Source organism: Triticum aestivum, chromosome 2D (assembly GCF_018294505.1).
Source record: "Triticum aestivum cultivar Chinese Spring chromosome 2D, IWGSC CS RefSeq v2.1, whole genome shotgun sequence".
Classification (NCBI taxonomy): Eukaryota; Viridiplantae; Streptophyta; class Magnoliopsida; order Poales; family Poaceae; genus Triticum; species Triticum aestivum.
Genome location: NC_057799.1, coordinates 27,557,161 through 27,629,249, shown reverse-complemented (window position 1 = coordinate 27,629,249; position 72,089 = coordinate 27,557,161). Strand labels below are relative to the sequence as shown.

The window sequence follows — 72,089 nt, the reverse complement described above, 5'->3', positions numbered from 1 at the left end:
CCGCGAGAATGTTGCAGGGTGAGTTCTTGATCTATCGACTCCTAGTCTTCTATATATTTCAGTAGGGTGGAACAGAGTAGATTTATTGGCCATGGAGTTGATTATTTGATCATCTGTGTACTATATAGTTTTTCATTACATGAACACATGACTGTAAAGAAATCTCTCCGCTAAGGTCAGGCATATGACATCTAATTGTATTGCAGTAGCATGTATTCAGGTTCAGGCAGTACCATTGCAGGCTGTAGCAAATCTCAAAACCATGCTCACTAGTGCAGTTTCGCAAACACCAATCAGTTGGATGTCAAATTAAAGTTATCTAGACAGTCATGTATGTGCCAAATCCGAACCATGGTATGTACTGTATCACGTGAAAATGAACATAAAAAGAACACAAAAGAGCTAAACTTTTGTAAAGTACAAATATGCATTACACGATCTAGTCATCATCACTTGAATGCTCATTCTCACTCAATGCACCATCTTCCTGTCCATCATCATCAGTACCACTATCTTCATCATAGTCGTTGTCATCCTTCAGAAGATCGTAAACAATACTAGCATGAACAGGCGTGCCTTCTTCATCATCACGGCTATCAGTGTCCAACAACTGATCAATATCCTTCACAGTGGAAGTTGTCGAGGGCATTTCTTCCTGGTATGCATCTGTAGCATTGAGCTCGCCTATCTCCAGTTCAGGGACATCATACAAATGTCTATGACTGAAAGTCTGCACCACATTCCAGTCCTTTCCATATTTTGTGTCCTCCATGTAAAACACTTGTTCTGCTTGAGAAGCCAAGATGAAAGGATCCTTCTTGTATCGAAGCGCCTTAACATTAAGACTTTTGAAGTAACCATCATCTTTCATGCCGGTCGCCTTGCCATGGAGATCAAACCAATCACCACGAAACAAAAAGATCGACCTTTCTCCATGCTTGTTTTTGGGGTACCGCAACTCCAGAACTTCTTTTAGAACACCATAGTACTGAGTCTCTACATTATTGACAATTGCCTTCACCATGATTCCTGAATTTTGAGTTTTTCTTTTCTTTTCACGATCAAAGGTGTGATACCGAACACCATTCACATTGCAGGCAGAGTATACCACTATCCTCTTGTTTGGCCCACATGCTAGTGAGTACAAATCCGCCGAAACATGTTGTTCTCCTAAAGTATATATCTGTCACAAGATGCGCACACAGTAGTTACATGGTCAGTTATTAACATTAAAAAAATGCAAGATGGACATAACAAAGACATAAACAGATAACTTACATGCTTTTCAAACCATGTAGGGAATTCTTTCTTAAATGTGTGCTCAATGTTAATGACACCTCTCCTTCGTATTTCTTCTCGACAAACCCTACAACAATAAAGCAAAAAATATCATTATAATTAATTTTCGCTAAGAGGCAATCACATACTTTACTATTAATGATGATGACAACTTGACAAGTGAACTTACTCCATGTAATCCTCTACTTCAGGACAATTGGTAAGCACATACCAAACCATTTGGTCGTACTCAGTTGGATAACAATGGAGTTTGGATGACCCAAAACCTTTTGCAGCAACTGAAAAAACTTCCAATTCATCAGGAGAAACACTCCGCTTCCCATCCTTGTTCCTATCTTCCTTGTTAAACCTTGTCTCAATATTAATCAAATATCTGGAGCAAAAGGTTAAGCACTCATCCACGATATAGCCCTCTGCAATCGACCCTTCTGGCTTTGCTCTATTACGAACAGTTCCCTTTAGGTACCCAAGCCTTCTTTCTACTGGATACATCCAGCCATAATGCACGGGCCCCCTCAGAATTGCCTCATCAGGTAGGTGAACAGCTAAATGGACCATTACATCAAAGAAGGCAGGTGGAAAAATTTTCTCAAGCTTGCATAGAATTATAGGAATATCTTCCTTCATCTGATGAAGCACATCAAGTCTAAGAGTTTTCGAGCACAACTGCCTGAAAAAGTTACCCAGTTCAGCAATGGCTTCATATATATCATTTCTGACAAGTCCTCTTAGCGCAGCTGGCATTACTTGTTGCAGAAGTATGTGGCAGTCATGGGTCTTCAACCCATGCACTTTACATGATTCAAGATCCACGCATCTTGCTAAATTACTAGCATATCCATCTGGGAATTTCACATTAGCTAGATACTCGCAGAATTTTTTCTTGTTTTCCCTGTTAAGATTATACTCTGCTTTTGGCTTCGTAAATCCACCCTTCCCATCAGGTTTCATATGCAGGTCTGTCCTTATTCCAAGTTTTTGTAGATCCACTCTTGCACTTACTGTATCCTTATTCTTTCCATCACTCTCTAGTAGAACCCCAAGTATATTCTCACATATGTTCTTCTCAATGTGCATTACATCAAGGTTGTACGCTAATTTCAGTTTCGACCAATATGGCAGATCATACAAACTCACCTTTTGACTCCAGTTTGGTTCGCCTTTCTCAGGGCGCTTCCTCTTATTTCCTGGATACTTGCCTGGTTTGAAAACAAGTTTTTCTAACTTGTCCACCACTTCTTTATTTGTGAACTTCCGGGGTTTCCCTCTATTCTCAGTCTTCCCATTGAAAAGTTTGCTTCTTCTGTAAGGATGATTAGTAGGCAGAAATCTTCGGTGCCCAACAAACCCAATTTTATTTTTCAATGGCTCAGAGCAAGGCTCCACATCACAGTGCACACATGCATGATAACCTCTTGTGCTACGGCCCGATAAAGTGGCCAGTCCAGGGTAATCATGAATCGACCACAAGAGTGCCGCATGCAAATTAAATGGTTCCCCCGTCAATGCATCATATGTTTCCACACCAGTTACCCAAAGCTTCATCATATTTGCAATCAGCGGTTGCATAAATACATGGAACTCCTTTCCAGGTGCTTTTCTCCCAGGAATAAGCAAAGACATCATGAAATTAGATTGGTCCATGCACATCCAGGGTGGGAAGTTGTACGGGATGATAAAAACAGGCCACATACTATATGAACTCATCATGTTTCCAAAGGGGTTGAATCCATCCGTGGCAATACCAAGCTTCATATTACGGGCATCCTTAGCAAACCAACCGAACACACTATCAAAATGCTTCCATGCTTCACCATCAGCAGGGTGTCTCATAACATTTGCCTTAGCAACCCTCTTCTCCTTATGCCACCTTGCATCTGCTGATTGTTCCTTTGACACAAAAAATCTTTGAAGCCTTGGGATGATAGGAAAGTACCTAAGTACCTTGTGAGGTATCTTTTTCCTCCCCACCTCGTCTTTCCATCTTGATGTCCCGCATTCAGGACAATGGCTCTTGTTGGCATGTTGGCCCCAAAACAATGCACAATCAAACTTGCAAACATGAATTGTCTCGTAACCCAGCCCGACTTCACTAAGAACATTCTTAGCTTCAGTGTATGCTTTAGGTATATCAGCATGTGGAAACGCCACACTAATCAGCTCAACAAACTGATTAAATGCTCTATTTGTAATCCGGTTGTATGATTTAATATGGAGGAGCTTAATAATGAACGACAGCCGTGTGAAATCACTACATCCTTCATAAAGATCTTTCTTCGCTTCATCCATTAGCTTGGAAAAGAGGTTAGGCTTATCCTTGCCTTGCCTTCCAGACATGAACATATCATCTACCATATATGCAACATCACCTCCGTTGGCTACATCACGGTCATCATCATCATCTGATTGATATGCAGCACCGTCTGTATTATCACCTTCATCATCACTCACCGCTTCACCATGAAAGACCCACCTTGTATATGTAACGGACATACCATTGCATAGTATGTGCTCCTCTACTTCAGCCTGGCTGCGGTGTTCCACATTCAGACAGTCCTTGCATGGGCACAATATGTCCTGATTTTCCCTAAAATTTTGGCGAACGAAACCCATAAACTCTTCGACACCTTTCATGTATGGTGGTGTGAAACGCGTTCCTTGTATCCAGCTTCGATCCATTGACTACAACAAAATAGTTTACCGTTAACAAAATTATGCTTACACTGCATTGAAGCAAAATCTACTACTAACACAACTAGTGAACCCACTACTAAACTGAAACAACAAAACGGGCACAAATTTAACCCTTTCAAGATTGATGAGAACATCTACTCAGGCAATGAATTTAGTAAAACAAAACCTCCTTCACATTGTCTTTCCTAAGTACAGCATATATGCTTGGTTTCCAAACGCCACGGACTTGTGCATGTCTTGTACACAAACATATATATGCTCACTGTCATTGCAAAACCATGCATCTATCTATGCTACATCTAACATTCGTACAGACAATACAACAGCAGAAGTAACAGTTTCAATCGTTCACACAATTTACCTTTACCTTGCAGGGGTCAGCTGGACTGATGCTTTGGGAGTTGGGGCCAAGCCGGGAGCACTGGCAAGTCTAAACTCTGCGCCTTCGTCAGGTGATGGTTAGACTGCAAACTCTGAGCACAGTTGGTGATGGGACGGTGGCCAGTTGGGGACAGGTTGGGGACGAGCGACGTTGTCCCCGTCGTCGACGAGCAAATGCGATACCTGTGGTGGAAGAGCGGAGATAAGAGGGAGAGCCGGAGGCGCGGTGTGGTAGCCGGTGCGATGCAGCGGCGCTGTAACGCATCGTACGATATGGTGGCCGGATGGATCCGCATGAGGTGTACAGGGGAGTGGATGCACTTACTTGGAATTGGCAACAGCCAGCCGGAACCGATCTGTGTCGTGCTTCGGCTATCGCCGTCCTGCTTCTCCCCGCCGCGAAGCGCCCCTAACTAGAGCCGAGAAGACGATCAGATCGAATCACATATTCCCCGGGAAGAAATAACTAACCTACATATATAGTCTCCCTCAAAAAAAAACCTACAGATATAGTCACACACGCCCAGGCGTATAGTCCAAGAATATTATAGCACGATTTGTATAGTGTCCGAACTCTTTCCTAATGGCAACGTATAGTCCAAGAATATGATGGCACGATTTGTATAGCATCCGAACTCTTTCCTAATGCCGGTTCGAACTCCTGTACCAATCCTTTTTGCATCGACTCTCCTGTATTAAGTTTAAGTTCTTATAGATAGAACCAAACAACATGACCTGACGAGCGCCCCATTCAAGTTTTTTTGCCCAGTCTGTTTATAGATAAGAAAAAAAAAGTAAGATGTCATCGACTCTCCTATTTCCATTTTAACTTTTGAGATAGAACAAAAAAAATTAGCTCACAAGCTCCCAATTGAAGTTTTCAGCATAGACACTGCAGAATAAAAATAATTGTGTAAAATTTATATTTTTAATGCTCAATTAATTTTTTTGTCGAGCCAGTACATATTTATATTAGAAAGAACAAAATAACCATCTAAAAAGGAACAAAACAAGGTTTTCCCTTTTTAAGAATATATAGTCATAAGTATTTCCATGGCCACTACCTACTTATATTAGAATAGAACAAAATAATTACAACGCTCAATAGGCTTTGCAAAAATGATGGCGGATCCCACTGCCAAAACCGACGCATCGCTCCTACCTCTCAATAACCCGTGAACTAGCTCTGGTGGGTCCCACTGCTAGACGCTACATGACAAAAAATGACCATCACACATTTGTAGTATTCGGTGACTCTAGCTAGTTCGTCATGCAAAATATCAAACCGTCACAGAAATTGGCAACCAGGTGTGCTGAAAGGCCGAGGCATTCCAGTGACGTCCAACGTCACCGATTTGCGATAATTAGTGACGCCACCTACGAGAACATCACACATTAGGCATTTCGGTGACATTGTCCACCATCGTCACGAGGATTTTCGTCACAGTATGTCAATTTTGTTGTAGTGGAGATTGAGAGATATGTGTGGGGCCTTTTAAACCAGAGAAAAGGGAGTATTCCCTCCAAGACCGGGCCCACCAGCTAGCTTAGGGCCAATTCTTTTGGGCGGCTTAAAAAATAAGTTGTCTCTCCCTAGGTTAAATAATTAAGCCGCTAAATTAGTTATCCAATAACCAGGTTACAAGGCTCAATGAATAAGAGAGACGGCTTATGGGTAAAGCTGTGGAGTAGGTGACTTATTTTTTAAGCCGCTAAAAGAACTGGTCCTTAGAGTACTTCTTTTTTTTCTCTTTGAGGGAGCCTAGTTTAGAGTTAGGTTCAACATATATGCCCAATTGCCACAAGTTATTGGGGTGTGTAACAACGCTATTGCCCACGCTTGCCTCCATATGGGTACTTCAGGTTTGCAAATGGGTACTTCAGGTTTTCTATGCTTTTAAATGTTTACATTATTTTCCTTTGTAATATTTTCTTCTTTGATTACTTTTTTCTTTTCTGGGTTTTTGGGTTGTTTTTCAATTCTCCTTTTTCCTTTTCCTTTTTTATGGGTTTTCCATTTTTATTTCTATTTTAATGGATATATGTACATTTTTAAATACTTTAATTTTTCTAATTACGTAAACCTTTATAAAAATTTGTGCACATATTTAAGTTGCGCGAAAAAAAAATGTGTGAACACTTTTATAATTGTATGATTATTTCCATAAACTGTATGAACACTTTATTAATTACATAATATTTCGAAAAACTACGTGAACACCTCGCATTTACAAGAACATTCTTTAAACAGGTCAATTTTGTAATTACATCAAGATTTTTTCATGAGTGAATTTTTTTATTACCTTTACAGTTTTGAAAAATGTGTAATCTGATGATTGTTTTATTTTTTTTAAATATTCTTCTACTTAAATGAATATTTGGTGGCGTCAATTTAATAAAAAATATGAACTTTCATTAATATACGTGAAAATTTTAAGATACATGAACATTTCTTTTGAAATTTTGAACATTTGTAAATTACATGAGCGTTTTAATAAAACGTGCAGAAATTTTCTGGATAAACATGAACATTCTTCATATCGCACTAGTATTTTTAACTGTATAATTTATATTGCATATATAAATTAATAAGGAAAATATTTTGAAATAAGATAAAATAAACTGAACACCTTTCTTTCTTTGCGTCACACACAACTAGTGTTCAATGGAAAAGGGTGTTTTAACAGGGGGAACATGAAAAAATGGTGGACATCATATGGGTGGAGATGAGGCAAGCAACCAACACGGTTAGTGGGCCACGTCCTCCTTATAACACGCTTTTAGCGGCACATAGCAGCACCACATATGTGTGTGTGAGCTCGTATATACGCCCGGAGCGGATGTTGAGGAGGCTTCACTAGATGGGAAGAGTAATGTGCTAGCACTCAAGGGGCAATTAATACATATTCTTTTTATTTAGTATAGAAATATTCAACCTTGTATTTAGTGAATTTAAAAGTATAGTAACAATACAGCTTAAATACTAAAGAGATTACTGAAAAATTGTTCTTCATCCACGAAAAAAGATCATGTATGTGTGTGTGTGGGCGGGGGCGTATTTAAAAATTCCATGCATTTGAAAAAAAAATCATGTGCCTGAAATAGTTCTCATGTAAAAAATGTAAATTTATAAGAAAGTTCATTACATTTGAGGAAAGTTGTTCATTTGTATTAGGATAAAATGGTCATGCCATCTTAAAAGGGTTCAATATCTCTCTCCAAAAAAATCACAAATAATAAATAAAATAAGATGATCGAAAAGAATACTGAAAAATTACAAAAAAAATGAAAAGGAATGAAACCCCCAAAGAAACGAAAACATAAAAGAAAATGGAAAGAACAAAGGTAACTTTCTGGCAGCCCAATGCAAATACATTGTAGATGCACTTGATGTGGTTACTTCGGAAGCTATGGCAATGAGGGGCGGTCTGATCTTTGCAAATTCAGTTGGCTTCAACCGAAGCTGAATCAGATTCTTCAACTGTGACCGATTACTGTTCGGGATAGACAATATGGTGGGATACTACAGCAGCCGTATTCGCAGAATGCGTGGACGTGTTTTCATTAATTGGGAAGGCTATCTTTAAACATTGTGTCCTTTTTTTCAAATCAAGCAGCGCTTGTGCTAGCTAGCTAGTTATATTTTTTGTAATAAAATTTGTAACACTTGGACCGATGAGCCTCCGGCCTGTCTAGTTTCCAAGCTTTTGGACGTTGTAATTCCTGTTTGAGATAAATAAAGTTAGCCATGATGGCCTTCCCTTAAAAAAAAAGGAAAATGGAGACATGACAGAATATGAAGCAGAATATATTGACTTTTTTGACACATGTTTTTGTTTTCAAAATTTTGTGAACATAATAATATCCGTCGATGAACATTACTTTAAATTTTAGGAACATTACTTTGTTAATATTAGCATTTTCGTAAATATGAACATTTGTAAACATGCAAAGTTTTCAAAAAAAGTTCATGAATATGTATTAAGCAATAGACTTAAAAAAATACACATGGATGAACATTTTTTTCACCAATACTTTTATTTCCAGAATAGGCTTTAATAAATAAAAATAAGTAAAATAAATTGGAATTAGAAAATTACAAACCTTTATTGGGCTGGCCCAGGTAGCAATCCTGCGTGTTTTGGCAAAAGAAAAAGGGATATAGAGGATCGGGGCGTCTGGCCATCTGGTACGGTACCTGTGGCGATCCGGCCGGTCAATCCTAACAAACATCCGAGACCTACCTACGGTTAGCTACACCGACGGATCTTTCAATTGCTTTTACCAAATCCTAGCCAAAATAGCCAGTAAACCAGGGAAGTGGAGATGGCCGGCGACGAGCTTGTGGCGGCGGAGCCCGCGGAGTGTAGCAGGTGGGTGCTGATGTGTCTACTGGCCGTCGTCGGTTCGACTCTTTTCGTCGTCGGCACCGGCATGTTTGCCTACGTCGAGCATGTTGAGCAGCTTCCCGACCTCAGCTGGTTTCCGTCGCCTCACGTCGCGTTCTTCATCTCCGGTTTGTTCACCGTCCTAGGAGGAGTCATTTTTTCCGTTTTCGTTGTTCTTTTTCAAGAGTGGCAACGCGGCAATCCAGAAGGAGATAGGCTCGTGGATTCACTGTTGCTCTTCTAGTCAATCTATCTGTTTATCTGTAATTTTACCTGCATCTGCACGTCTTAGTTTCTTTGATTGAGGAATTACCATGCATCTAGTCTGCAATACGGACAGAAAGTAAGAATCAAAAGCCCGTGCGTTTCTACTTTTCTCGGATTTTATAGGCGAGTGGGCATTTCTCTGGAGTCGGCACGTATTTTAGCACCTTTTTTTAGGGAAAGCCTTCATGGCACTTTATTGAAACTCAAATAAGTTTACATCATTTGCAATGGGAAAACTCTTAGAATCAGCCGGATGATTACAGACACGCACATCAGCCGCGTTGCTAGCCAGCCACGTGTCCTTGGTGGAGCACGTTGAGGTTTGGTTTAATTTCTTTCCTCGCGCGCGGACTGCTCCGTCTCCCATGTATGGATACATTGTTATGGATGAGTGGACGACATGCTACGATGTTTCTTGAGCGTTTGCTAGAATCACATGCCGCAAGTGTTTCCCTGTGCTAGCTCCTCATGATATATTCAATTTGTTTCCTGATGTTTTTGCTGCAACCAAATGATATTATTTTTTGTGGGGAACCAAACGATATTTTATTGCGTACGAAAGTCGGTCATGCCAGGGCTAGAAGGACGGTTGGCGCTGCTGCAATTCGCACGCGCGACAATATGAAGTTGGTCAAATTCAAGCGAGAGACCGATTGTTGTTGCTGCAAGCCGGGCATGTATGCTGCAAGTCTGGACGCCGCATTTGTTTTTGCTGCAAAGCTGCATGCCCGCGTCGCCATGTTGTAAAACCTGGGCGATGCTGCAAAGCCGACTGATGGTGGTTCCGGCTGGATGTGTGACGCTTCAAGTCTGGCAGCCATATTTATTTTTTTGCTACGATGTCGTAGTGGTCGTGTTGCAAAAATTAAACGATGTGCAAAGCTGGTCAACACTACTCCAAGCCGGATGCAATAATGACAGAAGCTTTTTTGTTGCTACAACAGCTGGACTGTCGTGCTACATAACCATGTGACGCGGCAAAGCAAGCCACACGGCGTTGCAAGGGGTGACTAGTGTTGTTGCAAGCCGGCTCTAAATGTTGCAAGCTAGGCATACGTCGATGCAAGGTCGGCCATCTCCGTTGCAAGCCGCTCACACTTGTTTTTGCAAAGTAGGCTGTGCGATGCTGCAACTGTCGACACCATCACGGGTGTTACGGCCGCTACGGGAGCTTCGCCTAGTGTGTCGGTGTTGCAGCTGTTTCGGAAGCATCGGCAATGATGTGACCATTTGCGGGTGCATCACCGCTATTGTGGTTAGTGCATGGGGTGTCCGACATTGTTATGATGACGGACGGCGGTGTTGCGATATTACGACGGCAGTTGATGTTGTAGCGATGTTACGACAGCAGTCGATGTTGTTGCAATGTCACGATAGTGTTGCAGTGTTAAGGTGACGGTCGACGGTGTTGCAATGTTACGATAGCAGAGATGTGTTGGGATATCTTGCGATGCTAAGACGGCGGTCGACGGTCTTGTGATGCTATGACGGTTGTCAACAGTGCTGCGATGCTACGACGGTGGTCGATGGTGTTGCGATGCTAAGACGGCAGTCAATAGTGGTCGATGGTGTTGTGATGTTACGACAACGGTCGCCGGTGTGGTGATGTTATGATGGTGTTGCAATGTTACGGACGTGGTTGATGTTGGGATGTTACGACGGCAGTCGATGATGTTGCGATGTTACGGCGACGGTTGACGGTGTTGCGGTGTTAATGCGAAGCGAGGACTAGTAGGGTACACGGCGAATGCCGCGATGAGGCCGCTGGTTGGAAGGGGTATGCACAAAGCGAAGGCGATGTTGAAACCGCTCGATGCGTCTGATCAAATGATTTGGCGTGCGCGACATAATCTTTGGCCAAGTCATGATCGATTTATTTTATTTTTTTGCAATTATCGGGTAGGCTAATTTACCTTGCATGTGGACTAGTCATCATGTACTTTGTGGTTTGTTTGCTACCAGCGTGTAGATACGTGAAGCAAAACTGTAGTGGCTAGTAAATAGATATAGTGTGTACGGTTCATGGGGCCCATGTAAGAGGAGAAGGCCGGGAGCAGCCGGTTGAATGGACGGATCAGACGGCTAGAGACAATGCTCACGAGAGCTAGTTCCATGCTGCTCACAGCAACTTGATGCGAGAAACTTTAGATACGAACGGATCAGACGGCTGCGGAGTTGGCTGATCTTTGGCAAAGATCAGCCGGATGACGCCTAGCATCGGCCTTTGCAATGGCATCCTAAATGAAAATAAACGGATCCACATGCCAAATGAAAGCCGTCAGGTAGTCCGAGTGCTCGCTGGCTGCGCTCGGCTTAAGTATAAAGCGAGTGTATTTCTTCGGCGTTTACATACGGCGCGCCGTGCCAATTGGTCCTGCCACGTGTTCCCTAAGCCGGGCCGGTGCTGCTTAGGTCTATAAAAGCATCTCTAGCAGACCCGTATAAGTGGTCAAATCCGTAAATTTTTTGCGTTTTATAGTTTTGGTGAAAAAAAGTGTCCAGATCAGAAACCGTAAAAGTGGTCCAACCCGTAAAATTATTAAGGGCCACCAAAAAGCACACCCGAAACCCTTATATTTGGAGGTTGGAAGGCCGAATCTAGGGGGCCCCGTATAGCGGTCAAACCTCGACGGAGCAAACACGCCGCCGCGGAGCTTGTCGGAATACACCCTAAACTCGCCGGAATTTATCACCGCACACCCGAAAAGGCCGCTAGACGCCGCAATCGACCGCCGCCGGTTCGAATTGGACGAGCTCGACATCGCGGTGGCCTCCCATGACCTCAGCCTGGCCGCCGGAATCCCCCCGGCGCAGCTGGCAAAGGGGCACGACTCGGCCGGCGCGGCTGGCAATAGAGTAAGGCGCGGACAACGGAGGCGACGGGGAGTGGCCGGCGAGGCTGGGCGCGGCCGGCGTGATGATGGGGCGCGGCCGGCAGGGACAGGGGCACGGCCGCAAGCGATGGGGCGCTGCCGACGGGGTTGGGCGCGGCCGGCTGGAGGAAGGGACGGCAGCGGCCGGACTGGAGGAAGGAGCTCTTTATCCCAGTTTTACAGTTTGTTTTACAGTGTTTGTTCGGCCGTAGCTAAAATAAACCCTTAAAATGCATTTTTTCCGACTCGTATCCCAGTTTTACCGTTTACGATTTTAAGGGGTCTGCTAGAGATGCTCTAAGCTAAGTGTGGCACTCGACGTATGTCTGTAGTGGTATTTTTTTTGGCTAATTGGATTAGCCTTGCAATGCAACAAATATATTGAAACATAGATTACTCTAGCATCAAAGACACATCGGATATCCATTTCAGAGCCCGGTCTCATCTGCACATGGTTAAGAGAAAATTGAAAACAAACACTAAGAGAAATTAACACAATTAAAAAAATGCATGGAAGATGATTTGATGCGTGAGGTCTGCTCTTAATTCCAGATCATTTAAACATATGTTTCACATACCTTAAATTTGGCTTTTTTTTTTGCCGAGAGCTACTTAGATATCCAAATGAGCTAAAATTTGGAGCAGGACCACACGCACCTAACCATCTTCATGCAAAAAAGGTCAGATGTTTTTAAATTTTGCTAACATTTTTTTGAATTTACTGTTCCTTGCAAACACAAATGAGCTCGGGAGCCAAATAGCCCTGTCCAATGTGAACACACATATATTGGACCACAAATAGCACACCTAGCTATGTCACATATATGTTCAACGTGTAGCAGCAACACAATATTCAAAAGAAACAAGGAAAGTGCATCAACTTCTGACAAGTCATGTAAGCAGCTATTTGTCTCCTCCGCTTCCCCTCTTGCGTCGCTCTCCCCGCGAGCGACCGAGGGGGCAACCCTAGCCGCCGGCGCCTCAGGTTCCCCCGCCCCTCTTCTACCCTCGCCGCCGCCGGTCCATGCCGCCGGGCAAAGCCCGGTAGGTGCTGGCGGCGGCGGGGCCCCATCTCCTCCTCGCGCGAGGGCTCGGCACGGTCAGGCGTCCTCGGGGGACGGCGTCGCGTTCATCCGGGGAGCGGCGGCGCACAGGCAGGTTCGGCAGTGGTGCTGCGGTGCCTCGTCCTGCGCGTGGAGGGCCGGGACATGATGGGGGCTGCGGGATCACCCGGAGGCGACAGGGGCGACTCTGGTGTTGGATCCGCGAGCAGCAGGTAGGGTGGTGTCCCTTGCCTATGCGGCGGCGGCCAGATCCATGGCCGGCATGGTGCTCTTCTCCTCGGTGGAGTCTATGCCTGGAGATGGGCGACGGAAGCCGCGGATCTAGCGTCCCCAGATTTGGCCCGGCGTGGCAACCGGTAGCGCGTGGAGGACCGGTGAGGGGCGGCTGGAGGCTCCATACCGGCGTGCCGACGGCAGCTTTGGTCTTCACGGCGAAGCTTTGTTCGGTTTCAGCCAGCTGCGAGATCGGGGGGCCATGATTTCCGGTGAAAATCGCGCCGACTACGGTCATGGCGGACGATGGCGGCGTCTATGACGTCGTGCCCTTCTTGAGGCATCGTTGTTGTAGGTCATGGCGCCCCACTCGTGATGCTCCGGGAAACCCTAGATCTGGGTCTACTGGATCGGACGATGATGGCACCTTCGATGCCGTTGTCCCTCCTGGGGGCATCGTTTTGGAGCACGTGCTAGCTGGAGGGGACAAGAGGAGGAGCGGTGTTACATCTACCGCAAGGCTGACGGCGGATCCCGACGGCATGGCACCGCGGAGGTTCGGCGATGGGCATGTACTGTAGATGGACTCGCGTAGGAGGAGGAAGCTGTCTGGCGTCATGGTGGCGTTGATGGCAGAGAGGCCTGGTAAGGTCGGTGCATCAGTTCTACTCCGAGGATGGACCAAGGGAAGATGGAGGTGACGGCCCTTGCAGCGTGCGGTGCTCACCAGGAGTGTGCCAGACCAGTGTGGGACCCAATCCAGGTAGTGGCTTGGATGGGACACCCAGCTTTAGATGTTAGGCTTTTGGTGCGATGTCTGTTTGGTATTAGGCCCGGACATTCGGCACGCTTTCATCGAGGAATAGGAGTAGCAACAGTGTTGCCAAGATGATGGCTTCAGAATAATTAATAATATGACTGCATGCATCGTTCAGATGCAGATACCGGGGATACATCCTCCTTTTTTTTTTAAAAGTAAGATCAACAGGCAGCATCAAGCAGTAGGCAACAGTATCAAGCAGCAGGCAAGAGGCAACAACACCCTCGATGAAGTACATCGTGTCCCAGCTCTCGTTGCACACACAGGAACACTTGCTCATGCGTCTCGGTTGCTTTTTTAATCAATTTGACCATTGACCAGTTCACCATTTCATCATTGACTAGTTGACTAGTTTCCCGTTTGGCCATTAAAAAACACGAAAATGGAAAAAGTCTGTGCATTTGAAAAAGTTCACGATCTTGAAAACAGTTAATGAATTCAAAAATGTTCACAATTATGAATTTGATACCAATTTGGGGAATCAAAAAAATTTCATGCATCTAAAAAGGTTCACGGTTTTAAATTTGAAAAGTTCATGAATTCAAAAAGAAAATCATGCATCTGAAAAAAAAATCATGGTTCCAAATTTTTTTAAAAAGTTTGTGAATTCAAAGAAGTATATGCATCTCAAAAAAGTTCATGATTCTAAATTTGAAAAAAAAGTTTGTACATATGCAAACATTTCATGATTCTAAATTTGAAAAAAAAATCATGAGTTTGGAAAAATTTCGTGGATTCAAAAAATGTTCATGAAGTTGAAAAAGTTCCCAAATTTCAAAAAATTGATCATGAATTTGAAAAAGTTCATGATTTAAAAAAAAGAGAAAAAAAATAAAAAACCCATTATAACCGGCCAATCAAACCCATGAAACCCAGCAAAAAATATTCCTGTCTGGAAGCTATTAGAAGCTTCCCAAAATCGAAAAAACCCGAAAGTTGAAGCGATCTTCCCCGCTAGAGCTTCGTGTTAGTTTAACACCTTATATGAGCCGGCACATATAAAATCTATTGTGTGAGGTGGGTGTGCACTCTGTACCCTGAAGAGCATCTGCAACCAGACTTGGCAAATCCGGCTACTCAAACGCCTGCGGAGCTTGGACTCGGAATATTTGTTCCGTCGTTTTGATGCTTAACGTGGAGTTGAGTTTCTTGGCCTCAGATTTGCTAGATAGAACTGTTAAGAGCTGTGAATTACCAAATGGCAGTGCTTCTTCATTTGTTTAACAGTGGAGTTAAATATTTGTTCCGTCGTTTTGATGCTTAACAGTGGAGTTTGGTGCAGTTGAATTATAGCTTTTTAATATAATTTTACTAATGCCTACTCTCTGTACAAAGAACAGCTTATCTCAGTTCCCTATGCTAAAATACAAAAACCAGATTAGGCATTCCTTGTTTCTGTTGTGAATGCCACGCAGAAGATGCCATTATCTAAAAAACATTCTATTTTGTTATTGGACCTACACAGTACAGACGCCAACAATATATATCGACATGTAATTGTGGGAGTAGTAACAATTCAAAAGATCTTATGTGTAGGTCATAATTTTATGTTTTGATGTGTGGACATGGTTATTTTTATGCTTTTCAGTTGTAGTTATTGTTTTGCCTTGATGCACTCTTCTCTGCTGAACTATTCACGAAACAATGGTGTAGATGCACTAGCATCTTGCATAATTCCACAGATGAATCTAAAGATTTAACAAATGCTTAGTTGTTTTACAACTAATGTGCATGACAAGATACTGTAAGTATTTATATTATCATACATTAAGATATCATTTTTCTAGGGTCTACATTAAGATATGTTGGTAGCTGAATCTTCCGACTCATTGGTTCATTCTTTTGAAGGCCAGGGTGGAACATGGGATGGGATCCCTTGGTTTGATACAAAGATGACGGACGGTAGATTGATCCATTTCCTGAAGGTCAGCATGAAGCATGTGATCTTCTGCTCATTCCAATATGATGGCTCAGCATGTCGATGGGGAGCCGAGTTAGCATGAAGTGAGGAAGAGGACGACACAACATATTCTATCCAAATCGAGTGGGGAAGAAACCACACGACTACGCAGAAGAAAGCCGAAGGAGCGTGCACAATAAACGGAGATAGGGTGGGACCGTGTTGTGCTGAACTGATCATAGTGCTTCGATTTGCTTGTTAGTCAAAGTTAGAAAAATGAACTTGGAGGTCATTTTCTATTCAAGGTTATATTTTGTACTCAGTGCCATTGTTCAGTCGAAATTTTCTGTTCAGGGTTCAGTTGTGCATTTGATGCCATTTTTGACAGACTTGATGTGCGATGACTGATTTCTTTTGGATGATTTGTGTTGTACAACAGTCCACCATCCTTCGTATTTCTGTGTACGGTTCTAGATCTTAAGCTGCTTAGCTATTATTTTGAAATAATTTGAACTTGCAGAAGAGGTTCTCATGTGCTGAATATCCTTGTGCCATTTTGGAACCAGAATGTAGAAACATATCTGAGTCACCCTTAAGAACCTTTTGCTTGACATGCATGTGCAACAACAACGAGACCCTTTCCAAACATCACCAGTTGTTGAACGATCTGTACAGTAACATAGGGGACAACTCTTACATATTCAGCGAACATGAGGTAGCCACACATCATGTTTCCAGGCACTGCTAGATTGTACTAGTAGCGGACCTAGGGCAAATAATTTGATGTCGGCGAGACAAGGTAACATCAACATGAGACAAATGCACCAAACATAAACCTTAAGATTGACCGCAGTTCAAACTGACGCTGAAAAATATTTCTTTATTATCTCAGACCAACGTCTAGCTCCAAATTCTTCCAGACCATCAATTCGTTCAAACACCTCTTCGGTTGTCCAATGTTGTTTATTTGTTCTGTGTCCACCGATTCAGCCTCACTTGCAGAAGGTGCATCCTGGATGCCCTGTTTAAACAACCAATGGCATAAAATTATTTGGCCACTATCCGTTGATGGATTAAGTACAGATGAAAGTTCTGAGCTTAAAAGGGTGCACAATATGAAGAATACAACAGATACATTTGTAGATATAATGAACATGTCTGATTGACACGCACATATGATTTCTGAAGTGTGATTCATGTCAACTGAGGTTCAAATGAAGCAACCAAAGCTGAGACACCACCAACCTTCCAGCCATCAAATCCTGAGTTCATTGTTCGCAAAAAGAAAAAGAAAATTCGTGAGTTCATTGATCAGATGCGAAGCAACACATTTCCTGTCGTCGTTCAAAAGAGAAATGTGAAAAACATTTACGACTCTAGCTAGCCACATAGTCTCATCTTTTCATTATTACATTCCTTCACAAACACTCGACAACGGCCACTAAACTCAGAACCAATCCATGGTCTGATCTCCCTCTCACCTTGAGGTGATAAAAAGGGCGTGCCATTGTGTAAAGCCAAGGCTTGGCTAGTAGCAGCAGGGCGACTGACATATGCATCAGTGCATCGAAGCAAAAAATAGCGCCTGCTATCTGTTTGGGTTTACATTGATCAAGTGATGGGATATACTCCTACAAGTTTGTCCAGTGCAGGCAAATGTTTTGCAGGTGAGAAACTACACCGCTCACGCGCTGCAGCAACAGCAGCTCAACTCTTGCCACGGCCCTTGGATTTCTTCTTGCTGCTCTTCTGCTTCCGTGCGCCCAAAGCCGAGGCAGCTTCTCCCATGCGGTCAGGTTCGTAATCTGAACATCCGTTGGCGCTGGCGTGCGGCTGGACAGCTGCTGCAGCATTTTTGCTCTCGTTCATTAAACATTTCTCTTGCTAAATTTTTCATCCATGCATAACCTTGCAGCAGCCAGAAAGCGCATGACCAGCTGCAGTTTCTTCTCACCACCTTGCCACTTTGAGTATAGATCCTTCACAGCAAGACTAGCTTTTTTCTCAGCCCTGTGATGACAAGACAAGCAATTTTCACGTACGAGTGATAAATTCATGTCTTACACTGGACTAAGGTACATATCATGCAGAAAAAGAGGATGGCGTACACACCTATCAATTGCAATACGGCATCTGTAGTTCTGTACTGCCTGCCATTGAGAAACATAGTTGGCCCCAAATTAACATTTCTTACCTGGCAGAAAGTTTTTTGAACTCACTGCAGATGTGCCTGATCTCTTCAACTGTTTGTGTATTAGTCGCTGCATCAATTGCAGCTAGAAGGCCTGTTTCCACGCAAGGGCGTCTCTAAGAAATTGAATAACAACCCATGCATCTTTCTGCAGAAATTAGCTTTTAGAATAACTTGGAAGCTGCCAACAATGGGACAAACTGAAAGATAACAAAACAAGCATATGAAACTCACCTGGCCCTGCTTGTTGAGTACAAAAGTCTCAAACTTCTTCCAGATAGCACTATCATTAGTTAAATCTATCTCTATTGTACTCACTGTCTTGCTATCTTGTACAGCATAAGGAATTTTTCCACAAATAACATTAGGGGAACTATCAGATTTTTCTGGCAATGAAGTCTCTTCCTTTACAGAACTTGGTTCTTCAGGGCGCAGAAGAGCCATTATCTTCAGAACACTGTACAACGAATCCTCCTTGCTAATCACATAAGCATTTAAGTTCGGACAGAGTACTGGGCCTTTGGTTGAGCCAATAACAACCATAGGATCTCCGATTGCGGCGAGTGCATCAGCAAGCACTCTTGTGAAGTTGCTTGATGTGCAAGACGCCAAAACCTCTTTTTCAAAGCATGTTCAATCTTCTGAGAGAACTCCAAAGGTAGATCCTTAAAGACTTCATTCCTCCGAAGGTTATGTGTGACCTCATAGCAATTCCCCAGGGAAAGAGTAAGGATCAGAGGATAAAGTGCAACAACTGGTCTCAGGAGGACTAGTCTGTATCAAGTGCTAGGACCTGAAGTCTTGTGTGCCCATTCCTGGAGCATATGCTTGGTCGTCAAGATAGTCATAATCATCTGATATATGAAACGGCCTGATGGGTGTGCCAAACGATCAAGATCAGAATCTGGTCTCGATTTACATACCAGGTAGGTGTAAATGTAAACCTTGCTGGAACGGCACTCCAGTATATTGACCAACAGAGATTTCGTGCAGCATATAAAATCATGAAACAATTCCTTATTTAACACTATCTTAAATTTCGTTTCCTTATTTGACACTGAAAAACTTTTCCTTCCCTATCTAACAACGAGTCTAAATTTTATGCCTTTTATGACAGTTTCATCCATTTTGAGCCTAAATGACACCTAAAAAGACCCTTTTATGACAATAGCACACGCACGCAACATCAGTGCGAGGGCAGCTGCACACACGCATCAGCACATACACACACATCAACACACACAACATCACGCACGTACGCAGCACACTAACACACAACAGCGCAGACACACACAGCACACTCACAGGGAGCAGCAACACACGAACGCATTGTTAGGAATAAGCAACTTGTATTCCCATGAGGCCATAGGCCGATATATATATACGTACAGGTGTGGTACATATGCAGGAAACCCCTTATACAACGGGATAAATACAAAGGGGTATACATGACTTATATTATAACTCTAACACCCCCCCTCAAACTCATGGTGGAGGAACAACACTGAGTTTGGAGAGATAAAAGCCATGTTGTGCTCTAGTCTGGGCCTTCGTCAGGAAATCCGCCAACTGTAACTCGGAAGGCACATACTGAAGAGCAATGACCTGATCCTGCACAGCAGCGCGCACATAGAAAGCATCAACACCAATATGCTTGGTGAGCTCATGCTTCACAGGATCGCGCGCAATGCTAATAGCACCTGTACTGTCAGATAAGAGCATAGTCGGTGTAGTGACAGAAACACCAAAATCCTGAAGTAACCACCGTAACCAAGTCACCTCTGCCGTCAAAAGAGCCATAGCTCGCAACTCAGCCTCAGCACTCGAACGGGAAACTGCAATCTGTTTCTTCGTCTTCCAGGCAATGAGAGAACCGCCAAGAAAAACACAGTAAGCAGAAAGCGAACGGCGATCAGAAGGATCACTAGCCCACGTAGCATCCGCATAGGCCTGAAGCTGTAAAGAACTGGAGCTAGGAAAGAAGAGACGGTGAGAGATCGTGCCCCGAAGATATCGGAGAACACGAAGGAGATGACTATAATGAACCGATGTGGGAGCAGAGACAAACTGACTCAGAATATGAACCGGATAAGAGATGTCCGGACGAGTGACAGCTAGATAGACTAGACTGCCAACGAGATGACGATAACGCGTCGGGTCAGGGAGAGGATCACCATCAGTAGCACGGAGGTGAACATTGAGCTCCATAGGAGTCTCAACAGTGCGCTCGTCGGAAAGAGCAGCACGAGCAAGAAGATCCTGGATATACTTTTCCTGGGATATAAAAAAGCCATCAGAGGTAGAAGAGACTTCAATCCCAAGAAAGTAGCGAAGAGGTCCAAGATCAGACATAAGAAACTGCTCACTAAGACGAGCCTTTACAAAGGCAATATACTCGGGGTCATCCCCAGTGATGACCATATCATCAACATAGAGAAGAAGAAGAGTCCGGCCACGAGGAGAAAGGTGAATAAACAATGCGGGATCATGAGCACTTGCTGAAAAACCAGCAGTAGTGACCACAGAAGCAAAACGCTCAAACCAGGCGCGAGGGGCTTGCTTAAGGCCATAGAGAGAGCGACGAAGACGACACACCATGCCATCAGGAACAGAATACCCAGGTGGTGGCTGCATGTACACCTCCTCACGCAGCTCACCATTAAGAAAGGCATTCTTAACATCAAGCTGAGATATAGACCAGTGGCGTGCAGAGGCAACAGCAAGAAGTGTACGAATAGTGGTCATATGGGCCACAGGAGCAAAAGTCTCGTCATAATCACGACCATGCTCCTGCTGAAAACCACGAGCCACGAGACGAGCTTTGTGACGCTCAAGAGAACCATCGGAGCGAGTCTTAACCTTGTAGACCCACTTACAAGTGATGGGACGGACTCCGGGAGGAAGAGAAACAAGATCCCAGGTACCAGTGCGTTCAAGAGCAGCAATCTCCTCTGCCATCGCAAACTGCCATTCAGGATGAACAACAGCCTGACGGTAAGAAGTCGGCTCAAGAACAGCAGCACCAGCGGTGGGAAATCCAAAGCGATCAATAGGCGGACGAGGACGAGAACGCAAGCCATAAGTAGGCTGAGAGGAAGAGGACGACTCATCCAAGGAAGCATCCACAGGTCGTGAACGACGAGTGTAATGCTGAGGAAGAGATGGAACAAGAGAAGGAGGAATCACCAAGGTAGAATCAGGGGGTGGCGACGAAGAAGTCACCGGAGATGAAGGTGTAGAATCCGGTGACATGCTAGGTGAGGAGACCGGGGAAGATGGTGGCGGCGAATCGACGAGGGGTGGAGAAGCAGAGGGAGTGGAACGAATAGGCAAAGGCGCGACGGGGGTGATAGGGGAGTCAGGAAAAGTGAGGAAAGAGATATCCTCCACGGAAAATATCGAGGAAGATGGGCGTGGAAAGAAAGGACGAGACTCATCAAAAGTCACGTCTCGAGAGATACGCATCCGACGACCGATAGGATCCCAACAACGATAGCCCTTATGTTCATCACTGTAGCCTAAGAAGACACACTCAACAGACTGAGCGGTCAGTTTGGTGCGTTCGCGAGGGGCAAGAAGAACATAGCAAACACAACCAAACAAGCGAAGCATCGAATAATCGGGAGAACGATCAAAAAGACGCTCAAAAGGAACACCACCCTGCAGAGCAGCGGACGGCTGAAGGTTGATGAGATAGGCGGAAGTGGAGATAGCCTCGGCCCAAAAATGAGGCGGAAGAGAGGCAGCGATCATCATCGCACGAGCCGTCTCAAGAAGGTGACGATGCTTGCGCTCAGACACGCCATTCTGAGCATGAGCACCAGGACAAGAGAACTGGGCAAGAGTACCCTGCTCAGCAAGGACACCACGCAACATCTTAGAGATATACTCACCAGCGGAGTCAGCACGAAAAACACGAATGGGTGAAGAGAACTGAGTATGAACCATGGCAGCAAAACGCTTATAAATAGACAACACCTCACTACGTGAAGTCATGAAATAAAGCCATGTGTAACGAGAAAAATCATCGATGAAAATAATATAGTATTTATGACCACCTTTCGAAGCGAAAGGAGCCGGACCCCATACATCAGAATGGACTAAATCGAAAGGACGCTTAGACACTGACTCACTATGGGAATATGGTAACTGAATCTGCTTGCCAAGACGACAACCCTGACACTCTAAAGAGACATCTCCTGAGACAGACCCCAGAAGACCTCGACGAACTAAAGACGATAACCGAGAACCACACAGATGACCAAGTCGATGATGCCACTGCTTGAAGGAACCAGTAACAGAGGCGACAGCAGCGGAGGGACTGGCGATGGTAGTGGCAGCGGAAGGAACATGAAGCCAGTCCAACTCCCAAAGACCCTGAGAATCACGGCGGCGAGGGCCAGCCCCAACCAGAGTGTGCGTGCGACGATCCTGGACAGAACAAGAGTCAACATCAAGGATGACACGACAACCAGAATCAGTAAGTTGACCGGCAGAAAACAGATTCATGGTAAGTCGAGGAACATGAGCAACATCAGGAACAGAATAGAAGGAGTGGAAAGATGGCCTCTACTAGCAACAGAAAGTGGAGTACCATCAGCAGTAAAGACATGAACAGGAGAATCCAGCGAGCGAAGAGAGGACAAAGCGGAAGAATGAGAAGACATATGAAAAGAAGCTCCAGAGTCCAGAACCCATGGGAATGTACCTGACTGTGTAGAGGGCGGGTGCTCAGTGCGGGAAGCATCAGTCACAGAACCAGCAGTACCCGTCGAGGAAGAACCTGAAGCCGCGAGCAGACGCTTAAGTCTCAGAATATCCTGTTCAGTCAAAGCAATGGCTGAAGCTGGCGAGGGAGATGACGAAGTCCCTGAGGAGGATGATCGCGCCTTGCGCAGGTGTTTCCGCTTGGTGTAGCACTGGGACTCAATATGACCATCATTGTTGCAGTAGTCACAATGTGAACGGGGGCGACCTGAGCCTCCAGAAGGAGTGGGCAAGAGCGGCGGAGCACTCGAGCGAGAATGGGGCGGTGCAGCCGGCGGAGTGGAAGAAACCCGAGTAGCGAGCACAGAGGGAACCTCCAGCAAACCAGCACCACGTAGGCGAGTCTCCTCAGCACGAATCTCTGAAAGCGCCTCCATGAGAGAAATACGGCCACGAGCAAGCAACTGAGCACGCCGGGGCTCAAACTCCTTACGGAGCCGAGACAGGAACTCGTAGACGCGATGAAACTCCAAATCGGCCTGGACAGCCTGACAGCAGGGGCAAGTACGACAACCAGCACTGCGGAGAGAATCAAGCTGGCGCCAGATAGCAGAACTCTGTGCATAAAAGTCATCAACAGTAGAGTCACCCTGCTGAAGAGCATGCTCCTGACGAACCACAGAAAGGTATAAGGCATCACCAGAGGGCTCATAGCGCTGACGAAGACAGGTCCACATCTGGAAGACAGTAGGAAGACCCAGAAACTCAGAAGCAAACTGAGGCAGAACACTAGCAGTGAGAACAGCTGCAGCACGAGCATCATCATCAAGCCACTGGGTGTAAACAGACAAAGCACCATGATACGTCTGAAGAGCCTCCTCATAAGCCAAAGCCCTCTCATCATAGGCACGATCAGCAGCCTCATCAGCAATCTTAGCCGCATCCTTGGCGGCCTGAGTAGCGTCCGGAGGAAGAACCAGTGGAGTCGGCGGAGTAGGGGCCACCGGAGGGACCGGACGTGGCGGACAGCAGACCTCGCCAGAAAGAACACCCAGAGACGAATGCCACGCATGTGAATGCGCATGAAGCCAGCGAACTCGGTGTAGTTGGTACCATCGAAGATCACCGGACAGCGAGGGACAGCAACGTAGCCTGATGCAGCAGACATGTTTTTTTTAGCAAAGATCCGAAATCAGCAGAAAGCCGGACGAGGACGGCGGCTGGAAGCGGGATCTGGCACGGGAATCACGGCGATCAACAATCGCGTAGGCTGAGCCCGTTCATGTTGGCGACTGGGTGCACGGCTGTGAGCAGGAGGGAGGACGGGGCAGCCCAGCGTGGAGGAGAGGGAGTGGCCCAGCCCAGCGTGGCAATCCACACAGCGCCGATCGGGAACTTCGAGCGGGAGGGAGCCGGCGACTTCGATCGAGCAGGGAGGACGGGGCAGCCCGGCGTGGAGGAGAGGGAGCGGCCCAGCCTAGCGTGGCGATCCACACAGCGCCGATCGGGAGGAGAGATCGAGAGGAGAGGCAGCGGCGACGAAAACTTCAAGCGAGAGGGAGCCGGCGGCTTCGATCGAGACGGATCAGCACGAGTTGCAGCGTGCAAAAAATTGACCTAGCTCTAATACCATGTTAGGAATAAGCAACTTGTATTCCCATGAGGCCATAGGCCGATATATATATACGTACAGGTGTGGTACATATGCAGGAAACCCCTTATACAACGGGATAAATACAAAGGGGTATACATGACTTATATTATAACTCTAACACGCATCAGCAACACACGCGCACACACAACACACACACACACACACACACGCTGCAGCACGGACACACGCACCCAGTGGCGAAGCCAGCTATCTTGAAATCACTGCAAATATCAGAAAAAATCTGCCTACTCAGAACTATTGTCCAGGTACTGTAGTAGTCATGAAAGTCGCGCTTCGCCCAAGTGTGCTGCATGAAGCACAAGCATGGTTGTTCTCCCAAGATGCCCATGAGTTAAGTTTTTATTTACCGGGCAAAGATTTGCACTAAGAGAATCAGCAATCAATTCATATGCAGCTGGTGAGTCAAGTAGACACAAGAGGCTCCCCATTGTCCCATCTCTCCACACAAGGAAAACTAACTCGAAGAAGCGACACTCACAGAGAATAAAAAAGCTTCTGAACTTCTTAGAACTTTTTGGAATACTGAACTGTGGTTCTTCGAATAACTTTGCTATCTCATTTATGATAAGGATAGTTCTCACCAGTGTATATGAAGATGCAGGCTTCAGAGAAATTTCGACAGCGGACTCCAACTTCTTAAGTACACTGAAACCAACAGAAGACAGCTCATTCATCCAGAAACACTGAGCACATGAATGACACTGAGGGACACCCAATAAACATCTGTTGCCGTCTTGCTGCAAAGAATTTCTGCCAGCAATAGAAAGCCAACTTGCATTGATGTTAAGCACCACATATCTGTCAACTTCACCATCTTTTCTCAATCCAAAGTACTTGGCGCAAAGATCTTCATACATAACTGCATAATCATTTAATTCTGGACCATCGGTGTGGCGAAGATGAGACAGTACTTTGATTATGATCAACTTCCAGTGATTCCAAACATAAAACAGAGTTTGGGGTGACATCTGGTTAGAGGCCAGCATATCTTTACTACTGTTTTCATATTCAGATCCTGGCCCTAATTCTATATATTGTATCCAGAGGCTCAAGAATGAAGATGAACATCAAGAATCAAACCGGAAGCAACAAGTTCAACCAATAGTTTGGACATTTCTGCCCTCAACCAATGTGCGATTTAAACTGGGTAGAGACTTATTCACATCTGACAGTGCATCAGCTTCCACGCAAAACAAAACAGTAGAAAGACCTTTTTCGCCATCTCTTTGGCTTTTGCAAGCAACTGTCACTTTTCTGCATATCTTTTGGGAGGCCAACCTCTACCATTTGAAGACCACAGAGAATCCACAATGATATGGAGACGCCCTGTTGCATCCTTAAACAAATCTGCCTTCTCGAGCATGTCTACCTCCAGCAAGACATCTCCTTTATGCTTTGCTATTCCTGCAGCTTCTAGGAAATTATACATTTCCATCTCTAAACTCGACAGTCATCAACAAGATTCGTAGAATTTAGGAATGTCCGTACATGATCCATAGAGCTGAAAGCTTTAATAAAAGCCATCCTATGCTTTATGACGACACGCTCAAAATAATCTTGAGCACAATTATCCAGATACTTTGTTCTAATTGCAGAAACCTCAAGGATTTTGAATTCTGAAGCAAATGTTCCTCCTCCAGATTGCATAATTGTTTTCCTTTCGAGCACATGGAAAACACTTGGTGTAACATTTAGCTTTGAAGAACACTCCACTGCCTCCGACCAGCATTCAGCGATAGCAAAATAATCATCAGCATCCTCAAGTCCAGAACTGGAAGTACCACATTTTTGCATATAGACCATACCTATGGCAATGCAAAGGAACACAATGTTTAGTCAGACAGAGCTTCGTGGGGTGTAAGGTAAACTATCCATATGAAAGCTATAAAAATTGGCATTTCTGTAATTTATACAGGGATGCCATTTCCAAAAAAAATGTTTTGAGATTCGATGACATTTACTTGTATGGCTAATCTTTAAGAACAACATGTCATTTGTAAAACATTATGAAATGATGAAATCTCAAGTACGGATACAGCTTGTAAATTATGGAGAGTTGGCAGACCTGCTCTTTTGTAGTCACCTAATTTGATATAGCAATTAGCAGCTTTCATGGACTCTGTCAATCTCTGATGTTGTTTGCAATGAAGCCTTGCCCAGCTCCAAATTTGTTGAGATGACACGGTCAGCCGTGGCTAGAAGTCCGGCAGCTCTTGTGCACTTCTCTGTGTGCATCACCAGCCTTCTCGAAGCACATGGTAGCCATATCGAATTGTCCCTCACTGAATAACTACAAAAAAGAGAACTTGTGACATGGTAGCCTTCTCTATAGGATTATTGTGGCCTTTTCTTTTGCCTTGTCGCTCTACGCTCAATCTCTTGCCGCCGAGCAACTTTCGCCGCCAGTTTTCTTGGGCTATGATTTTGTGCGCAATCTTCTTTTGACAATTCAACTTCTTTGCTACTTCTCTTTTATTTTCTATTGATGCGGAGTCTTCCTCTGATGTGCCATCTTCGTGTTACCCCCTCCGGCTTGACTCGACAGGTTCGGAAGATTCTTCATGCTACGATGACCGTCTCAAGACACGAATTTCGGATTATCTTTTTTTAAGTGTCTTCAAATGTGTGCTGGGGGGAGGGGGGATATTACTATTTGTCTAGGAGTCCTTGTTATGCTATGTCTCTTTCCTTTACCCCATGTCTTGTGTAATAAGTCGATCGACTGAGAGAATTCGCTTTCCCCTACTCCTCGAAGAGAGAAAGCGAGGTGACTAGTTGCGCTCCAGGCGCCCAATTTACCTGCGCTGTCTCCGGTGGCTCCTTTCCTCTAGCAACCTCACGGTCGTTGGTTGGAGGGAGTCGCCGGACCCCACGTGCAGTCTGTATAGTTGTAGGCTTAAATGGGCTTGCGTAGCTAGAATTCTGCCGACCGTGGTCTTGGGTCTAACGATTTTGTTGATGGCAGCTAATAAATTCCTTCAAGTCCCGCTTCATCGTGTTGTTCCGTGTCATCGACGGCCCTTGGGTCTGGTAGGTGGTCAGCCTGAGTGGTGTCGGCGGCGACCCCTTGGTGGCTTTTGTTCTCCGGCACCTCCATGGAACTGGAAGATTGTACATGAGTGTATTAGCCGGTGTTGGTCGTCATAGTGGCGGCTACGATGGCGGGAGGGGGGTGTGGTGGACCGATGCAGGGTTCATAGTTCAACACGGCAGGTCCGGCGACTCTCCTTCGACTTTGTCGGGCGGAGGAATGGAGCTAGGACCAAGGTGCACGGGGATGGCCCCCAGGCGACGCACCATATCGACAACGCCTTGCCTTTTGCAGCGGGCTCACAAAGCTGATTTCGGCGATGGTGCGTCTTTGGTTCAGGCATTGGCGGCTTCCTGGATGATTATTATGTCTTTGCCACCCGGGGGCTATACCACCTCTCCAGCTTCCATCAGATCTGGCTTTGAGATCCGTGTAGCGTCTTTTAGGTTTGCCATTGATTAGTCTTTCTTTTGTCTAATTGCACTGCAACGAGTTCATTAGCAATTAGTAACAAAATTAAATGTTGATACCATGTATACACATGGATCCATTTTTTGGAATCTTTTTTGAATTCAAGGGGAACTTTTTTTAGGTAATCTAAGTCTTAATCACCAACCAATTTTTTGAACAATTATAGAAAGTTAGGAACTTATATTGTTTTTATACTATTAGGGAACCTTTTAGGTTAAGTATTCATGATCTGACATTTTGATACCACAATAGTGTAATAATACAGGCTCTGCCGGGACCGTATTAGTGTGGTTATTAGCATGCTTTTTTTTCTGGCATACCATAGATTAGCATGCTTTAGTAATTGAATTCCTAAAGCACAGTGTTCACATTGTCGCTCGCCTTTGGAAGTAGCTCACTGGCTCCATCACCATGGAGGTAGCGAAAGAGAGGATGGAGGTAGAGCAGAAGGAGTTTGAGGACCAATTCGACTTGCCAGCAAAGCCACTCGGGAAGCGAAGGCGCTCAAGAAGGTTGTTGAGACGCTGACGAAGAGCACTGAATCCCAAAAGCCAACCATCCAGGAGCTCGGGGGAACACCCGACTCCAGAAAGGTCTCCATGACGACATGAAGGTCAAGTTGGATGGCCTCCGCAACCATTGCATGACCTAAAGGAGCAGAAGTCGCACAAGGGAATGGCTAAGAGCTTGCAGCAGGCCGTCCAGAGGACCCATGAGAGAAAGCCCACACTAAAGGCCAAGATCCAGGTGGCCCGGCAGGCGATGGAGGGTATGTGTGCGACTCTTGTCGAATCCTTCTAGTCTTTTCGCTTTGTCTGATTTCTTTGCATATTGATTGACTGTAGATGCATTCCTAGGCCTGGCGAACAAGGTGAGGCAAGCTGTGCTCCACTTTCGGAAGTTCAACAACCCAACGCTTGAAGCGCCCAATGCCTTCTTGTCGACGTCGTCAACAAGGATGAGATCGTGGCCCTTCTAGGTCGCATGCGCCAAGGTGTCAAGCTGCTGAAGATGGCGAAGGCGTCGATGCAGGAGGTGTGCGCCACCCTCTGGCCGGACGAGCAGCCAACCACCAGCATCTTTGCCCTCTCAAACAAGCTGAAGCAGGCACCTTTCGAGTTCCCCGGTGGCAACAATCGGTTCCCTACGAGGGGCCTTGGATGGTGCTAGCATTACTGGTGTTGCACCATCCGGACGCCAACGTGCAGGTTGTCGTCTAGTCGACGCTGGCCGATGATGAGGGTGTGCTTGTGAAGGTACAAACACTTTTTCCCATCATCCAGGCATATGCCTTCCATGTTGTCAAGTACTGCCCTGGGAGCACATATAGAGTAGATTAAAGTGTAGCAAGGAAGGCCCCCTAAATGCCGAGTAGAAATTGTAAAAACTATTGTTAAGTTAACACTTGAGTTTGCTATCTTCTCCATTTTGTTTTTGTGACGAAATCCTTTGATGTGCAAGCTATCATTCAACCTTTGCTCTTGCCAATCAGACAACCGAGTTGCGATTGTAGTTGGAGACTTGGATAACGGTCTATTCAACGAGTAAAAAAGGATGGCGCCTCCACCTCCCTAACACCCCACCCCTAGCCACTACTTTCCATAACCTCCCCGGTCATCTTCTTCGGTGTTCTCTGGGCTTCTTGTGGACTACCATCTTGGATTACTTCTCATATGGGATATACCTTGGATCTGGATTGTTCTCCTCGTGCGGCCTTTGCAGAAAAGGTGTACGATTGCTATGGATCTATGATCCAACCCTCAGATGAGTCTGGGCATTTAACCATGGTGGTTTCATTCAGCAGGCACTCTTTTCGTCTTAATGAAGGTGGCGGCTACTTGGAAGCAGCTATTGGTGGTTATGTGATTGATCTACTGGTCTCATGCATTAAGGAAAGGGTCTTCTCATTCAATGTTTCGTGCAAGCAGGTTGGTTTTATCATTCTTGATCTTCGGTCTTACTCTTACCCGTAATTCATATGTTTTTTCCATCTTTGGGGTCAGGCAACAAAGCCTTTAGTCCCAAACAAGTTGGGGTAGGCTAGAGGTGAAACCCATAAGATCTCACGACCAACTCATGGCTCTGGCACATGGATAGCAAGCTTCCACGCACCCTTGTCCATAGCTAGTTCTTTGGTGATACTCCAATCCTTCAGGTCTCTCTTAACGGACTCCTCCCATGTCAAATTCGGTCTACCTCGACCTCTCTTGACATACTCTACACGCTTTAGCCGTCCGCTATGCACTGGAGCTTCTGGAGGCCTGCGCCGAATATGTCCAAACCATCTCAGACGATGTTGGACAAGCTTCTCTTCAATTGGTGCTACCCCAACTCTATCTCGTATATCATCATTCCGGACTTGATCCTTCCTCGTGTGGCCACACATCCATCTCAACATACGCATCTCCGCCACACCTAACTGTTGAACATGTCGCCTTTTAGTCGGCCAACACTCAGCGCCATACAGCATTGCGGGTCGAACCGCTGTCCTGTAGAACTTGCCTTTTAGCTTTTGTGGCATTCTCTTGTCACAGAGAATGCCAGAAGCTTGGCGCCACTTCATCCATCCGACTTTAATTCGATGGTTCATATCTTCATCAATACCCCCATCCTCCTGCAGCATTGACCCCAAATATCAAAAGGTGTCCTTCTGAGGCACCACCTGCCCATCAAGGCTAACCTCCTGCTCGCACCTAGTAGTACTGAAACCGCACATCATGTACTCGGTTTTAGTTCTACTAAGCTTAAACCCTTTCGATTCCAAGGTTTCTCTCCATAACTCTAACTTCGTATTTACCCCCATCCGACTATCGTCCACTAGCACCACATCGTCCGCAAAGAGCAAACACCATGGGATATCTGCTTGTTTATCCCTTGTGACCTCATCCATCACCAGGGCAAAAAGATAGTGCTCAAAGCTGATCCCTGATGCTTGCTCCGCCTATGTTATCTCAACATAGCCAGTCCCAAGCCCGGGTAAAGGAGGAGGGTTGTGATAGGCTTGGCGAGCCAACATGAAAACTCAGCCACTCTTCTGGAGATGAAACCCAAAAGAAAGGTTATTGCTTTACGGTTGTTCAAGCTAAAATTGATGGATGTCTTATGGCCGGCTATGATCTTCGACCTTAGGAACGTTTGCCGGTTCCTTCTTTGACCGTCGGTCACTCTTTAGTGGACGAAGGCAAGCCGCACATCACTTTTGGTTCTTTCCGGCAACTTGATCAGCCTTCCCTCGTGATTGGCGGGAACCCTTCCATTTCAAACCTCGAGTTCTTAACTTGAGACAATGGTTGCCTAGCGTTGTTCCCGGCCCATTTGTTGAGATTGTGGTCCTACCTAGCACAGTTTCCATCCTATCTACTGAATTTGTGGTCTCGCCTAGTGCGGTCCCTAACCCACCTGTTATTGCTGTGGTTTGTCCTCCCGCTGGTCCTGGACCATCCGTTGCTACCGATTCACCTGAGCGGGCCGTGTCCCCTGACCCGTCTGATAATGCTGCGGATCCTGCTACTCCCGACGTCGTGGCTTCCCCATTGGGCTCAGCCCAACCTGTCGATAATTCTCCGGCTGATGTTAGTTCTAATGATTCGGATGGTTTGGAATCAGTTGTCGAGGACATTGCTTTTCGGTTTTGGAAATGGCAGAAGTGTTTTTCTATGTCACATTTTTCTGTCTCATGCACCAACCAAATAAAATGTCATCTTGTTTTCGCAAAGGCCACAAAGCAAAATCATGCACTGTATCTGCACCTGCAATGGGTGTTAGGTGGGTCCTCAAGCTTAATGCAACTTCTCCAAGTCAGTCTACCAGGATTAACTCACCCGACGCCTCAAGTTTCCACCAAAGCCTTGCTATTCGACCAATGTCAAGTCCCATCGAGTTGTCACCTCCTTTGCCCTCTTCGCCATCTCCCCTTCCTCGAAAGTCTAATCCTCTCGGGCAGATGGCCAATTTCGAGCTTGATCCTGAAGAGTTCACACCACCAGGCTTCAACATCATTAACGGTGGGCCACTCTGGCTGCCTCAGATTTTTCTTCTTGCCGGCCATGGCGCCAAACAGGAGGCATGAGGAGTTCGCCATCGCCATTGTCGAACCATCGCCGCTTCCTGAGGAAGTGTTCCACTTCCGCAATTTGGTTGTGACTTTGTTGTTAACAATCTAGGGAGGGATATTTTAGATGCTCAACCATGGATTCAAGGTGTCGGTCTGTTTTGATTCCGTAGCCCTGCGGGTAGGCATACTATGGTAGATCATCCTCCTTTCAATTTGGGGAACGGTTGTTTTGTCAGATTTATTCCGCATGATGAAGGGATCAATTATAGGGCTACACATGGTTTTCGTTGTGGTTCGATAATGATCCTTGCGATTTTGTTGGATTGCCATCGTAGAGAGTACATCTCAAATGCTATCAATACCATTGACCTTTCCATGGCTGCTACGAGAATGATCCTAGGCTTGTACACACTTTGGCATATGTTTGTTTCCCTGCTCCTTCACTTGTTCCTAGAGATATGGTATATCAAGAGTATGAGCCTATGAGGATTCCAGAGCAACCAGGATTTCTTGGACTACGCCAGTCTATGTGTTGTCTACTGATTTTGCGGATGTTTTTCTGGTTAATAAGGATCTCGTGCCGTTTAAGGGTAACCCTCACTCGCTTCCAGGGCAGATGCATTTTATAACAACTGGGCTATGACAGAGTTTCCTGAGATTGGGTGGAACGACGTTCCCTCACCTGCAAATAACCACAACTAGCAAGTTTATGTGGAGGTTGAAAACAAGCTACAAGTTGTGTAGGAGCCCTCCCAGGAATCCATGGTCCGTCAGGTTTCAGATGGCTCTATTAATTCAATCAACAATGGTGTTCTTGAGGCACAATAGCACGGTGCTTTGGTTCTGTATCAGCCTCCAGGTGCTCAGCCAGTGATTCAGCTTGGCCGAGTAATTATAGTTTTGGCCCGGTTCTTCCTCCTGTGATGCAGTTGCATCGCAACTTTGAGCGGTTGATGCCGCTCATGTGGGTTGCTAAAGTTCCTAATCGATCTTTATGTCTCATGTTGGTCCAATTGTGCTAACCAAGAGATCCTAGTGGAGATGCTATGGCCTTTCAGTTCCCGCTTTCTGTCGAGCTCTAGCAGAGGCGTTCTGTTTCTCCTATCAGACGTTCTTCTCCAGTGAAGAGACATGTGGCTCACTCGCTCTGTTTTGATTTTGGTGTTGTTGATTGCCCCATTTAGGATGTTCCTGCTCCCATGAACTTCACTTTCTTTGTTCTACCAGTGAAGCATGTTGTACCAGTGAAGCAGCCAAAAGGGTGGTCCCGTAAAGTTGTTGGAGCTACTAACGCTAAGATTCTGGTGGAGTCTCGGGTTCGTCGCAGTGCTCGGCTTAGTGCTCTTCGTGATGGTTCTAAGAGCTCACCTGCTGTGATCAAGCCTAGCCCGATGAAGAAGCCATTTGTTCGTCCTTCTAAGAAGTGCAAGACTTCGTCTGCAACGCCGAAGCCTTCTCCATGCCTGAACCAAGCTACTGACAAAGATGTTGCTCCGTCTGGTGCGCTACCCCATACTCGCGTGATATTCAACGCATTGGTGGCCGGCTCGGAATCGCTCCTGAGAAGCTCGCTGCTGATAAGCTTATGGCTCATCCTACTTCATCTTCTACCAACAAGGGATCTAATGATAGTTAGATCATCGCTCATGGGATTGCTCGTGTACCCCTCTAAACATCACTTATCTTCCTCGCCATCCTCCCACCATTCCTCGCCGCAGGCCATGCGTGTCGCACTGCCCTGCCACGTGCGTACCCACCTCCAGAGTTGTCCGCTAGCGGCCACGCGGTTTGCTCGGCTCACCCGCATGCCTCACACCGCCTGATTGCATGACGCATGCCTCGAACCGCTCAGTCGAGAGCCCACCCACCTCCACGACTTCCCGCTGCTCCCCGGCATCGTCCTTCCCTACCGAACAACGATGGCCAGCTGTGTCCTTCCCCGTGGATAGTGTTGGAATGCATCTACAGGTCAACATGGCATGCATGCTTGCACGTAGCTCTACTAGTCGTTGCATCTCTGTAACTAGATGAGATATACATGTGCGCACGATCCCATGCAGCTAGATATTAGGAGATAGCTACGACAGAAGTTAGCGTTAGTTAGAGTACCTGCATGTGCTTTGTGTATATGTACACCCTTGGGCACTGAGTAAATTGTTCTGTTCGAGACAAGGGCGTCAGCGTCCATTTCGTGGAGGCGCGGGCAAGAGAGGGCGATGCCACATAGGGTGTTGCTGCAAATGCGATCGAGAGGGGTCGGGCTGATCAGAGATAGAGCAAGCGGAGGCCCCATGGCATGGAGGCAGGGCCCAGCCTTGGCGGTGGAGTGGCTGTCAAGGTGGAGAGTGCCCTGTCGGGATAGGAGCAGGTCCATCCCCTCTACCTGGTGGTGTGGCTTGGGTTAGAGGATACGAGGTGTTAAGAGTACTATATATATAGCCATGTAGCCTTTCGTATTTACCCCATCGTATAAGTTTTTTTTGCATATTTCCTGCACCTGTACATGTATATATATACTGGCCTATGGCCCTTTGAGAATACAAGTTGCATATTCCCTAACATGGTATTAGAGCTAGGTCAATTTTTTGCACACTGCAACTCGTGCTATTGATCCTCTGTGGCCGCCGCCGCTGCTTTTTCTCTCCATCGTAGCAGCCGGTCAACCCAAGGCCGCTCGTCTCCTTCCCTGCAGTGACGCTGCCGTTCAACTCCCTCCCGTCCAGATCGCAGCCTCCAGCGATCGATCCAGATCAAGCCAGCCACAAGAGCCTTCGCCTGCGATCGATCTTCCGAAGCCCTGTTTTTCGCCGCCCCTCGCCGGATACGGTCGCTAGTCTTCGTCGCCCTCGTCCGGTCCGGCCGCCCCTCACCGGATTTGGCCGCCAGTCGCCGGTCTTAGTCGCCCTCGTCTAGTCTGGCCGCCCCTCGCCGGATTCCACCACCTCCGGCTCGTCTCTGCTGTTGGCTCTCGTCCCATCAATCTGCTGCTGCAGCGAGCACTGACCGCCAGGACCCTCTTTCTGTACTGTTGTCTGCCCAGTGATTGCCAAAAAAGTCAAAAAAAGAAAAATGTCTACAACATCAGGCTATGTTGCAGTTCCTCGTTGCCCGGTGAATTTTGATGGCACCAACATCAAGTTCGTTGGCTTCATGCGCATTCATATGTGTGGCATTCGTCTATGGGGCGTTCTTCTTGGCGAGGTCCGCTGTCCGCCGTGCTCGGTTCCTCCTGTGGCCCCTACTCCACCGACACTACCGGTTGTTGCGAATGCTACTCAGGCTGCGAAGGATGCAGCTAAGCTTGCTGATGATGCTGTCGTTCGTGCTTATGATGAGCAAGTTTTGACTTATGAGGAGGCTCTTCACACGTATCATGAGGCTTTGTCTGCTTATACTCAGTGGCTTGATGATGATGCTCGTGCCGCAGCTGTTCTCACTACTAGCGTTCTACCTCAGTTTGCCTCTGAGTTCTTGGGCCTCCCTACCGTATTTGAGATGTGGACCCGTCTTCGTCAGCGCTATCAGCCCTCTGGTGATGCCTTATACCTGTCTGTTGTCCGCCAGGAGCTTGCTCTTCAGCAGGGTGACTCCACTGTTTATGATTTCTATGCACAGAGTTCTGAGCTTGATTCTCTCCGCAGTGCTTGTTGTCGTACTTGTCAATGTTGCCAGGCTGTGCGGGCTGATTTGGAGTTTCATCGTGTCTACGAGTTCTTGTCTCGGCTCCGTAAGGAGTTGGAGCCCCGGCGCGCTCAGTTGTTTGCTCATGGCCGTATTTCTCTCATGGAGGCGCTTTCAAAGATTCGTGCTGAGGAGACTCGCTGATGTGGTGCTGCTTTACTTGAGGTTCCCTTTGTGCTTGCTACTCGAGCTCCTACTCTGCCGCATGCTGCACCGACTAATCCTCGCTCCAGTGCTCCGCCGACTCCTACTGGCGGTCAGGGCCGCTCTCGTCCTCACTGTAGCTACTGTAACAAGGATGGTCATGTTGAGTCAGTGCTTCCAGAAGAAGTGACACATGCGTAAGGCGCGGACATCATCTTCAGGGACTTCTACTTTGACATCTTCAGCCACTTCCTTGACCGAGCAGGATATTCCAAGACTTAAGTGTGAGCTTGCCGCTTCAGGTTCTTCGACGGGTACTGCAGGTTCTGTGACTAATGCTTCCCGCAGTGAGCAACCACCCACTACACAGTCAGGTACATCCCCATGGGTTCCGGACTCCGGAGCTTCTTTTCATATGTCTTCTCATTCTTCCAATTTGTCCTCTCTTAGATCGCTTGATTTTTCCTGTTCATGTACTCACTGCTGATGGTACTCCTCTTTTTGTTGCTAGTCAAGGCAATCTTACCACTTATTCTATTCCTGATGTGGCACATGTTCCTCGACTTACCATGAACCTGTTACGTTGACTCTTGTTCTATTCAGGATCGTCGCACGCACACTTTGGTTGGGGTTGGCCCTCGCCGCCGTGACCTCGGGGTCTTTAGTTAACTAGCTTCATGTTCCTTCCGCTGCCTCAGGAGATGTCTTTAGTTAGACCTTGGGGTTGGCATCATCGACTTTGACATCTTTATGGTTCTCGTTTGTCATCTTTAGTTCGTCGAGGTCTGTCTCAGGAGATGTCTCTTTTGAGTGTCAGGGTTGTAGGCTTGGCAAACAGATTCAGTTACCTTACCCCACTAGTGAGTCAGTGCCTCAAGGTCCTTTTGATTTAGTCCATTCCGATGTATGGGGTTCGGCTCCCTTCGCTTCGAAAGAGGGCCATCAATACTAATATTATTTTCATAGATGATTTCTCTCGTTACACTTGGCTTTATTTTATGACTTCTCGCAGTGAGGTTTTGTCCATCTACAAGCGTTTTGCTGCCATGGTTCACACGCAGTTCTCTTCGCCCATTCGCGTGTTTCGTGCTGACTCCGCTGGCAAGTATATTTCCAAGATGTTGCGCGGTGTTCTTGCTGAGCAGGGGACTCTTTCTCAGTTCTCTTGTCCTGGTGCTCACGCACAGAATGGTGTGGCTGAGCGAAAGCATCGTCACTTTCTTGAGACGGCTCATGCGTTGATGATCGCCGCCTCTCTTCCGTCTCATTTTTGGGCCGAGGTTGTCTCCACCTCCACCTATCTCATCAACCTTCAGCCATCCGCTACTCTACAAGGTGGTGTTCCCTTTGAGCGTCTCTTTGATCGTTTTCCTGATTATTCGGCGCTTCGTTTGTTTGGTTGCGTTTGCTATGTTCTTCTTGCCCCCCGTGAACGCACCAAACTGACCGCTCAGTCCGTTTAGTGTGTCTTCTTAGGCTATAGTCATGAGCATAAGGGCTATCATTGTTGGGATCCTATCGATTGTTGGATGCGTATTTCTCAGGATGTGATTTTTGATGAATCTCGTCCCTTCTACCCGCAACCATCTTCCTCGACCTTTTCAGTTGAGGATCTCTCTTTCCTCACTTTTCCTGACACACCTATCACCCTGCTTCTCCGCCTATTGTCGATCCACCGTCACCCTCTCCCATGGTTTCCTCACCTCGCCTGTCACCGGATTCTGCACCTTCATCCCCGATGACTTCTTCATCTCCATCTCCCGAGTCTACCTTAGAGATTCTTCCTCGAATTCTTCCATCTCCTCAGTATTATACTCGTCGTCCACGTGTTGTGGATGCATCTATTGATGAGCCATCTACTTATGATGTGCCATCTTCGTCCTCTCAGCCTACTTATGGCTTGCGTCCTCGTCCGCTTCCTCCTCTTGATCGCCTTGGTTTTCCAAGTGCCGGTGCTGCTGTTCTTGAGCCGACTTCTTATCGTCAAGCTGTTGTTCATCCCGAATGGCAGTTTGCGATGGCAGAGGAGCTTTCTACCCTTGACCGTACCAGCACGTGGGACCTTGTTTCTCTTCCTCTTGGTGTTCGTCCAATCACTTGTAAGTGGGTCTACAAGGTTAAGACTCTGATGGTTCTCTTGAGCGTTACAAAGCTCGTCTTGTGGCTCGTGGTTTTCAGTAGGAGCATGGTTGTGATTACGATGAGACTTTTGTTCCTTTGGCCCATACGACCACTGTTCGCACACTTCTTGTCGTGGCCTCTGTTCGACACCGGTTTGTATCTCAGCTTGATGTTACGAATGTCTTTCCTAAAGGTGAGCTGCGTGAGGAGATTTACATGCAGCCCCCACCTAGGTATTCTGTTCCTGATGGTATGGTATGCCGTCTTCGTCGCTCTCTCTATGGCCTTAAGCAAGCCCCTCGCGCCTGGTTAGCGTTTTGCCTCTGTGGTGACTGTCGTTGGTTGTTCAGCAAGTGCTCATGATCCAGCGTTGTTTGTCCATCTTTCAACTCATGGTCGGACTCTTCTTCTCTACGTCAATGACATGATCATCACTGGTGACGACCCCAAGTATATTGCCTTTGTGAAGGCTTGTCTTAGTGAGCAATTTCTTATGTCTGATCTTGGCCCTCTTCGCTACTTTCTTGGGATCGAGGTCTCTTCTACCTCTGATGGCTTTTCTATTTCTCAGGAAAAGTATATCCAGGATCTTCTTGCTCGTGCTGCTTTTACTGATAAGTGCACTGTTGAGACTCCTATGGAGCTCAATGTTCACCTTCGTGATACTGATGGTGACCCCTTGCCTGATCCGACGCGTTATCATCATCTTGTTGGGAGTCTTGTCTATCTAGCTGTCACTCGTCCTGATATCTCCTACCCGGTCCATGTTCTGAGTCAGTTTGTCTACGCCCCCACTTTGGTTCACTATAGTCACCTCCTTCGTGTTCTTCGATACTTCGGGCACGATCTCTCACCGTCTGTTATTTCCTCACTCCGGTTCCTTATAGCTTCGGGCCTATTCGAATGCTACCTGGGCTAGTGATCCCTCAGATCGCCGTTCACTTTCTGCTTATTGTGTTTTCCTTGGTGGTTCACTCATTGCCTGGAAGACGAAGAAGCAAACTGCGGTTTCACGTTCGAGTGCAGAGGCTGAGTTGCGAGCTATGGCTCTTTTGACGGCATAGGTGACTTGGTTATGGTGGTTACTTCAGGACTTTGGTGTTTCTATCACTACACCTACTATGCTCATGTCTGACAGTACAGGTGCTATTAGCATTGCGCGCGACCCTGTGAAGCATGAGCTCACCAAACATATTGGTGTTAATGCTTTCTATGTGCGCGCTGGTGTGCTGGATCAGGTTATTGCTCTTCAGTATGTGCCTTCCAAGTTACAGTTGGCAGATTTCTTTACGAAGGCCCAGACTAGAGCGCAGCCTATGGCCCTATGGGAATACAAGGTGCATATTCCCTAACAAGAGGAACTGAAAGAAGAATGTAACCTCGCATGGGGGCGGTGTGGCACCACCAACGATCGCCGCTCAGCGGCGACAAAGTTGGTGGCGGCCATGGGTGGGGTGGGGGAAGTGAGGCGTGCCATGCGGCGAAGACTTTGAGAGCATGGGTCACGGCTTGATAGAGGAAAAATGAATAGAGAGAGACTCGATTAGATGCTTGTGTGGCATTGGCTGCTGAGTTGGCATGCCTAGTCAGCTTTGACTTTGGTCGAAACTAGTTGATTAGCCAAAAAATGAAATCAGGGTTGTGTTTTGAACTTTATGGTAAGTAGAGGGTGCATTCCGACCATTTTCGAAGACGAGGGTTATAAATCAAACCGAGTGGTCAATTTGGCGTTAAAATGTGGACTTCTCTCTGCGGAAGAAGATGACCAGGCCCAAACATATCATCACTGTCTGCGGCAACCCAAATCGGTCGTTTAGAACCGAGGACGAAATCGCACCCTTGCCATGGAGGCCGAAGCCGAAGCCTTAGGAGTCGAAGAATTATCCGAGCTGCCAGCAAAGGTTGATAAAGACGATGTAATCCTCGCAAAGCGCTCGAAGTCAACATCGTTCAAACCCGGCGACGAGATCATTAAATTCTGAGTCCACCCCGAGGACCCGTCCAAAACAGCCTCAATTGGAACAGGCCTGGACCCCCAACAGGAAAACACGCTACGCGACTTTCTTCGTGAGGATTGGCATAACATCGCCTAACACCCTTCTGATAAGCCCAAATCTCGTGGAACCTCACGGAACACAGTTTAAACTTCAACGGCGATAGTTTTCTGGCTTAGCGGCGTCAGACTTCTTTGGTAGGAGCACGATGTGAGCTGTGTTCAAATGCATAAGGTCTGCTGAGCCAGCATGAAAATCATTAAGCAAATTGAGAAGATCCAATTTAACAAGATCCCAGTTGCTCTTGTAAAAAGCGAGGCCAAAACCATCAGGCCCGGGGCTTGCATCGTCCTTAATGGCCCATAGAGCAGCCTTTATTTCCTCCAAAGTAAAAGGAGCAGAGAGGTTGGAAGCTTGAGCGGAAGTAATCGAGTTCGGGAGAAGTAGACTATCTAGATCAAAGAAAAGGAGACAGGATGGCTTACGCCCACCAAGTTTTTGAAGAAGTTCAAAAGAACAGCCTCCTTGTCACGATGCGCAGTGAAGGTAGTGCCATTGTTTTCAAGGGATTTGATTTGGTTTTTTCGGTGTCTGACCGAGGCACAAATATGAAGGTAGGCCGAGTTTTCGTCACCGAAAACGCAGTCCTTAACCTTTGCCCGTTGCCTCCAGTAGGCTGCAATGGCAGCATTATGGCGGTGCAGCGAAAGCTTGATCGCAAGCCGAAGATCGGATTCGAGAGACGACAACGTCCTGGCCTCTTCCAGCTTATCCAGGAAATCGATAGTGGTATGGCAGTTTAAGGCTATGATCTTAGGCGATCTTCTGTTGGACAACCACTTTTTTGCCATGTCCCTGGTACGCTTTAATTTGAGGGAAAGAGTTCCAGCAGATCCAAGGTGGGCATGCTGTGGACCTACGCTCCCCCAATTTGCCGTCACCGGCGGGCACCATGTTGAGGTCGATCTCGGGAACGCCACAAGCCATGGCAAGCTGGAGAGCATCCTTGCGCGGGAGCGGCGGCGGGCCCTCAGCGGCAAGCTCCATGAACTCCACCGCCGGCAGCAACAGCTCATTGCGCGGGGCCACCCTCTTCTTGCCTTCCAGCTTCATCTCCTTCCGAAGTGTGGCCTTTTCCAGCATCGTCGGTTGGTGGAGGGGAAGGGGCCGACAGGTTCAGGTCCATGCCGCCGGGGAACTCGCCGCTCCCCTCATCGCTGTCGTCCCCGCCACCGCCACCGTTGTTGTCGGAGTCGGAGTCGAGGCCCGCGAAAGCAGGGTCGGGCGGGAGCTCTTGGGAGTGGATGACAAGGACCGGAGGAATAGCACCGAGGCCGGAGAAGCCATGAACCGGGATGGTATGAGGGACGTCAGTGAGGGTACAAGACTTGACGAAGACTAGGACAGCAGAGTAGTCCACACCGGTAAGGCAAACAGGGTCAATCTCGATGGGACATGCGAAAGGGACAATGGAGTTGATGATGGTAGGAGTAAACCAGTACTCGAGAGGGAAATCCTCGATATGAAGGGCGGAGACCGTGCCAAGACGGAAAAGGAAGCGGTTTTCGGTGTCTTCGTGACACACAAGGCTAACGGTGTTTATGGGGCAGGAAAGAGGACTGTTGAGGATGGAAACTTCGCGCTCATAGGCCGAACCAAACACGACCAACCCCACCCCGTAGGAGGAGGCCCGAATCATCACAGGGCGGTTGCCAGCCCTGGTCTGCAGAGCACGGCGGATACAAGCTTGGGGGGAGGGGTGAGGAGGGTTGACAATGGCGTATGCGAGGTTTTGGAAATGCTCAATGGGGGTGAAAGGCATGAAAACGTTGGAGAAATCCCGACAGTGCCTAGGAGGAGAGGAGAGAAAAAGGGATTGGGTTGCGTCCGAATCAGTGGATTCCTCTCCCGATTCGAACTCAACCTCGCCCGGGTCCTCCTCCTCAAAAGCCTCATCGTCGACTTCCGCCGCCGCAGTCTGCTCCGGGAAGGCAAAGATGCGTGGTGGGGATGCGTGGGCAGGGGACGGCGGCTGCTCGTCCTCGGAGAAGGTGAGCTCCAGGGGGATGAAGTCAGCCATGGGAGCCGGAGCGGGCTGGGAAGGCGGTGGAGAGCTCAAGGCAGGTTGTGCGAGAGGAGGGCTAGGAGCAAGGGCAGGCGCAGGGTTGAGGAGAGGCAAGGGGTTGGCTGGGGGTAAAATAGCCGTGCACCCATGCTGGGTGTGGCCCACACGCCAGCATCGGCAACACCTCACGGGGTCTCGGCAGTCGCGAACTTGGTGGTCAAGAGCAAGGCATCGGAAGCAGGGTTCATGGCGTTGAGATTTTTAGGCGGGAGGGATGAGCTGTGTGGACGCATGCATGGGGGTGCATGCTATAAGAGGAAGCAAGAAGGGCATGGGCATAAGATGCCAACGGTCCTGCATGCGGGCTGCCGGCATGGGAGAGCGACAGTCGAGGCAACGTCAGGCGGGCGGCCTCGGCCTCGCCGTTGTCACATCCCGTGGTTTGCGGCCTGACAGAAGGCGGGCTGTCGTGTACCTCTGGCTGACGATGGGGAGAAGTTGACCACGAGAGCGGGCCCGGAGGCCGCGGCAGGATCCCAGGGGCAGAGGCATCAAGCATGGGTCGCCGCCTGCGAGGAGGGAAACCAGGGCGCCTCGGGTTGGCCGAACACAGAGGAGCATGCATGCGCCCTGCAGTCGGCGATGGCGTGGAGCGGCATGCCAGTTGGACCAGTTGCAGCGGGCCAAAAGGAAGAGGCAGGATACCAGTGGCTGAAACATCCAAAACGGGAGGCCGAGATGTAGCGCGGGTGACAGCGAAACTAGACAAGCTACGTGGCAGCTCAGGCGGGGGGGGGGGGGGGGGGGGGGGGGGGACGATCGTCCAAGCAAGTGTCACGGACGACGCTACAGGAGATGTGTAGGGTAGATGTTAGGCAGGATCGCGACGAGGAGGTGACGTTTGAGGTTGCCGGGCCCGCGTCGGGATAGGCCAGGTACGGATTCGCACGCGGGGCAGCAACACAGTCGACGCTCCAAGTCGCATTAGAGGGGGATGACGACAGGGGTTGAAAGGCCCGGGTTTCAGGGGCAGAGAGGAGAGATGTGTGGGCAGCAAAAAGACGAGGCAGAGGCAGTCCAACAGGGGGAGGATTAGCCAGGAAACGAACAACTAAGCCCTTGTAGTTAATCCCCACGAGCGACAGAATGAAACTAGCAATGTTACGATTAGCAACGGTAAAAGAGAATAAGCAGTCGCTAAACTGAACAATTAAAGGGTAAGCAAAGGGCGAGCCAATCCAACCATTGAGCAGGGCTACGACGGCGGTGGACGGCGGCAGAGGCGCCGGCAGCAGGACCCCCAGCCAAACCATGGTAGGCGAGGAGAGGGCGGCGGAAAGGGGTAAACATACCGAAGAGGAGAAGACTGTTAGCGAGTATTCGAGAAGGGCCTCGCCCGGCGGAGGGAAGGGCCGACGGCGGCGGTCGCCGTTCCCCGCAGCACAGCAGGGGTGGAGGAGGCCAGCAAGACGCCGCGGAGCAAGACGCCCCCGCGGATGTCCCCGGCGCTGGCCGCGGAGATATCCCGAGGGGCACCTACCGAGGCGCCATTTGCAATGGCGCCCGCCGAGACTCCAGTTAACTCTGATGACTAGGGTCCAGCTCCCTTTGACTTGAAAGGAGGTTATCGCTACTATATTATCTTCACACATGATTTCTCTCAACACACCTGGATATATTACATGTCTTCTTTGTTTTCTGCATATTGTACCGCACCTCTACATGTATATATATTGGCCTATGGCCACCTGAAAATATAAGTTGCATATTTCCTAACATATACGAGAAAAATGAAAGGACAATGTGTTCTTCAAGAAAACTAGGAGGTTCTCAAGATGACACGTACTCTATGTAAAGAACCACGTAATGATTAACATAGCATGGTACAAAGTAGCACATGTCCTACAAACCTCGCAAAATCCAATTACAGAGCAAACAGCCTAGCAGAGACAAGCGAACCACATACATGATTCTAAAAAGTGAAGTACAGATCTATTCATCAACACAAACAAAATCACACTATAAAGGAATTGTATACTCAGTAAACTATAACTCCCTGACAACAGTTATAAGTCTAATAGGACAAATGTACATACATGTTGTTTGCATTTTGGGTAATTTAAGTGCAGCGACATATTAGAAAACATGAAAGCATGTTCAAAGTCAAACTGGCTAAATACTTACCTTCCATCTGGTATGGCTGAAACCCACTGAATCAGCATTAAGAAGATCGTCAAGTTCATCAAGCTCTTGCTTTACTTGCAGAACCAACTTACAGATGGTTGCATCATTAGTGGCACTGAAAACACATTTACATCTCTCTGCAGCAACAAGGTCTGTCCTTTAAGTCCCACTTGTATACAGTGTATGAGCATTCCCAACAATCCAAAGACATTACGTGCATGAAAAAGCATCCACCTGATAATTTGTAGAATCGGTCTGACATACTTTGAGCAGCAATAAAACAAGGGGTCCCGAATAAATTGATGCACGCCTTGCTCTAGTAAGAGCAACATTTGTTCTTTGGTTATCAGCAAGAAATCCTACAACTCCTCTCTTAACAGTTGATTGTATTGATGTATCATCTTCTCCTTGGAAATCATCAATGGACTTCACCCGCACATGAAAGCCATCATATGTGTCATATTTTTTGGCAGGTCGACTTTTAATTGCATCAACTTGAGCAATATATGGAGAGACCGTGGACTATGCTGAGCCCTTGGTCTGTCCTTATCCAACCTGCAGAAATAACTTATGTGGTATGCTTAGTGATCTTTAGGGATCAAAGTTTGGACAAGGCTAATGAAAGCATTTTCTTCAGCAAATTTAAGTCGATTCTATATCACCAAATCATTGACATATCATTGCTTTTTCACTATGAAGTCCGGAAATAATAGAAGTTACTAAAGTGGGTTCATAAAGTGGCCAACAACTGTAATAGGGCATAATGTTTCACCTTTCATGTCATCTACCTAATGTTCTCTTTTTTCTAACTACAAATGTAACATTTGTCTACGAAAGAGGGCAGTAGAATTGAAATTTCATAAAGCTGGATTGATGCAATACCATATCATGAGATACAAATAGAAATCTGGACTCTCAACGTACACTATTGTAGTGAACACATTTCTACCAATGAAGATTATGAAGTATGCAGTACAAGAACAGCAGACCACATAAACTTCTAAAGATCCAATGTTATATTAGCAAGGTAGCTTCATAAAAGAAAAAATAGAAAGGATATTAAGGTTAAAGGAAGGATAGAGTTCAGCTTAAACATACATTTAAAGATGGAATGGATTAGTTGCAAACAACAGCAACTTTAACCATGTTTCTACGACTGCTTCATGCGCCCTCTTCGTCTTCTCTTCCATCAGTGACATTTAGAAACGTGTAGCTGACAAAAGGGACGCATGTGTAATCCTTATCACAACTAGGAGACATGACAATGGAACCATCTAAAATCTTCCTCTCATAGCACTTGGAAATAAGCTGACAGAAGGATTCATGTGATACTGTATATTCAACAAATGTTTATCAAATTTGAGCATAACCAATCTCTCAAATAAACTTGTCACGAATCCAGCTTCTTTGCATACCTAGAGATGAACTATGAAATGTAAGGATTAAGATCATCAAAAACAGATCAATAACAATGAAACATAAAAAAAGATATGGCTGTTACATTTTTTTCAAAAGTTTATCTTGTTGATAAATGCATCAATGACTAAGAAATGAAATCAAACAGTATAAAGAGGGTGAGGCAAAACCATCATTTGCTTTTAACCATTGCACTAAGCCGACAGTCTTCTCCTACCAAACATGTTTTAACCAATGCAGACGCGGGGGGGGGGGGGGGGGGGGGGGGGTCACCAATTCACTCCCGCACTTGAGCACCCTCATCAACAATAAGAGGTAGAGCTAGAACAGAACTGTTGAATTACGTATGCTCTGGACCCAGTTTCTGTTTACTCCAATGGGTAATTAAGCGAGTGTAGCAGATCTTTAAGCAATTTAAGGCATGTAGACCTTGCTCCATCCAGTTCCTACAATAGTGTACATTCAGCCTACAACACCGTCGACTGAAAACAAGTGCAAACTCCAACAACAGCAACATTTCTGGGAGCACAAGTAAGAGTTCAGCTTATTCGGAAAAAAAATCTGCATTTCAAACATGCCAAAACCAACAGTAAAGTGCCATCTTGGTTTTTCCAGTACCTGGTGGACCCCATATACACTTCACACGCCCACATCTTACAGCTGAGATGACAGATTCAATAGCATCCTCGCCCAATAATTTCCGGATGTCTCTGCGAAAGAAGCCAAACAGACTCCATCCTGTTTAACACAGATACCACAAACATCCTCACCCTGCAACAGAGCCAACAAAGAGGAGCTCAAAAGGTCAGGTCACATACTAATTTATAATGGTAATGAAAATAGCAAGTAAAACTAAAACACGAATATTCATGTCATATTACCAGATTTGTGGGGGCTAAGAGGGACTTGATTAGTGTGAAATTGTCATTCATGTGTGTTTTGCAGGTAAGTGCTTTCCATATCCGTACGTTTATTGTGATATTATTGAGAAATATTGCATGTTCGAGTTTGTTTAAGTCTTCGTCCAGACCAATATTCTTTGCAACTTTGACTCTGAAGCCGTTCTGGTATTCATCAACCATAGAAACCTCAGTGACTATTGCCAAACAATAATATGTCACACCATGGCAGTTTAAGTCCTCTGCAGCTTCAGGTTTTATGCTAGACAAAACAAATATGTCATCATTCCTCGCAGAATAAGCCCAGTAGAAAAACATCATCATTGCCCCAAAAATCCACATCCATAAAGTATGATCCCGATTTTCCTGTTACCTCCATGGAAAGTATTTTCAACAAGGGTGCTTCACTGATGAGTTCAAGGCATGAGCAAGGGTGCTTCACTGATGAGTTCAAGGCATGACCATAGATCTGACCATGTCTTCAATCAGAGGCACACGGTACAAATACCTCATAGATGTTCCACTGTTATTTTCAACATTATTTTCAGTTGAATATGCGACTCTTGACTTGTACAAACTCCATCCTCACTGAGCTTTGAGTTGTTACCAGTGCTAGGCATCTCAACATCATTAACAAGAACCTCAGTTGATGGCAGTGACAAAACAATCACTTGGAATTCTTCAGGAATGTCAACAGCAACCCACGTCTCTTGGTCAAGAACTGCCATAGTTTTTGTCATCTTCAAAGGAATATTAAATGTTAGAGCACAAAAACTGTATAAATCGGGATTCAGCTACAAAATAAGATTGATATCAATCTAAAATCAATATCAGAATTCGATTTAACAAAACCCTAACATAAAACTTTTTGAAGATAATTCAAGTAATTATGACGATCAGAGATTTCCTAACCCTTTATATCCTTAATTCCACTATCATTTCATCCTCAAGTTCTTTGATTGATGGTGGATAGCACTACTGTCTGGGTAATATTGCTTGCAAAACAGAAGAAAGTAACTGCATTGTAATGAAGTTGGTGTACATCCATAAGGCTATATAATTGAGGGAGAAGCCTGAGGGCTTTATACTCCAGAAATAGCATCATTACTCATTCATGTTTCTGGCAAAATGATGCTGCACTTATTCTATAAGCTGCTGCTTGTAATAACAAAATTTAAAACAAGCTTCTAACTTTGTTCCATGATCCGATTGTAAGACTGTAGATTAAGCTTTCATAAACTTCAATAAAACAATATATAACCACCTGAACACTATGCTGATAGTCCACGAATGTTGTAACCTAACCTGCCTCCAATCTATGAGGACAAGAGGTTAAGATAATATCATAACTTGCTTTTATGAAACTAATATGTGTCTGTGCATATTATTTAAACAGAAAATTAATAACCTTTTCTGTACCAGCTATAGATTCTTCTTTTATACTACTTCCGTTCCTAAATATAAGGCGTTTTGACAGATTAAATGGAACCAGCGGGACATCTTATATTTAGAAACAGAGGGTGTATTATGGATGATCAGGAACTCAAGAATCCTCAACTTGGGATGTAGAGCAGCACGAACACCTATCAGCTTAGCCCATCGTCCATGTGCAGCATCACATGCAGCAAAAACTGCTTCTGTGCTTTCTCTCAACATATCAGCTCTGCGGAAAATGCAGATGTTCAAGCAAATCTGTTTTGGCATCATCACACATAATTAACACATGCAAATAATGAAATACTGGATTTGCTAGAACGGACCACAGCATCACCATGACGAATCAACTTGGTTTTATGGAAGAAAGAACATGTTAGAACTTAACGTACCGAGCATTTTTTTTATTGAATTTGTACTGGACATATCAGTTGCTTTTCCTTCAAACAATGGAAGCTTAGTAGTACTGCATGTAACAGTATTGGAGACCCGTGAAGTAACACCGTTGTCATTCCCTTGGGAAAAGTCAACTGATCCACCATGTTGTATGACAGGATTTGTGTCATCAGAACTCATGTTCCCATCAAGGTTTCTCGTGATCCACTGAACTATTTTTTTAACTTCAGCTGCTTGCAGCAGATGTACCTGAATTTACAGGAAAGGAGATGTACATTAAGATTAAATTTGGTAGAATTTTATTGTCCAAAGGAAAACAAAATAATTGTCATATTGAGAAACCAATTTACCAGAACTATCCTAAAAATAGCCGATAACAGTTGAACAAACCCTTCAGATGATAGACTACGCAGCTTATTTGGTAAAGAATGCCCTCCAGCTGCACGATTACAGTTCAAAACAAGTAGGAATTTAGTGTAGAAAGTAGCAAACTATGAAGACATTAAGAAAAAAAAGCGTAAGACCATCAGAATTGGCAGCTCTGTCCCCAGTTACTGAATCAGAATCTAGTCATGTAACAGTGGATTTGGTTGAAGCTTCTCTGTAATCGTGAGGCTTCATAACATAAGACCATTATTACATGCTACTCGTCTAAATTTTCTGGAAATTAAGACTGGAAGCATCTACATAACAGTGGATTTGGTTGAAGCTTTCATAACAGTAATAAGGGTATCATGGTATATTCTTAGCACCACGGGAACTTTGTCCTACAATATATAAATATGAACAGTATCATTATGTATCCCCGTAGATTAATAACTCAATGAATACCAAATGTCCAGAAATAAATAAACATGATGCTTCAACCACTTAACTGTTTAAGCTCACAGGTAATTGACCTTTTAAAATATACTGAACTTGATTTTTGTATGCATGAAATTTTAGAGGGTATTTTATTTATAAGTGCTCTGTTTGTGAGGTAGTCTCTTATAAGTTAAGACCCCATAAGCCCAGCTTATATGAGTGACAAACTTCTTGAATAATCACAAATATTATTGTGCTAATTGTGTGGCTAAATAGCTCATACAAATGTGAATTAAGTGCTTCTCTAGAACTTAAATCTATATGTCATGTTACACTGAAGTCCCCATTGCTAGCTCTATAACATTCAATGTGATGGAAACCCAGCCGCAGGACACCCCATTTTCTGCATACCCACTTTCCATTTGAATCTCCAAAGCAACTTAATGGAAATATCTAACAGAACTAACCGTTCTCAGCAGGCAAATAGTGAGGGGGAGAAGACAGAGGATGAAGCTTTCCCCCTCATCTATGTTTACCTGCATTGAGATAATGACACCAATCAACAGAAGAAAAGGAGCTGATAATATTTTACTAGAACCACGACAGCGTAGCTTAAAACAAAGCCATAATCTAAACAAAAGTAGCAAGATGAAACACATCAGACCATTGTTAACAACAAATTAGAATTTCACCTTTTGGCAAATTGGAGAAGATCAAAAACTGATTGGAAATGACCATAGTAGTCATGGTATATATGATAAGTGGTGTAGTAACAAAGTTTATGATCAAAATCTGGTAATTATTTCAGAATCACATTTTTGTGACATAAGAATCCTATGTTGACACTGGACATACATCAAACACAAAATTCCAGTAACTTATAGTTTACTCGTCAAGAAACTACGTTGCCTGGGTACATTATATGGATGTGACTACGTTGCCTGGGTACATTATATGGATGTGACGATACCACAATACATAAAATTCCAAAAACAGTGATACAATTACAGAAATAATATTGTAATGTGACGAAGCTACAAAGAAACCAAAATAGCATTGCCCATGCCTTCTTGGCATTGAATTAATTTACGAAGCCAATGGGTGCAGGTACTACTAACTAATCACTCCCTACCAGTTCTTAGCCTTTAGATTTCTCAATCTCACTTCATTCCTCATGTTCAATCAATTTTGGTTAACTACTGTTTTTTTTAAGTTAGCATGAAAAGTACAAAAAAAAACTTAGCGTGAATGCATTTTGTTACAACCAGGTAAAGATAGGACAATTACAAGACAGTAAACTGCAAAATTGGAAGTGCACGTATCTCATGTTCCGTCCCATTGAGGGGAGTGGAAGTCCTTTTCACAGTTTATGGAACCATTGCATCTACAGCTTTTCCATCAGGAACAACAACCCGCACAAACTCTGCTGAAAGAATGCTACAAATATGAATAATAAGTTAAACAATGGGCCAAAAAGGCTGCAATAGGAACAAACATAAAGAAAAGAAAATTACACGATTCTAAGGTTGGTAGCTTCATGTAATGACATTATTGACCTTCATTTTCTGGATGACGACAACATACATTTAACAGAAAGAAATATACAAGCTAAATTGTATGGGTATAGCCGTATAGGTGGATCTAGAGTACATTTTCAGCAAAGTCTCGTAACTGGACGTACTGAATTAGGCCAAAAGTCATTAATATCCTTCAAACAACTTACTTTACGCTGGTTAAAGCATATTTGACATTGGAGTATCATTGGAACAGAATCGTTCCATTTGACAATGGCTTGCACAATAATTAAGGAGCAACAAACGTATTTTCACATCAAAGAACTGATTGGAATCCATATGCATGCATATATTGAAAAAGCAACAAAGTGCTTTGGCTCAATGTAGTAAACATGTGACAAAGAAAAACAATGACCCGAGCCTATCCAACTGCAGAGCATATGGATGATTACCAAGGCAGTATTAGGCACAAAGGAGATCGCGATCAAATGACTTGAAGTTGCAGGGAATAGTCCCAACCTAAACACAGAATAGTTCATTAATGAAATATGATTATAGCTAGCAAAAGATTCTCCAACAGATTCTTGAGGACACAAATGGCATGTAATTAATGCTATCAGAAAAGCTATCTGGTCAATTTCGTCTACTGCAAGGACAAGCTAGGATCGATACAGAGCTTAAGCTGCTCTCATGCCACAAGGAGGTTTAGCATACTCAAGCATAAACATGATTTTTCACAGCAAAACAATTTACAATTTCTGCCACCAAATTGTGGAACATCGCGACATGTATCTTTCTCACGAGGATACATGACTTACACACCTATCATCTCCCAACAGCCGTTTAAAACTTGCACCACATGTTATCGTAATTTTCTGGAAACAATTCACAAATGGTGACATCACTTTCAACAGCAATGGGCACCTCCATCAGTAACATAAGAATCATGTGTAACATTCTCTAAAAGAAAAAAGAAAAGGCGTGCATAAAATCTAGTTGGCCCGAATCAGTCACATATGGCACCAACAGCAACATGTAATTTCCTGAAATACAATGTGTCACCGAGCGTGCAACTATTATGTTGTTATCAGACAGTCCAGAAATGGCATTCACATGCCAATTGCACATCCATGACACGTGGACAGATGGACCCTCTAAACCCTAGCGCACGGACCACACACAGACGGAGCACCATCATTTGGAGCATCCAACTGACCCAACTTCGATTGCACATAAAAGGCAGCGAACAACAGCACGCTATATGCAATTAATCAAAAAAAAATCACCAGATATAAGCGCGACCAGAAGCCTAGCACACATATGCATGTATAAGCTTTGCCGGTCCAGGGTCCATTCATGAACACATACTTGAAAAAAAAAGGCTCGAGCGTGCAAAAAAGACTTGAAGTTGCATGGAAAGCTCAACCTTAACACAAAACGGGTCATAAATGAAATATGGTTATATTTAGCAAAAGATTCTCCAACAATTTCTTGGGCATATAAATGGCATGTAATTAGTGCTAACAAAATAGCTATCTGGTCAATTTCATCTACTGCAAGAACAAGCAAGGTTCAATACGGGGCTTAAATAACCACAGGCATAAACAATTTATAGTTTCTGCCACCAGACTGTACAGCGTCATGAAATGTCTCTCCCATTAGGATACATATATGACTTACACACCTATCATCTCCCAACAACCATTTAAAACTTACACCATGTATTATCTAAACAAATTTAGAATGGGACGGACTAGATGATGCTACAGCCAGCTAAAACACTTCACAACTATTGGTACATCATGAGCATAGCAAATTAATTTGTCATCCTTTTCAACAGCAATGTGCACCTCCATCAGTAACATAAAAATTATACATAACATCTAGTTAGTCCTAATCATCCCATATTGCACCAACAGCAACATGTAATTTCCTGAAATACCAACAGAAAAACCCTCTAAACCCTAGCGCACGGATCACACAAAGAGTACCATCACTTGGAGCTTCCAACTGACCCAACTTAGATTGCACCTAAAAGGCAGCAGATAACAGCACACTAAATGTGATTAATAAAAAATTCACCAGATTTAAGCACGACCAGAAACCTAGCGCACATATTCGTACGCACAGATTCGCGAATAAAATGGCTCAAGCTTGCAAAAAAAGACTTGAAGTTGCAGAGCATAGTCTCAATCTGAACGCAGAAGAGGTCATAAATGAAATATGATTAAGATTCACCAACAGTTCCCTAAGCACATAATGGCATGTAATTAATGCTAACAGAAGAGCTATCTGGTCATTTTCATCTACTGCAAGAACAAGCAAGGATCAATACAGGGCTTAAGCTGCTCATATCACAAGGAGGTCACCGTACTTAATCATAGACATAATTTGTCATAGCAAAACAATTCACAATTTCTGCCACCAAATTGTACAACATCGCGACATGTATATACATAACTTACACACCTATCATCTGCCAACCGCTGTTTAAAACTCACACGGCATCTTATCTGAAGTTTTTTTTGTAAACAATTCAGAAATGGAACAATTGCTTTCAACAGCAATCATGCATAGCATGTTCTAAAAAGGAAAAAGAAGCACGCATAATAACATTGAGTTAGCCCGAATCAGTCACATATATATGGCACAAGTCCACCAACAGCAGCAACATCTAATTTCCTGAAATGCCATGTGTCACCGTCACCGAGCGTGCAACAATCACATACTCCTATGTTGTGACCAGAAAGTGCAGAATATGACACCCCAGACATGCTAATTAATTGCACTTCGATGACACGTGGACAGAAACCCCCTGTAAACCCTAGCGCGCACGGACCACACAGACAGACGCCATGAATTGGAGCTTGCACATACAAGGCAGAGGACAAACAGCTCACCAAAACGCGATTAATCGAAAATAATCGCCGGATTTAATCAAATAATCATGTCCGTACGCACGCACGCACGCACAGGCACCGCACGGATTCGAATCGAAACCTAAAAGAAAAAGGCCCAAAGCTCGGAACCCCGCGCCGCGCCCGCACAAATCATCATCCGGAGCAGAGGGAGGGAGGGAGGGATGGATGGCGCACGTACGTACCTTGCCCCTGTAGGAGTCGTCGTCGGTGACCTCCTGGACCGACCAGGAGAGCACCGCGGCCTTCAAATCCATCTCTCCCATGTCGCCCCCGCGCGGCCGGGCCGCCGCGCTCGCCTCGCGCCCTAGCCGCCCACACGCGGGCACCCGAGGAAGCAGGCCGGGGCGGCCGCGCTCCCTCGCTCACGCGCGAGCACCGGAGCAGGCAGGCGGCATTTGCGAGGAGAGGGGGGACGGGGGTTGGTTCGTGGCCTTGCCGTGTGGAGGAGAGGAGGAGGCGGCGGCGGTGGCAACGTCGCGCTGCGTGGAGAAAAGCAGGGCAATCAATGGAAGAAGGGGAGGGGGGCGGGGAACAGTAGTACTACTCCGCAGAAATCTTTTGCTTGTGGGAGAGGGTGGTGCGTTGGGATTCGGGACCTTTTTGGTTCACGGGGCAGGTGAGGAGAGACGAGGGAGCGAGCGCCGCGGTGAATGAATGAATGGATGGCCTTCACTTGCGCTGCACAGCGGCGCCGGGTTGCTACAGTGAAATTGGTTGCGACGGTGAACGTGGTTTCTCTCTCGGTCTCGATTGGTCGTGGACGGTCGCTGTTTTCTCTCGCCACGACGACCCGGTAACGGCAAAAGGGCCAGGGGTTGACGGCACGTTGCGTAGAGGAGCGCCACGGGATCTTCAAGACGTTTTCTCCTCCGTACAAATGGGGTTTGTCATCTTTCTTTCCGGTGTATGTCTAGACAAATGTTCAACCAGGTCATTCCGAATCTGCTCATGAATTGCTAACTTGTTGGTGCATTTGAATAAAAATTCTCAAACGTCACCAGATTCTGCCTTGGAAGTTCGAAAGGATCACCCATGCGCTCAAATTCAAACTCCATCACACTCATCAACCACAATCATGTTGTACATGATCACACAAGTTGTCAACACTTCTCACGACGTCTCTGTATCCCATATTTTTATGGTTCCTCGAACAATTGCAAAATGGGCTTGGAGCAGACCAAATGCCCTCTCTACATCCTTTTTAAATTCTTTTTGTCTTTGGGCAAAGTAAGCTATTTTCTCACTCCTTGGTCGGAGATGATCTTGGCGAAGATCGCCCACGAAGGATAAATACCATCACACACAAAAAAAAATGGCCCGCACACAACCTTGCAAATAATGGAAACCATTGTGGCACGTTGATGTCATTGTGAGAACCGGGCATCCCAGAAATAGAGTGTAAAATACAGAGGTCTTGACATGCAATTGTTTCAAGAATTATGGCAGGCTTTTTGCAATGACGTTGACATTGCCCATGTGGGCAATTCTTCCATTGTTAGTGCATGCAATCCAGGGATTCGAGCATACCTGGTCACCCTCTTGCCTTCGACAGTGTCACTACTCGTGCGGTGTCTTCGGCAGTTGGTTCTCTCAAGTACTTCGGACCAAACACATTGACCACAGCAGTAGAAAAATTGACCATGGCTTTGACATGTGTGCTTTCGGACATGCAGATGTCTTCTTGAGGTAAAATGCGGCACAAAGTCAATCATTCGGGGTATAAATTGACGATTTTCTCCAAATTGGGTAAATATATGTCAAAAGGGTAAATCATGGGGAATGGAATTTCCTCTCTTTTTTAGGAACGGAAAGGGAAGCACTTGAACAGGCTGAAAGGGTTTCCCTTGCTTACTCAGTGCTCACTGTCATGCCCACTTGCCACTTGGCAATCCTTGCCCCTCCCAAGTGGCTCTTGCACAAGATTAACCAGGTCATCCATGGTTTGGTATGGCAGAAATATAATGACCAGGAGCAGTTGTCGGGCGGTCACTCGTTGTTTAACTGGAAGACGATGTGTCGGCCTAAGCACTTGGGTGGCCTCGGTATTGGTGACATCGATAAGTTTGGGTGCGCTCTGCAGTAACGCCGGCCCTCGCTTCAATGGACTGGGTCCAAAAAGGCCTTGGGTGGGATCCCAACTGCTATGTGACCAGGCTGACATGGCCCGTCCCTTGGTCTCCACCATCATTACCATCAGGAATGGCCATAAGCCTCTCTTCTAACATGACAATTGGAGCGACAAGGGGCCCCTCAAGCTGCTAGCGCCTTATCTCTTCAAGACCGCCCCACGCAAGCATAGAACGGTGCACCATGAGCCGAGCAGGGAAAACCGGAGATCCAATCCGTCTCGTAGCAGGGAGAATTTGTGTCCCTATGGGAGTTGGATCAGTCTAATCCAGCTATCACGGACCAAGAATACTCCATCACATGAACATTACCGCCAATGGGGAATACTCTTTGTCCTTAGCCTACGCGGCCGAGTTCAACGTCTCGCATCCCAGGTTTAAGGACTCAAATATTTGGACTGCCCATGCTCCTCATGACCCCAGATGCCTAAATGCAAGTTCTTCGGGTGGCTTGTGCCCCAAGGCAGAATTCTCACGGTCGATTTGCTTGTTGTGCTAGGTTGGCCTCATGACCCCAGATGCCATCTTTGTCTCCAGACGCCTGAAAACCGCTACTCGCCTTTGCAAGGATTGCCCCTTTGTCGCTGTCTGGAACCATGTGATCTCCTGGACGAACGAGAACTTGTCGGTTTCCAATTTTCTGTCCAACCGAGTAGTGTCTCAAATTGGTGGGACGATATGATTGATGAGAAGTCTAAGGAGGGTCTGCAGGAGGCACATCGGTTGCTCATATACACACTATGAAACATTTGGAAGGAGAGGAACATGCATATTTTCTCATCCGCCCGTTTGACTCGTTACGAGTTGGCAGTGTTAGCTTTCAAGGACATCAAGCAACGTGACTTGGCTTTTCGCTCCGGTTGTGCCCACCATGGGGATCAGCTGATTTGGTCGCCTTGTTTTTAGGCTTTCAGGGTTTCTACCCTTTTTCTTCTGTATGAAAAAATAGGTTGTGCTCCTGTCGGGTCCTCGAAACAAAAACTATGTTTTTAAGATGGAAGCAAATACTATGTTTCCTTGGTTTTCTAGGGAAAAAACACCATAGCGGATGCTCAACAAACTGTCATGATCGTTTCTAGTATTTCATCTTGGATGGTGGTGTTTAACGCAAATGCAGGTTTCCGTCGCCGTCCGCCAGAGAATGAAAAAAATGGGGTGCTCGCTTTGAAGCGGGAAGTGGAGAGACGTAGAGCGGGAACCCAAACGCGATGTGAAACTTGGGAGGAGGTACGTGCGGTGCGGTGCATGGACGGGAGAATGGGAAAGGGAGATAGGAGAAGGAACAGGTGGGGCCCATGTGATTCTGTTGTGTCCCCCCTTGCAGTTCGCCTCGGTGGCAGCACGGGTTGCACCACCTGGGCTGGGACCTCCTCCACTCGACCTTCTCCGCGGCTGCACGCCCATCGACCGCGCACAGAGCCGCACCTGCACGCCCATCGACCGCGCACAGAGCCGCACCTGCACGCACGACGCGTCGAGCAAAAGGCAGGTATGGACGTCACCACACCACGGGCACGGTCACGACGTAACGTCCCCCGTGCGCCGCCGTGGTACGTGCAACCCGCAACCTGCAGCCGCAGCCGTCTCCCACAGCGGCGGTTTCACTTCTAGCTTGCGTGGGTGCATGCGCATCCTCTGTCAAGCCTAGTAGTTAAGCTGAAGAAATTAATTCACTAATTAATCTTCTGGAAGGGAATCTTTCCGTTATGTGTCAGGGGGAAGCGAAGGCGTGATGAGATGGAAGCACCGATTTGGCCAGCGGTCGCCCCTATAAAAGTCAGCAGGGAGCGAGTGCCGGTGCCATTCCGCACCTGCGCGGCACACCACCGCCACGCCACACGCGCGCGGGGGGTCGAGGCGCCGGCCCGGCCGCGAAGCACACGGCCGCCGCAGCTACCTCGACCAGGCGGCTCACGCGCGCGGGGCGCGAGGCGCCGGCCCGGCCGCAGCTACCTCGACCACGCGGCTGGCGGGCGGTACGTACGTGTCTCTCCGGCCGCTCCTCCCCTCCCCTCCTCGCTCGTGCTTCCCCGCCGGCGTGGCGCGTCTCGTTTGATCGATGTGGTCGCTCTTCTCGTTCATCGCAGATTTCGTTGCGTCGTCTCACCTCGTGCGCGCGCATGCATGCTACAGTAGATCTGCTCGCTGTAGCGCCTCGCCTGCGCGTGCTGCATGTAGAAGAATGCGTCGATCATGGGGCCGATCGAAGCTAGCCTTTGGTCTTCGTTTTGTAGATGCAGGGGGCGTGGAGGCCGTGTTGCTTTGGCCTTGGCCAGCGTCGCTTTTTCTCTAGCGTACCGTAGATAGATCTGGTGTGCTTTTGCCCGGTGCAAGTAGAGGCGATTCAAGTCTCCCCGTCTCAAAATCCGAGTGCATGCGCCTGCGTCCGTGTTTGGATCTAGCTTTGGAGTGCATCATCGGGCCGATCTAGCTTTGGGCTTGCCTTCGTGCGTGTGTGTGTGGTGTGCGTGCGTGTGTGGTGTGCGTGCGTGTGTGTTCATTGATGGGGCGAATTTGAAGTGCATTGTGCGTGCGTGTGTGGTGTGCGTGCGTGTGTGTTCATTGATGGGGCGAATTTGAAGTGCATTGTGCATGCGTGTGTGGTGTGCGTGCGTGTGTGTTCATTGATGGGGCGGATTTGGAGTGCATTGTGCGTGCGTGTGTGGTGTGCGTGCGTGTGTGTTCATTGATGGGGCGAATTTGAAGTGCATTGTGCGTGCGTGTGTGGTGTGCGTGCGTGTGTGTTCATTGATGGGGCGAATTTGAAGTGCATTGTGCGTGCGTGTGTGGTGTGCGTGCGTGTGTGTTCATTGATGGGGCGAATTTGAAGTGCATTGTGCGTGCGTGTGTGGTGTGCGTGCGTGTGTGTTCATTGATGGGGCGAATTTGAAGTGCATTGTGCGTGCGTGTGTGGTGTGCGTGCGTGTGTGTTCATTGATGGGGCGAATTTGAAGTGCATTGTGCGTGCGTGTGTGGTGTGCGTGCGTGTGTGTTCATTGATGGGGCGAATTTGAAGTGCATTGTGCGTGCGTGTGTGGTGTGCGTGCGTGTGTGTTCATTGATGGGGCGAATTTGAAGTGCATTGTGCGTGCGTGTGTGGTGTGCGTGCGTGTGTGTTCATTGATGGGGCGAATTTGAAGTGCATTGTGCGTGCGTGTGTGGTGTGCGTGCGTGTGTGTTCATTGATGGGGCGAATTTGAAGTGCATTGTGCGTGCGTGTGTGGTGTGCGTGCGTGTGTGTTCATTGATGGGGCGAATTTGAAGTGCATTGTGCGTGCGTGTGTGGTGTGCGTGCGTGTGTGTTCATTGATGGGGCGAATTTGAAGTGCATTGTGCGTGCGTGTGTGGTGTGCGTGCGTGTGTGTTCATTGATGGGGCGAATTTGAAGTGCATTGTGCGTGCGTGTGTGGTGTGCGTGCGTGTGTGTTCATTGATGGGGCGAATTTGAAGTGCATTGTGCGTGCGTGTGTGGTGTGCGTGCGTGTGTGTTCATTGATGGGGCGAATTTGAAGTGCATTGTGCGTGCGTGTGTGGTGTGCGTGCGTGTGTGTTCATTGATGGGGCGAATTTGAAGTGCATTGTGCGTGCGTGTGTGGTGTGCGTGCGTGTGTGTTCATTGATGGGGCGAATTTGAAGTGCATTGTGCGTGCGTGTGTGGTGTGCGTGCGTGTGTGTTCATTGATGGGGCGAATTTGAAGTGCATTGTGCGTGCGTGTGTGGTGTGCGTGCGTGTGTGTTCATTGATGGGGCGAATTTGAAGTGCATTGTGCGTGCGTGTGTGGTGTGCGTGCGTGTGTGTTCATTGATGGGGCGAATTTGAAGTGCATTGTGCGTGCGTGTGTGGTGTGCGTGCGTGTGTGTTCATTGATGGGGCGAATTTGAAGTGCATTGTGCGTGCGTGTGTGGTGTGCGTGCGTGTGTGTTCATTGATGGGGCGAATTTGAAGTGCATTGTGCGTGCGTGTGTGGTGTGCGTGCGTGTGTGTTCATTGATGGGGCGAATTTGAAGTGCATTGTGCGTGCGTGTGTGGTGTGCGTGCGTGTGTGTTCATTGATGGGGCGAATTTGAAGTGCATTGTGCGTGCGTGTGTGGTGTGCGTGCGTGTGTGTTCATTGATGGGGCGAATTTGAAGTGCATCGCGCATCTGGTAGATTGTTTTTGTTTCGTGATAAAATCGTTTTGTTTACGGTTATTACGATGATGATTGGCCACCTAGTGAACGTATCAGATCTTGCTGTTAATTGTTGACAGGCCGGGGCTGCCGAGGCATCAACATGGACATGGACTTAGTCTTCGCGTGGATTTGCTACGGCACGGCGTTTGCTCCTGCCGTGATGAACATGTGAGCAAAAATTTGTCGACTCCTTTCCTTGTTTGTACTCTAAGTGACACAGGTGGTCGTGTATGCTGCACGAATATGATTGGGGGTGTTAATCCTACATGCAGGCCGGCCACGGTCAGTACATGGAAGGCCTGGGCACTTGGAGGACAGGGGGTGCGCTTCCCGGATCCGATCGTCGCCGCCGTGCTCGGGAACGCGGCGTGGCTCACCTACGGCTGGCTGTCCGGAAGCAACGAGGAGCTGTGGCTCAACGTCTTCTGCGGTTTCATTCAGCTCTTCTATCTGACGACTTTCCTCATCTTGTGCACTGAGAAACGGCGCACTGCGCTCAAGAGGATTGCCTTGGCGCTCCTGTACCTAGCCGTGGTCGTCGGGAGTCGACTTGCTCCTGCTCACGGTGACACCGAGGAGCTCCGCAAGCAGGAGGAGTTTCACAAACTGCTGTGCACGCTGGCTGGTGCGGCAGCCCCGGTGACGCCTCTATTCATCGCATTTTACTACCGGGTATGTGTACTGTAACCGATTTGCACCCCCGCCCCCCCTGTCAACTGCATTTGACCCGGCTAGCTCTGTCGCTCACCTATATCCTGTTATGTTGTATGTACCTGCAGTACGAGATGAACATAGTACGGCAGATGGTACCCCGCTGGACCATGTCTTGCATTGGTCTCATCAACGGTTTGCTATGGGCGATAAGAGGGTTCACGCTCGGCAACATGTACATGGTGGTACGTAGCACCACTTTCAGTTTCACTTGTCTGCTCTGGGTGATCGAGCCACTCATTGTAAATTACCATTCGTGATTGACACTACATTTTTATGTCCGATTTATACTGCAGATAATGAATGTTATTGGTGCCGTCTGCTCATGCATCTCCCTCATCCTTATACGCGTGTTGAACCAGCAGCCCGAGGTACCCGACGACGACGACGACGACGGCGGCGGCGACGACGACGACAACTACGACGGCGGCGACGACGACGACAACTACGACGGCGACGATGACGACAACTACGACGGTGACGACGACGACAACTACGACGGCGACGGCGACGACGACGACGAGACCAACAAGGAGATCAGGGAGAGGTTGGCTCGTCTCCGTCTGATCGACAGTGAGCCCGAGGAGGAGATTGAGTCGGAGGAGGAGGTCGACCCGACTGTGCAGGCCTTGGACGAGACTGTCCACCAGTAGATTGCCGAGGCATCTTCTTCTACATCGGCGCCGGCAACACTAGGGGAGACTGCCGAGAGCTCCGGCACTATCGCAGACTCTGTTCCAGCAGCGCCTTGAACAGATACGGAGTAGCTTCACATACGACGGCCATCCAGCGTATCGAATGCTTGACATCATTACACACCGTATCCCAGGCTGCTAGATCGGTGACTGAACCCTCTGTCCACGCTTGTGTCCACTTTGTGGTGCTGCTTGTTCGCCGTGGTCGCTTCCCAGATGCCCGTTTCAGTTTTTCTCTACTTAGCTGGAAGCTTATCTCAGACTTTTGTGCTCGTAGATTTTGCTCGTATGGCTTGTATAATGAACACTACTAGCAAGGATGTGATGCTGTTCCATGTCGTGGGCGTGCGCGACTGCTGTTCTTTATGTTGCTTTATATTCCAAGTAGAAGTTTGTATAATGGAAACAGGAGGGGGGTGGCACTGCTAGGCAGTCTCAGTGTGTTTTTCTGCATCTAAGTCGTTAGGTTATGCACTGCTACTCGAATGCTATGATCTAAGTTGCAATGTTGTGCACTGCTACTCAGAATGATTGTGACTAGGCTGCGTGTTTGCATGTTAAATATTGATCCAAATTTTGAGCGGCAAATCTTATTTAAAATCATTTATACGCCGATCGCAAATGGATTGCAGACTAGCAACACGTGAAACGCCTGTAATGCAGCTTAGTTACACACGTATACGGAAAATCACGTTGGTCTGTTGAACATTCGGTATGCGCTTTTTTTTACTTCTAGAGATTTTCTTTTCTTTCAAAAAGAGGGTAAAGCGAACTCAAACGCACGACTCCAAACAGACGTCCGTTTGAGTACACTAGTAGAAAACAGGGCTTAGGTCACAGGACAGTTTTCACATTACCCCGGTTCAGTCACGAACCGGGACTAACATGAGCATTGGTCCCGGTTCGTGCGGCCAGGGGCCTGCCGGGCCTCGTGGGGGCATTGGTCCCGGTTCGTCCGGCCCCTTTGGTCCCGGTTGGTGGGACAAACCAGGACCAAAGGTCCACGCTCCTGGCCCACCACCCTTTAGTCCCGGTTCATACCACAAACCGGGACTAAAGGGCTGGTCTTAGTTGCGACCCGTGTTTAGTCCCACCTCGCCAAACGAAGGGCGCTCACACCAGTTTATAAGCCCGTCCCTCTCTGCCTTTTAAAGTGAAAATAGATGCCCTTATAAGGGAATTTGACCTAAATTCACAGTAAATTTCATAGAAATTTATTATGAATTTAGGTTGAATTTTCTCTATAAGCGCATCTATTTTCATTTTTTTATATTTATAAAATAAATAAACCTTAATAAAATAAATAAAACTAAATAAACCTTAATAAAATAAAATAAAATAAACTATAGTAACTACAATAAATAAACCTTAATAAATTAAGTAAAAATAGCAGCAGTAAAATAAATAGAAATAGCAGCAGTAAAATAAATAAAAATAAAATAATTAAAGTAAAATACATAAGTAATTAGAAATAAAATAAATAAGTTTTTTGTTGTAAGTAGAAACAAAACAAAACAAATAAAGCAAAAGAGAAAAAAACTTTCAACCTTTTTCAGAGTTCATTTGAAATGCTTTTCATTTTTAACCTTTTCAAAGTTCATTTGAAATAAGCGCATCTATGTTGTGGAAGAAATGATGATACCATGCCAACTTTCAACCTTTTCAGAGTTCATTTGAAATGCTTTTCAATTTTAGGGTCTTATAGCTCAAAATAATTAGTAAATGCATGAAAAATAACAAATGAAGTCAGAAGGGATTGAAAAATGATGATGTGGCTTTGAATGGTGCATTTTGAACACACAAAAAGTCAGGAGTTCAAATAAGTATTAAAAAATGAAATCCCTTTGTAACAGACGAGTTTCCGGATGAAATCCTGATACTTTGAAAGAGATTGTCCGTTTTGTACACGAAGTGCATCCAGTATTTGCCGTAACCCTCTCAACTTTCTTGCACATGCTATGTGGATGAAATGATGATACCATGCCAACTTTCAACCTTTTCAGAGTTCATTTGAAATGCTTTTCAATTTTAGGGTCTTATAGCTCAAAATAATTAGTAAATGCATGAGAAATAATAAATGAAGTCAGAAAGGATTAAAAAATGATGATGTGGCTTTGAATGGTGCATTTTGAACACACAAAAAGTCAGGAGTTCAAAAAAGTTTTAAAAAATGAAATCCCTGTGTAACAGACGAGTTTCCGGATGAAATCCTGATACTTTGAAAGAGATTGTCCGTTTTGTACACGAAGTGCATCCAGTTTTTGCCGTAACCCTCTCAACTTTCTTGCACATGCTATGTGGATGAAATGATGATACCATGCCAACTTTCAACCTGTTCAGAGTTCATTTGAAATGCTTTTCAATTTTAGGGTCTTATAGCTCAAAATAATTAGTAAATGCATGAAAAATAACAAATGAAGTCAGAAGGGATTGAAAAATGATGATGTGGCTTTGAATGGTGCATTTTGAACACACAAAAAGTCAGGAGTTCAAATAAGTATTAAAAAATGAAATCCCTTTGTAACAGACGAGTTTCCGGATGAAATCCTGATACTTTGAAAGAGATTGTCCGTTTTGTACACGAAGTGCATCCAGTATTTGCCGTAACCATCTCAACTTTCTTGCACATGCTATGTGGATGAAATGATGATATCATGCCAACTTTCAACCTTTTCAGAGTTCATTTGAAATGCTTTTCAATTTTAGGGTCTTATAGCTCAAAATAATTAGTAAATGCATGAGAAATAAGAAATGAAGTCAGAAAGGATTAAAAAATGATGATGTGGCTTTGAATGGTGCATTTTGAACACACAAAAAGTCAGGAGTTCAAATAAGTTTTAAAAAATGAAATCCCTTTGTAACAGACGAGTTTCCGGATGAAATCCTGATACTTTGAAAGAGATTGTCCGTTTTGTACACGAAGTGCATCCAGTATTTGCCGTAACCCTCTCAACTTTCTTGCACATGCTATGTGGATGAAATGATGATATCATGCCAACTTTCAACCTTTTCAGAGTTCATTTGAAATGCTTTTCAATTTTAGGGTCTTATAGCTCAAAATAATTAGTAAATGCATGAGAAATAATAAATGAAGTCAGAAAGGATTAAAAAATGATGATGTGGCTTTGAATGGTGCATTTTGAACACACAAAAAGTCAGGAGTTCAAAAAAGTTTAAAAAAATGAAATCCCTGTGTAACAGACGAGTTTCCGGATGAAATCCTGATACTTTGAAAGAGATTGTCCGTTTTGTACACGAAGTGCATCCAGTTTTTGCCGTAACCCTCTCAACTTTCTTGCACATGCTATGTGGATGAAATGATGATACCATGCCAACTTTCAACCTGTTCAGAGTTCATTTGAAATGCTTTTCAATTTTAGGGTCTTATAGCTCAAAATAATTAGTAAATGCATGAAAAATAACAAATGAAGTGAGAAGGGATTGAAAAATGATGATGTGGCTTTGAATGGTGCATTTTGAACACACAAAAAGTCAGGAGTTCAAATAAGTATTAAAAAATGAAATCCCTTTGTAACAGACGAGTTTCCGGATGAAATCCTGATACTTTGAAAGAGATTGTCCGTTTTGTACACGAAGTGCATCCAGTATTTGCCGTAACCATCTCAACTTTCTTGCACATGCTATGTGGATGAAATGATGATACCATGCCAACTTTCAACCTTTTCAGAGTTCATTTGATATGCTTTTATAAACTCTAATAGCAAAAGGAATCGACTAAAAAGCTTTTATAAACCTCTAGTATTTTCGTAAAGAATTAAAATTTAAACTATTCAAATTTGGCAACTAACGGAGTAACAGAAAGTTTATAATTATTCTGAGCTAAAAGCAAAAAGAATAAAAAATAAAGCAAAAATCAAAAGAAAATAAATAATTCAAAAAACAAAAAAATACTGGAAAAAATAAAAAAAATGCCGCCTAATGGGCCACAGGGCCTGCATACGACTAGAAACCCATCTGCACATGGGCCAGGATGCAGGCCCGCAGGCCCAATAGGCCCAACATGGCAGTGACAAGGGTAGGCATGTAATGCCTGCATATTAGAGAGGAGCTCAGCACCTGAGCTGCAACGCAGCTTATAAACAGGTGCTGAGCTCTCTCAGCTAGCGAGGTGGGACTAAACTTCCCACCGCACCGCGCATGCACATTAGTCCCGGTTGGTGGCTCCAACCGGAACCAATGCTCCCCTTTGGTCTCGGTTGGTGGCACCAACCGGGACCAAAGCCCTCTGCTTCCCGCCCTTTGGGCTGGTGAAAAGAGGCCTTTGGTCCCGGTTGGTGCCACCAACCGGGACTAAAGGGTTGGCATTGGTTCCGGTTTGTGCGTTGAACCGAGACCAAAGCCTTTGCTATATGAGCCAGCACTTAGGAAATTTTCAGATTTCCATCGCTCCCCCCACCCGACGACGCCGCGAGCTCGATCTACGCCGCCAGGCTGCCCCGCCGCCGTCGCCGTCGCCCGTGCCCCCGAGCCCACGCCATCGCCCGTCGCCGTCGTCCTCCGCCCCCTGCCGCCGTCGCCGTCGGCCTCCGCCGCGCGCCCCCGAGCCGTCGCCCGTACGTCACCGTCGCCCTCCGCCCCCGGCCCGCCGCGGTCGCCGTCGCCCTCCGCCGCCCACGCCGTCGCCCTCCGTCGCCCGATGTGAGCCGCCGCCACGCCACGGCTCTGTTTATTTTTTTTCATATAATTTGTATTATTTTTTTGTTCATTGCATTTTTTCATATATATAATGTATATATATGTATGTGGTAGCTATATGATGAATGGATGTGGCTATGTATGTATGAATATAATGTTCATACAATTTTTTTTGTTTATATACGTTTTTTTTCATATATGTATTAATTTTTTATTCATACAATTTAGGTTAGTGCTTAGTAGTTGAACTAGTTGATTTAATAAAACTATTTTATTAAATTTTACTATATATAGAAGTAGTTTATTTTTAGTAAGAACTACTTTATTTTATATATTTATAGTAAGTGCTTAGTAGTTGAACTAGTTGATTAATTAATAGAACTATTTTATTAAATTTTACTATATATAGAAGTAGTTTATTTTTAGTAAGAACTACTTTATTTTATTTATTTATAGTAAGTGCTTAGTAGTTGAACTAGTTGATTAATTAATAAAACTACTTTATTTTATTTATAGTAAGTGCTTAATTAGTAGTTGAACTAGTTGATTTAACAAAACTAGTTTATTTTACTATAAAAGTAGTTTATTTTTAGCAAGGAAATTAATAGAACTAGTTTGTTTTTTAGTTAAAGCAATTATTCCTGCATCGACGTCGACGATGCCTATCCCGCATCCTCGTCGTCGACTCGGCGGAGGAGGCCGGCTTGATCAGAGGGGCCATGTCCGGGACTGGGCTCCGCCGGGCTGGTTTTGGGAGGTGCTACCTTCCGGTGGGCGTAGGTTGGTGAGGAACCAGCCCGTCGTTGACCCGATCCTTGTTTGGTGGCGCTCGCGTGGGCCAGTGACGGTGCCGAGGCTTCCGGACACCGCGGAGGTGGTACGTCACCGTGTCAGCGAGGAGGACCAGCACGTCCGTCGCTACATGGTTGCGTTGGAGGGCAGGTTCGACAATACCTGGCAGGTTCTTCAGGGATCTCACTGGAGCTATGATCATGTGATGGTTCCGTCCCTTTGGGTGTCCACCGCCCGCGCCGATACCCGTCGGGCGCTACTGTTCTAGCTGTACTAGCGATGCTATATGTATGATATTATTCGAGGTGTATTAGTGATAATATTCGACGATGTACGGACGCATGGAGATGATGTAGTTTTGCTTATAATTGAATGCATCCTAATTTGAATACTACTTTATTTTCTGATTTGATTTTGCTTATTGAATGCTCAAAGTGGAAAACCACTCCGATCCTACTTTGAATGCTAAAATTGGAGAGCACTATGATTAGTTGATAGCTTATAGGGTTTTTGTTTTCGCAGAAATCTAGGAGCCCCCGGCCCCTCCATCATCCCCGCCATCGTCCCCGTCACCGCCCCCTCCGACATCGAGGTGAGACCAGCCAAATCCTCTTTTAGAAAGATAATTAAACAATATTTCGGGTTGACTGTAAGTCTGTCGAGTCTCCACCATATATGAGAGGACGAAGAATCCCGACTGTTGTCGTGGGGGTAGCTTCTCCTTCGTTCCCGTGTGCTAGACAATTTGGTGTAATGCACTCGAGAACGGAAGGAGGAGCTACCATCACCGACGGTCGCAAATGTCAGAGAGGAATCAGTGAGGGAGAGTTCCACCATATATATATGAGAGGACGAAGAATCCCGACTGTTGTCGTGGGGGTCGCTTCTCCTTTGTTCCCGTGTGCTAGACATTTTGGTGTAATGCACACGGGGACAAAGGGAGGAGCGACCATCACCAACGGTCGAATGTATACACCACGTGAGCTGAGAGTTTTCAAGAAAAGACTCGACAAACCGATAGTCAACCCGTGATGAATAATAATGATCTAACTTAGGTTTTTTAGTACATATATTTAATTGTAGATGTTTAATATTTGAATTATGAACATAGGAAATGTCGTACTCGGACGACGAAAGTCTCCTGGGGGAGTGCGACTGGTGCCACGACGACCGAGGTCAGTGCGACAGGCCTCACCTGGACGAAGATCGACGCTTCAGTATTAAGCTGGAGGAGACCTTCGATGTTGAAACGGTACGCAACGACGACAGGTGTCATTTTTTCATAATTAAGCACGACTTCAACTATTTCAACGTGTACTTTTCATCTTTTACAATTCGGCTAGCTTATCCCATGCCATGCAAGACACTACGTCTTGGAGAGGATGGGTTTTGAAGACCATGAAAGTATGGAAACAAAGAAAATTCACCTAAGGACCCATCATGATATAGATTTTGAAGTAAAGCTGTATAATTCTGAGAGTGTAACCCATTTTGGTTGCAAAAATTGGGAAGCATTTTGCAAGATGTATGGTTTTGATGAGGGTATGCTTGTCACCATGGATCTTGGTGATCCTGACATCGAGCAAGACAATATGGACATTTGGGTCCTTGTTGATACACCTCCAATTCTACCGCTATGTGAGTTTCTCAAACATAGTTAATTAGCTAATTTATATTGTTCATTTCAAAATAGTTGACAGCTTATTTTCATTGACAGCTTATTTTGATTGTTCAAACAATGTGCGGAACATGGTAGACAGAACCTACTACACCGATGGCTTTGAGTTAACTTATAAGGAGAAAACTCATCTGGTCGGATTTTGTACTGATCTTGAGAATTACAATATCTATTGTAAAACTCCTCCGCATTATGGTCAATACGTGCCACTAGTGCACGTGTTGAACTACGGTAACTACTATGGAGATACCCCGGTAAGATTTCTTACTATTACGACATCCGTGCATATTTTGCATAGTTCTAAAACTAGTACATCATTGCTAACTATGAAGTGATTACTATGTTTTTCAACAGATAATCCCAGAGGATTGTGTGCCTCATTTGATGTATCAGAATGGTAGGCTTGATGTTTTGAATATACAACCAGGTCATCCTACGAATCTCAACTGTCCATACCGGATTTCTAAAAGAAGTGGAGACATGCAAATCAAAGAATGGAAAAAATGTATGGACAGTCGCAAGGAGGTTCTTGGAAGCAAAAGGAAGCGAAGCGCAAGAATTGGAGACAGGATGATCTCCATTCTCCATAATGGAGAGTCAGGGTCTATATTGTTTTATGCTATTTTACCTTAAAGAGGGTATTTCGGTCCTACCTAATACTGATGATCATGTGCTAAGAACAATTAAGTAGGGTTGGTTCGATGACTGTGAGGATGATGATCGTATGACTTGTTATTAATAACGAGTAGAAATTGTATGATGATGATTAGTAGGACTTGTTATTATATATGATGATGCATGATGCGCGCATGAAGAGTTATTATATATCAGCGGGTGAAATGAACATGGATTGGATTGAAGTGAAGGCAACATGCATGTGGTGTGTGTCGAAAGTAGTACAATCCAAACTTGATCAAGTTAGGAGTAGTATTACTTTCGACATGCACCACATGTTGCCTTCACTTCAATCTAAGCCATGTTTAGGCATAGCAGTACGTAGCGTTGGTAAACCAAGCACGGAGATATAAGAGAGGACACTTCTCTATAATAGCTACCTAATAACAACCTAAATTAACCCCCCAAAACCCCCAAACCCCCCCCTTTCAAAAAAAACAAAAACCCCAGCCCCTGAAATGCTGACGCGTGGATGCCTATTGGTCCCGGTTGGTGTCACCAACCGGGACCAAAGGCGTCCTGGGCTGGCCGCAGCGGCCACATGGAGGACCTTCTGTCCCGGTTCGTGTAAGAACCGGAACTAAAGGCCAAGGGCATTAGTAACGACCTTTTAGTCCCGGTTCACAAACCGGGACAGAAGGCCCTCACGAACCGGGACAATAGGCCCTTTTTCTACTAGTGGTAGGGCAATGGGGCGCCATTCGGCTATTTTCCTGAATGCGCCGACCGTGCACCCAACGCGTGGACGCATCTCGTCCGGCCGCCTGGAATGTTTTGCAAATGAAATTTTGTCACCACGGCCCTTGTGCATGCCAGCGGCCCTAGTTCATGCTGGCAACAAAGGCATTGGCTAGCAAACATATGTCAGCCTATAAAATGATCAACCCCAAGTTTTCACGCCGGCAACAAAGCCAGCAGACCGCACACTTGCCAGCCTTTAAAATGAACAAACCCAAGTTTTCACACCGGCAACAAAGCCAGTGGCCGGCACACTTGCCATCCTTCAAAAAGAACGGCCATAGTCCACGGCCGAGGCCTCCCTTGTTCATGCCGTCTTGGTTGAACATCTCCTTTTGTCGGTTCGCGAACCAACTTTTTCTCTTCAGGGACATGTTGGTCAAGTCCACGATCATGATTGCTAGCGCCACCTCTTTTGCTTTGGTGTCGGCATTGATGGCCTCAATCGTGAGCTTCTTCGACTAGGCGACCTCCTCCATGTGAAGCTTCTTCAATTGGAGCTCCAAGTATATATTCGTTTACTCCTTCTTTCCTTGGCGCTTCCTCTCCTCCCTCACTTCCTTCTAAGTCATCATGTCGTGCAAAGTTTCTTGCAAGGCAATAGACCCCGCATCACGCTTCTCGTCAAGCTTCAAGTTCGTCTCGCCCCTCTTGACCACATCTCCATTCCCAGCCACGGGTGGCGGCCCTCCTTTCTTCTTGAGAGCGCCATATTGATCTTCGAACTTGAGACAATCTTTGGTGAGCAACCAACAATGAGTGAGAGTGAATGGCTTGTTCTTATACCGGGCCTTGAAGGCTTCCAGGGATTGAAATGCCTACACAATCATAGAGAAGGCCACAAATGTAATAGCGAAGGACACAAGATGCAACAAACATGAACATGACATAGCAATGAAATAGGAGAGCTCATACCAAGTCACCCACACCTAGGCCCACTCATGGGACGGTCTTTGACGCTCTCAAGCGTGGCACAATACTTGTTGCATTCTTGTTGAATGAACCCCCATCTCTTTTGGATTGAGTTGATGTCACGGGTGCTCGAAAACTTGTAGGGCGGCAACTTCCTCCGTTCATGAAAGGTTGTATGAATTCTCGTCCAAAAAATAAATCCTTTTTGCTCGGCACCGGTCTTGGGATCTTGGCCTATCTCCATCCAACTCTCACAAATCAACATGTCCTATACTTTGGTGTATGATCCTGTGCGAATGCTTTGCCTCCTCCTTTGTGCGTCGGCTCTTTGGGTGAGCTCATCGATAAATGTAGGATCGAAAGTATGTCTAGAGGGGGGGGGGGTGATTAGACTACTTGACCAAATAAAAGTCTAGCCTTTTCCCAATTTTAGTTCTTGGCAGATTTTAGCAACTTTGCACAAGTCAAGCAATCAATCTACACATGCAATTCTAAGAGTATAGCAGCGGAATGTAAAACAATTGCATATGAAGGTAAAGGGAGGAGTTTGAGGGAGCAAACGCAATGTTGACACGGAGATTTTTTATCCGTGGTTCCGATAGGTGGTGCTATCGTACATCCACGTTGATGGAGACTTCAACCCACGAAGGGTAACGGTTGCGCGAGTCCACGGAGGGCTCCGCCCATGAAGGGTCCACGAAGAAGCAACCTTGTCTATCCCACCATGGCTGTCGCCCACGAAGGACTTGCCTCACTCAGGTAGATCTTCACGAAGTAGGCGATCTCTTTGCCCTTACAAACTCCTTGGTTCAACTCCACAATCTTGACGGAGGCTCCCAAGTGACACCTAGCCAATCTGGGAGACACCACTCTCCAAGAGGTAACAAATGGTGTGTTGATGATGAACTCCTTGCTCTTGTGCTTCAAATGATAGTCTCCCCAACACTCAACTCTCTCTCTCACAGGATTTGGATTTGGTGGAAAGAAGATTTGAGTGGAAAGCAACTTGGGGAAGGCTAGAGATCAAGATTTATGTGGTTGGAATGGAATATCTTGACCTCAACACAAGTGTAGGTGGTTCTCTCTTAGAAAATGTATGTTGGAAGTGTAGGCATGTTCTGATGGCTCTCTCCACAAATGAAGAGTGGGTGGAGGGGTATATATAGCCTCCACACAAAATCTAACCGTTACACACAATTTACCAAACTCGGTGGGACCGAATCAGAAAACTCGGTCAGACTGATTTGGTTCAAAATGTGAACGTTAGGCATTTCGGTGGGACCGAATTGATCAACTCGGTGGGACCGATGTGCCAGGGTTAGGGTAAAGCC

General features: G+C 46.0%; 1 protein-coding gene across 25 annotated transcripts; it reads right to left on the bottom strand.

Moving 5' to 3' along the window:
* Window positions 1-16,600: 16,600 nt before the first annotated feature.
* Window positions 16,601-54,172, bottom strand: LOC123051239 (vacuolar protein sorting-associated protein 54, chloroplastic). 25 transcript variants are annotated; one of them, XR_006423973.1, is made up of 17 exons: window positions 53,784-54,153; window positions 49,634-50,603; window positions 48,713-48,801; window positions 48,359-48,611; window positions 47,797-48,195; window positions 46,515-47,272; window positions 46,252-46,404; window positions 45,316-45,632; window positions 44,452-44,772; window positions 44,218-44,354; window positions 26,538-26,762; window positions 25,054-26,277; window positions 18,325-18,961; window positions 18,012-18,238; window positions 17,381-17,909; window positions 17,073-17,161; window positions 16,601-16,920 (listed from the first exon to the last, which is right to left on the bottom strand). XR_006423973.1 is itself a non-coding variant. In XM_044474066.1 (11 exons), the coding sequence occupies exon 11, from the start codon at window positions 42,046-42,048 to the stop codon at window positions 41,041-41,043; it is 1,008 nt and encodes a 335-aa protein (XP_044330001.1). In that variant the 5' UTR covers window positions 42,049-44,354; window positions 44,452-44,772; window positions 45,316-45,632; window positions 46,252-46,404; window positions 46,515-47,272; window positions 47,797-48,195; window positions 48,359-48,611; window positions 48,713-48,801; window positions 48,887-49,129; window positions 49,634-50,603; window positions 53,784-54,170; the 3' UTR covers window positions 30,309-41,040. The 25 variants fall into 25 exon arrangements, 19 of the variants coding, with proteins under 19 accessions (XP_044330001.1, XP_044329999.1, XP_044330004.1 ...); XR_006423972.1 differs by lacking the exons at window positions 16,601-16,920; window positions 17,073-17,161 and having other exon boundaries at window positions 17,185-17,909; window positions 53,784-54,151; XR_006423974.1 differs by lacking the exons at window positions 16,601-16,920; window positions 17,073-17,161; window positions 26,538-26,762 and having other exon boundaries at window positions 17,185-17,909.
* Between the last annotated feature and the right edge of the window lie 17,917 nt (window positions 54,173-72,089).

Bases quoted from the DNA above. Each gene is read 5' to 3' on its own strand.
- LOC123051239 (XM_044474071.1), bottom strand. From the start codon at position 42,048: ATGGCTGACTTCATCCCCCTGGAGCTCACCTTCTCCGAGGACGAGCAG.